The sequence below is a fragment of the Protopterus annectens genome, chromosome 9.part0 (genome assembly GCF_019279795.1).
Source record: "Protopterus annectens isolate FY-2018-M chromosome 9.part0, PAN1.0, whole genome shotgun sequence".
Lineage (NCBI taxonomy): Eukaryota > Metazoa > Chordata > Ceratodontiformes > Protopteridae > Protopterus > Protopterus annectens.
The window spans coordinates 739,763,642-739,835,730 of NC_056743.1; the positions used below are offsets into that span (position 1 = coordinate 739,763,642).

General features: G+C 38.5%; 1 protein-coding gene across 1 annotated transcript; it reads right to left on the reverse strand.

Moving 5' to 3' along the window:
• Nucleotides 1-25,471: 25,471 nt before the first annotated feature.
• LOC122811492 (G1/S-specific cyclin-D2-like) lies at nt 25,472-49,596 on the reverse strand. The gene is made up of 5 exons (XM_044083362.1): nt 49,261-49,596; nt 36,955-37,170; nt 31,740-31,899; nt 28,433-28,581; nt 25,472-26,002 (listed from the first exon to the last, which is right to left on the reverse strand). The coding sequence occupies exons 1-5, from the start codon at nt 49,462-49,464 to the stop codon at nt 25,853-25,855; spliced, it is 879 nt and encodes a 292-aa protein (XP_043939297.1). The 5' UTR covers nt 49,465-49,596; the 3' UTR covers nt 25,472-25,852.
• Nucleotides 49,597-72,089: the final 22,493 nt, after the last annotated feature.

The window sequence follows — 72,089 nt, forward strand, 5'->3', positions numbered from 1 at the left end:
TTCCTTGACATTTATATGTTTGGATTTGTCCTTCTGGGTTCACTTTTTTATAAGGCCACTCTTGACAATTATGGGCCCAATTTTGGACTATTTTGATGCCCTCCAATTGACCAACCTGCCACCCAACTCCTATCCAACTGCTGGCCTCTTGGACTTAAGTTTATTTCATATTAGTTGTCTGGAATATATACTATTATTATGCATTGAAGCTGAAACAATATATGTATTGTCTTACATTTTGTTAAAAAGCATGTTAAAACAGAAGTAGACTGCCAACTTATCTTGAAGTTAAGTATTCTGCATATATTAGAGTTTTGGGAAGGCAGTGCAGACAACACAAAGCAGACCATGCTACTCTGAAGTAAGCTATTTTGAAATATGAAATCTGGTAAAATCTTTTTATTCGTCCCAGTCCCCAGCTATCATCCCCCATGCCCAATGTCTTTGGATGCCATGAAGAGTGGGCAGATAAACCAATGGGGATGGGCAGGATGGTTATGGAGAGAGTGGGTGGATAAAAAGATCATGCAAATGTTCTAAACTCCATTATAAATTCTCATCTCTTATTATCCCTTTCTTCCTTGATGGACTTCTGTACCAACACTGTATTGTTGGTAGTTCCTTGCCCATTTAATTCTAAGACTGTTGAACTATTTCAGATTGCTCAACAGCAACAGTAGTAATCATCATCATCATCTCAGAGCTCTCCTTAAATATGACATTGCTCACACAACAGCACACTTGCAGCTTTTTTTGAAATATTATTTATCATTTCCAGCCATACCCAGGTCACAGGAGCAACACTGAAGATTACATGCTGAGATAATTTATAGTAGCCACTAAACAGCATGTTCTGGCAGAGGAGGGGAAATTAGAATCCATGTGAATGCATGGACAACATGCAAAGCCCACACAATTTATTCAGCTTTCTACAGTACATGTCCTTCAAAAATCCTCCAAGTCTAGTCAAATCATTTTCTAAGTTTGTTGTCCTCCCCTCCCCTATTTTGTATATGACTTTGACATAGTGCTGTTACTGCAGCACCTTTATGTTTCATTTTGTTTCTGTTACTGTTTTCCCTCTTTCAACAGAGTGGAGTAGTTTTTCTACCTACCTCTTCTTCCCTCCACTCAACACACACATTTATCGTATTTCACTTCTCTGTGATTGTTTTGTTCCTGTCTGCAGTTACATACTGTTGAACTGGTAACATCCTGTCAGAGTTCTTGGTGATTAGAAGTTATCTCACATCACAGTATCATATCTCTCAACCATCCAGATTTTTCACAGAATGTCCAGATTTTTGCCTCATATTTTTGATCTATTCCTCATAAAATCTGTGGTTTTCTGGCAAGTCACTGAGGATTGATGTCACTAAATAATGGCCAAATAGTGACAGATATTTTAGTTTCAGACTTCATATCCTTCACAAAAATGTATGCTAACACAAATTCTGTAATTCTATCAAATTCTGAGTTTACAAGAGTAATATTTAAAATTCTGTCCCTATTTTTTGGTCCTTGTCCCGCCACTATTTTAGGCTTTGTCCAGATTTATTAAGCTAAGAGGTTGAGAGGTATGGGGTATGCACAGTATCAGTCTTTTTTTCTTGGTTTGTTTGTTTTCATACTGGTTGAGGTCAAGTATTCCACAGTTACTTTAATAATTATGCTCATTATCAACCATTCATATACCACAGGTTAGTAACATAAGCAAATGAATACACAGTAACATTATCAGTCTTCAAATTAAAGCCCGTCTTATTACCTTCTGTGACAGTAACTGAAGAGATAAACACAATCAGATGATTACTATGATTTCAGCTCTGGGATGAGAAGCCTGTGGAGCACTCAGCAACAGCAACTGGCTACTGTGGGAGTATGAGCAACTAACATTATGTCTTATACAGGTGCTATGAAACCACAGTTTTAATAATACTTGACTAGCCAGTAAAGCAAGACAGAAAATGCGGCCACTCCTCTAATAGCTATTGCAGATGTAAGAATACATGAAAGAAAATGTCTGTTTGCTGCAGCATCTCTCAGGCAAGTTTTGTGGGTTTCTTAAGGCATGATCACCATATCACAGCCAAGTGAGGGGTCCCCTATGGGAGCAGGGCCCTATTGGGCCAAATTGGTTTAACTGACCTAAGGCTGGTCCTGCTTCTCTAGAACCTTAAAGGGCCAGTATATGCTCCCCACACATGGTCTAATGTAGCCATCATCAAAACGTAGGTGTCCTGTGGTGGGGCAAATGACATACCTTGATTCTCAAGAGCTAGATTTTCCCACCTGTGTAATTGTCTTCAAATGGCTGAGATAGTGGGGTGATGTTGCTACTACAGATTCCTTAAGTTATGCTACTTGATCTTCTATATACATCATTTTGCCAGGGAACAACAAGAATAACCCTGGCAGCGGTGCTGGATTTTTGCAGTGGTCAGGAAAATGAATTGATAAGGATGGCCTTCTCAGGGGGAAGGAATATCTTGCTCTTTATTGTGTATGTACTACTGCTGGGAATGTCATCCTGTTGGAGACAGACTTGACATCTAGTAATGGAGAGGAATTCCCAGGCTTGTGGAACAATTTGTTGAAATACCCAGGGAGAAGTGGGGAAGTGGAGAGACCAAAAGGCAAGGAGGTGACCAAGACAATTGATGACCCCAGTAGGAATCTCAGAGGCTTCCTGTGGTTCTTGAAGATGGAGATGTAGAAGTAGAAATCTTTCATGACCTGCATAACCATTGCCACTTTTTTGTATCAATGACTAGTAACAGGAGTCAGTGGATAGCTATACTGATAAATTTAGGAAAGCAAAGAAAGAAAGAAATTGGGCAGCATTTGGATTTAGTTAATGAAGAAGCTAACAATTTGGCATTGGCTTTAACATTTTAATAATTATCCCAGGACAGCAAACTTCTGGTGCAAGGACTGAGGCATCAAAAAGTGGAGAGGAACATTATGAACCTGAGCGATGCAGTGAATTTCAATAAAATATTGGAAGGGCTAAGAAAATATTATGAAAATCTTTATAAAGGTGAGGCATGGACAGAATAAAAGGCAGTACCTAGCAGATGAGTTTCTAGAAAGATTAAAAATGCCAGACATAGATGGGCTACGGAGGAAATGCATGGCTATAGAAATAGCAAAAGAAGGGATAAAAGAGTCTGTATATAACTAGGCCAATGGAAAAAGTCCAGGATTAGATGGAATACCAATAGAATGTGGAATTGAAAGAGGACCTACTAATATATTGTTGGCATTGACTCTTCAATGGGGTAATAAGAGGAGTGGAAATACACAATCCTGAAAAAAAAACATTTATAGCAGTAATATTGAAGCAAAACAAAGACCCAACTGACCTAGAATTGTACAGGCCAATACCCATTTTAAAACATGATTACAACATTATTATGATAATAATGGCTATGAGACTAGTAAGAAAACTGCCCATGATAATAGGGTTGGACCAGTGTGATTTTGTGGAGGGATGGCTAACATTTGACAATATAAATAAAACAATAATAGTACAAAATCATGCAGTCCATACTCTGTAGAAGTTTAAAAGCATATTATTTTATTTGTTAAAATGCACCTATTATGATATTTAGGTGCATAATATATACAACTATAAAGACAAAGTTAATGTTTACGAAATCCTCAAAGCAGCCAAAAGGTCCTGGGTTCTACACAATGGCTAAATTTTTAACGTGCCATTTTAAGACCAGCATTCTGTTCAGTTCATACCACAGGTACATTTGGAAACATTTTCATGCTACAAATGCATTACTGGGACACAACAGCAATGATGAAGTATCCTTAGTATTGCCAAAATATGCATGCATATTTCTGCAACGAGAACAGAGATGTCTCTGAACAAATTTTCATAGATGTTATTAACTTAGCAAATTCTTTATTTACAAGAAAAAAATGCTGAAAGGCTTGTTTACAAAAATAAAATCAAAGATATTGCAAGTATCGTTTCAATTTGAACAATTTTTCTGTCTGTTCATATTTTCAGATGACATGGTGCCGTGCTGTATTTAAGTCTCTAGTCATTGTTTTATTTAATCTTCATTAGCATGGTACCTCTATGCCTTCCACAAGGTGTGTGACACTTGCAATATAAAATGTCTTGTGCAGTTAGTTATCTGCCTACATGCTCTTTCATGTGGCAGTTTAAAAAATAAAACTGGTTATCACCTGCAGTTTCATGTACCCATGCTTTGTGTTCTAAGAAGGATCTTAAGAGTACAGTTTGCTTCTGAATGTACAAGATTCATTCAGATATATATACATATGAAGCAATTCCTCCTACATTAAAGATAATAGCAGAGAGATAGCATCCTTCCTTTATAAAATTGCAAAGCATGGATGGTGGATTTGTGCATCAAAATGACATGAGGTAACAGTCATGAAAGAAATGCACAGGAATATCTCAGTATATGTTTTGTTAATTAGCTCCATTTCATTTTACTAAACAGCTGTTAGCTTTTTTGATAGCTAAGAGTTTTAAATTCCAAGACTTATATGTGTAAAAATGGGGACTTAAGATATACTAAGTGTGAAATCCCCTTTTCTCTGAATGCTGCCTTTTCTTCTTGTTATAATGATCTCAGAGTTGGCATATATAAGTAGTGGCAGTGCAGTCCCCCCCCCAGGGCCGGTGTTAGCATTTTGGGGGCCCCCAGCAAATGTCAAGTTGGGGGCCCCCTAGGCACTTCCAGTATAAGCATCATCCTAACAATGCCATCCATCCTAAGCAACCTTTTATTTCATGCTGCAAACTTTTAGGAGCAGTATCCACAGACAGACCTGCAGCTACAAGCTTTTACATTACAACAGGCCTATGTATCACACTATCACTATGTTGAGCTGTCTAACAAAGGGGCAGTTAGAGTTACTGGCACTTAGTTGCAACAGTGATACATTGCAATAAGTCTATGTACAGGTCTGGACTTAAAGTGAAATGATGACTGGACCTACATTTCAACCCCCTCCCCCCAACACACACACACACCCCAGTCCTCTCCCCTGACTCCTTCTCCTTTTGGGCTCCCCATACCATCCACGTTACTTTTTACTTCCTTTTCTCACATTTTGCCTTACTCTCAGCTTTTTCAAGAAGCCATAACTTTCTATATGCTCTGAAGTGCATTTTACACAACCTTTTCATCCAATAATAGACTGAACAGAAATTATGATTAAGGAAAGAAAATCACTGTTGTGGTTCAGCTTTAGTTTTCCTTGCATCCTTCAACACACCTTTCCTGAACAAGACAGCCCAGTAATAACCATTTAGGAAATAACTCAAGTCAGGGCCCAAGAAGCCACAGGTTTACAGATGGTCTGGGATGCATTTTAGAGCATTTTTAACATTTTACTCCAATGGTTGCCTAAATAAAATTATGAAGAAAAAAGAATTTCAGTCTTATTTTTTCTTTCAAGGCATAATTTGTGCCCAAGGCTTAATTTTCAAAGCTGACAAAATTGTAGCTTACAGTAAACTAACAAGCCAGTAGTTGTGAGAATATTTAAGTCTTATCTGGAAATACTGCCTACCTCTCTAACTCTCTAATAAAGACAAGTCACTGCCTATGCATCCCTCTGGTGTTAGACTGGGATAAAAGCAGAGATTTAAATTGCTTTTGTCATATATTTCAAGTAACTGATGAAATACATATACATAGCATGTTCTTCACCCCAGTCAAAGGTAGCCACATGTATATGTGCCTAGTATGTGATTGTGAGAATGATTTCAGTAATATTCAAATTTGTTGCTCCTAGACAATACACCTCTCTTACACAAGCTATAGTAACCTTCTTTGTATACCTCTGAGGTCTGTGAGAAACACTGCCCTCAGCTCAAACACAAGCTATAATGACTTCATGTGCACACCTCTAAGGTTTGACTGTCATGAAAATTAAAGATGTAATATCCACACACTCTCTAGCCCCGCATAACCTGTAGCAGCTTTATGTACACACACACATTTGAGCAGGGCTGGTTTTAGAATGGGTGTGGTTGTAAACAGAGGCTATTATTAGCTTTATCCTAAAAGGGTCATATCTCAGCACCATTCAGGTTAAACAGTGTATTCAGAAAATTGATACATTTGCAACAGCTTTGGTGGGGGCCCCCACAGAGTCAAGGATGATAAAGGGAGTCCCCATTATCCATTTAGACAGTCTGGTGAGTGGGGGCAACCAGGCTCCAAGAATATCTAAGTGTCTGAATGTTCTGTGATATATGTTCTGTCTTACTTTTGAAATATAATTACTTGTTAGGTACATTTTTTACTGATACACAGAAGAATAATGTCTGTGTGCTGGCATTATTGGGTGCATGCACAGATAAAAATCATTGATGTTTTTTACACACACACACACACACACACACACACACACACACACACACACACACACACACACACACAACATGCATGCATAAGCCACAACTGTACTAGTTATGTACTTAATTTCAGCAAACAGCAATGTCTTGTGCAACATTGGTACTGCCACACCAGATTAGTCACTGCTGTTTAGCAGCCATCAAACAGCAGAAGCAGTAATATTTATCCCATTGAGGAGTAATGCATACTTGTCACTGTCCCTACTTTCACAGACCTTCCCTGATTTTGTTCATACTTTTGCTTTATCCTTCGTAAAAAGTCTGATTTGCTGGTAAATCATTCAGGATTACAAACAGTCAGTTAATCCAGACATCTGAGTTTTATACTTATTGTCCAAAAATAGATGTTGATGCAAAATATGTTATTCTAGTAACTTTTTAAGTGAATTAGAGAAATATTTAAACATATTTATGATTCTGAGCATTTATTCTATTATTTTTGGGATTGTACTGAATTCTTAAGCAAAGAAATTGAGTTATAATATCTGGTGTTCTGGTATTAGTTATAAAACTACCTGAAAGAGAAACTATCCCTGATGATCGGAAGCATCAGCTCTTCTTAAAATCCAAAGTTTGCATCGAGGTAAGTCCCTCTAGTGCTTATATTGTTCATGTTCATTATCATCTTCATCCTAACAGGGTCATAGCATAGCCCTGTGCATGTTAAAGAGCATACTTAGGAAATTAATGCATTTTTCATTCCTCATTTTTCCCCAATCAGCAGCAGCTTTGTGGGGCCCCACACAGACAAAATGATTAAGGGGGCCCCCTGCAGCCATGGTTTTGCAGGGACTAAAAGCTGGCTATGTAGTTAGTTTTAGTGGAGAAAATGTCCGAAAGCAGGGTTTAACTAAGCCAGGAGCACTATTTCAGTAGTAAAATATTTAATGGCATTCTGATGCCTGTTACTAGACAAAACACCATTACTACAACCAGAAATATCTTTGAATTTTAAGGGAGATATAAATAAGAGTTATTACCCTCATAGTTTATTAAGTATGCAAGACTGCTGCACTAGCTTTTGCTGGTTTTACAGATGTGACAAAATATCAGGATAAGATAACTTGCTGTGGTTGGGGGCCCCCAGGGAACAGGGGGCCCCCAGCGACCGCAGGGTTCGCTGGTGCCTAAAACCGGCTATGCCCCCCCCCCATAGAGAGGTGCAGAGGGACTTGCTACTACCTCACATAAAATAATATTAAAGAAAAAAGTGATTGTAGAGATTTGCTGTTCCCCTTTACTTTTTATGTTTTTTTTCCCCGTAATTCTGGGACTCACAATTATAAGTCTCAGAAATTCAAGAGGGGGCCTTTTTGATATATTTCTGCTAAAACCAATCCCCATTTGACTGGATCTTATTTATTTCCAACTCAGCACATGGTGCCTGCTTAGGCCATTCCTGTGTGCATATTCAAATTTTAATATGGTGTGGCGGTGAGGATTTGTTGGTGTGTGTGGTCAATCAGTTAATTGCTGAGTCTTGTATACACCTGTGCAAAACCTAGAATCTGCAATTCCCATGTCTGTGATATGACTGTTGCCATACATTTTCTGCTGTATATAAAAACTGGGGCAAGCAATGCAAATAGCTTGATACACTGCATTATCTGAATTACATGTTGCTCCTAAGACTAATGGAATTTTTAACATTATTAGGAACAACTGGGCTATATTAAATGTTATGCCAGAAATTAAATGTTTTATAGGAGATAAACCAAAATTTGCATATAAGAAATGTGAAAAATGAAACAACAGTTATGCTATAAAGACGAGTGGTACAAAGTCTGGTATTATTAGTAGAAAGAAAAATACACTTCCTTATTACAATTGTTCTTTTTGTAAGTATATAATAACTGATATTAATCATGTGAACAAGAAAATATATGTTTAAGCTTAAAGTTATACAGAAGGTAATACTTGAAGTGGGGGGTGACATTATAGACAAGACAGAAATTGTGGAATATAAATGGATTCTTATGTAACAAGCTGATAAGAAACCAGCCTTGAATTCGTCTGTTTGCATAAAACCTATGTTGAGAAAGAAGCAAATGAAGTTATGAGTTAATTTATCCTGGCTGCATTATTAATATTAATATTTATGTTAATAATTATGGTACTTACCATATTTTATATATAAAATCTTTTTAATTTTAAAATTTGTTTTATATATAATGTTAGAAAAATGTTTTTAACTTATAGTATAGCTTTAAAAGTGTAAGTTAAGGAAAGTGAACAAATTCTAAGCATTGTTTTTTGTAATCATACAGCTTTTTAGAGGGGAGTATATGGAACTAATTTTAAATGAGCATTGAGAAAGGGTGCTGATTGAATAAAGTGTATTTGCCTTAATTTGTTTGGTGTTTGGTGTCCAGTTTCTTGCTGTATTTGTTGGAATTGTTTACCATTGAGCTTCTATATTCAGCTTCATCTTGTCTTTGTTGCTCCTGTGGATTTTCTTTCATGCTGAAGCAGTCCACCAAGGTTTGTAAATGCCTCAAGAATTCATTCCTGGCACACAGCCAGGATTAAGTATGAGTATGTCTGCTAAATGATGTCTGAATGAAGTGTTATTGATCCTTTCAAATCCACTGTTAAGAGTCATTATTAATACTCCGATGCAATTAGGGCAGGATAATTTAAATGGCAATGATGATTTCTTAAAGTAGGTTTTTTTGCACTGAAGAAAAAAGTACAGTCATACAAGTGTCTTCAGTGGCAACTTGTGAGCTTTCAAGCATATTTGGAATTAGGAGTAGTGCCACAAGGCTTTAGGATTCTGAAAATGCCAACATATGGTAATGTGTGCCCATTGCTGTTAAAGAAATGGCAAGAATTAAATTTAAAACTGAGTGCTAGCTATATGAACTTAATGATTTTTTTTAATAGATGTTGAAAAGGAACTGCAAATGAAGTTATGCTATTGGAGAACAGTATCCTGACTATGCCCCTTTTAAAGAAAATTCCATTGTGTACAATGATATGCTTGAACATTTGTATACATTTGAACAGCGGCTCAAATAGACTAAGAGATGTAAGTTAACCAGAAGCATTAAATAATATTTTTTGTGGCCAAAAGGGACTGTGAAAGTAAATGTTAAGAAATGAACTGGAAGCTGGATGTATGAATTGGATGACATTAGTATGTTTGATACATTCCAGCAAAGTTTGACTTCCAATGAACCTATTAAGAGCAATGGGCATGTCAAGAGACATCACCATACAGAATCTGAAAGAGTGAAGCAAGTCAATGGGCAGGAGAGACTGAGCAGTGAACTTTTAATTCTGTGATTAGTTACAACCAAGAAGAGGGTTTTCAATGTCTGCACAACTTTGTAAAACTGACATTACCAGATAAAATAGATGTCAGAAGAACAGAGCAGTTGCAAGGAAGAGAAGAAAAAACAAGGTATACTGGCCCCCAAATGTGCAGTTGTTCTGTCAACAAAAGGTAGAGAACAATTCAGCTGTAGTTATTTTTCAAACATTAGCTTAACTGATGCAGATTTATTGCTTTTAAGCAAAGGCTTACAGTTCATCCCTTCTTGTACTAATTCAGTTGTAGATGCATTACAGTACTGAATTGAAGCTATTTTCAAGGAATTTATACTTTAAAATTACTATTTCAGAATAATGGTAATATAAGTCAATCTTGTAAGTGTTCAAGTTTACCAGTTGTAACAACATTATAAGATGTATGTGAGAAGCAAATATGATATGTGAATTATGTAACAGGTCAAATAGTTTTAAATATAATTTATCAAAAAATGAGCACAATTCTGTAGTTAGACTACAAGACAACCCTGATATTGTCATTAAACAGGCTGATAAAGGGGTGCTATTGTAATAATGAATACAGTTGATTATGTAGTATTGATGGAGAAGTTTTTTAGTGACAATGATATTTTTTATAATAATTGATAAAAACACTATGAATAATATATATTTAAAGCAAGTAATCTTATTCATAAATTGTAGCTACAAAATTAAATATCTTCTGAATTATATAATTTTCTGTATCTTGCACACCCTAAAGTCCCATAATTTATGGATTACCAAAAATCCATAAGGATTTGCAACAGCCCACAATGATCTATTGTCTCTGGGAAACCCTGGGTAACATCAATATATTTGGAAGATGTTTTGAAACCTTATTTAAAAATGTTCAAACTTTTATACAAAATACAAATGATTTTTTAAATGTTATATCAGTGGTATGGAAGTAATAAGAAACACAATATGTATCTGTTACACTAGATGTAAATTATTTATTGTTATTCCAAATCAATATGGGATTCAAGCGATTAGGGACCATCTTTGCAAAAATAGTACTTTCACAGGTAGAAAGATTTAAACTTTGTCTTTTATTAGAAATGGTGTTAAATAGTAATGTATTTTTATTTGGAGAGAAGTTAGATTACAAGATTTCAGTTTTGTCAATGGGTACTTCGGTAGCAAATACTTATGCGAATATAGCACTTAGTCAATGGAAAGATACATACATTTTAACCCTGCTGGGATATATGTGGGCAACATTTTTTATTATAAATAGTTTGTCGATGACATATTCCTCATTTAAAAGAATGATGAACCAACCTTTATAAATTATGTTAAATTTGTGGATAACACTACAAGATTTTTTAAGTTTAAACTAAGTTATTCTAGAGCTGAGATTATTTTTTTGGATATAACTATACAGAAAAAAGGAGAGGAATTATTATGTAGCATTTTTAAGAAATAAGTGCAAGTGAATAATATTTACACAGATGGAGTATGCATTCTAAGCATGTATATAAGGGCATAGTTGAGTCAATTTGTAAGGTCTTTTAGGTTAACTACAGACCAGAAGACATATAATAGGCAAGTTGAACAAGTGAAAAAGGAATTTAAAGAAAGATAGTATGATGGTGGTCTTTTAACTGAAGTATCAGAATATGTGAATAAAGAAAGGCATGGCTGGCCAAGCAAAACAGTATTTTTCAGACTTTTTACAAGAAAGGGTTACAAAGATGGAAAGACGGAGCAAATATGTTATCTGACCCAGTATAATTCTAAGACTAATGGAATTATTAATATTACTAGGAACAATTGGGCTATATTAAATGTTATGCCAGAAAGGAAACGTTTTATAGGAGATGCACCAGAATTTGCATATAAGGAATGTAAAAATCTGAAACAACAATTATGCTATAAAGAAATGAGTGGTATGAAATCTGATTTTATTAGTAGAAAGAAAGGTATGTTCCCTTGTTGCAATTGTTTTTTTTTTTGTTAGTATATAATAGATTATATTAATTCTATTCATCCTATGAACAAGAGAATTTATGAATTTACTTGCTTTGCAACCTGTAATACAGATAATTTAGTGCATCAAGCTATTTGCATTGTTTGCTGCAGTTTTTTTATAGGGAAATGTAATAGGAAGTTAAAGGAAAGAATATCAGAGCATTTATTGGACATAAGACATGGTGTCAATGCAAATTATCTTGCAGGACATGTAAAAGAAATGGATGTGTAAAATATGCTTTAAGTTTAGTGTTATACGGAAGATAATACCTGAAGTAAGAGGAGGTGATATTAAAATGAGACAAAAATTGTTATAAATGGAGTCTTATTTTACAAGCTGATAAGAGACCAGGCTTGAATTCTTCTGTTAGGATAAAACCTGTGTTGAGAAAGAAGCAAATGAAGTTATGACTTAATTTATTCTAGCTGCATTATTAATGTTAGTATTTATGTTAATAATCATGTTATTTACAATATTTTACATATAAAATCTTTTTAATTGAAAGAAATTATATATATTGTTGTTTGTCTTTTGGCTTTTTCCCGGTAAGGGGTCGCCACAGCGGAAGCAAATGAAGTTATGACTTAATTTATTCTAGCTGCATTATTAATGTTAGTATTTGTGTTAATAATCATGTTATTTACAATATTTTACATATAAAATCTTTTTAATTGAAAGAAATTATATATGTTGTTTGTCTTTTGGCTTTTTCCCGGTAAGGGGTTGCCACAGCAGAACTTCGGTCTGCTAATGATTGGCAGTAGATTTTTACAAAATGCCAAGGTGCCAGCTCGATGCCCAACCTTCAACGAAGGCATGCCCATTTACACACGCATGTCTTTCGAACACTACCCAACCGTGGGGAGGACATGCAGACTCCACACAGAAGGTACTCCCAAACCAAGCCGAGAATCGAACGGGGGAACCTCTTGCTGTGAGGTAACAATGCTACCACTATACCATGTTTTAAAATGTTTTAAATTTGTGGTATAGCTTTAAAAGCATAAGTTAAGGAAAGTGAATGAATTTTTATATATTGATTGCCTTTTGTAATCATGTGACTTTTTTAAAAGAAAGTGTATGTGACTGATTTTAAATGAGCATTGAGAAAGGATGACATCTGGAAAGCTTTGCTGATTGAATAAAGTGCATTTGCTTGGTGTTTGGAGTTCTGGTTTCTTTCTGCATTAGTTGGAATTGTTTACCATTAACCTATATACAGCCTTGTCTTGTGTTTGTTATTCTACAGGTTCAGAAGTCATGGGAAGTTATCTTCTATCTGAGTGAATGGCCAGACCATAACGTAACTATTGAAGAGGCTAGGCAGCTTTTAGAGGGCATCCTACATGCATCTACTAGAATTATGTATGTCAAAAGGAGGCATTACTTGTACATTCAGGCCTCAGCTGAAAGGGGTTTTTGACTAAACCTGGTCATACAAAACCAGTAAACAAAAGCAAAATTAAAAATAAATAAAATCTAATTCCCTGCGAATGTCAAAAATAGGAGAAACTATCTGCCCTTCCATTCCTTTTTTGAATCCAAATGACAGCTTCACTAACTCTCTGGTATCCAGCCAACCTAACTACTTAAAGGGATTCTGCCTAACACCACGCAATAAAAATAGATAGGTCCAGGAGGCAAACTCCCATAGAGTGATGACACATGAGGAAAGGTCACAAATATAGGAGAATCCAAGCCTGGATATAGAGTTTCAGATGGGACTTAGAGAATTGCAACCAAATGCAAGTTGATAATAAGGTTAGAGAAACAAAAAGTTGGGAATGAAAATTAGAAATGTGATGGTGTCCTCAAACTATTGTAGGGGAAGAAAGATAATTGGGCAGTTGTCACATCCATCCATGTTGCTAGTTCTGCCAACCACCAGTGACCTGAACTGCTTTCTAAATTACATTTCCAGTAAAATACAATGTAACATGCTTTCCAGCCTTTCATTTACTGCTGTGACACTGTCAGATCTGATATCTTCAGTAACATTTCATTTTATAGATCCTTTGACTTAGTTTTGTAACTGACTAAGCACTCTTCTTTCTGTAGCCTTAGTAAATATTAATACATTTTTACTTAACAGGAAAAGGGTAAGACAAACACAACCACACAGGAGGTAAGTAGAGATATAGGCCATTCATAAATATCCTGTAATTCACCATATTTGTATAGCATTATGCAATGGGTGAGATAGCATAAGCATGTTACTGGAATTCATGTGTTTATGTGTTATTATAGCAGAATAGCACAAAAGATGTAGAATTCTGCACTTTTTTTAATCTACACCTTACCTAAGCACACAAATAAAAATTACATTACAATTAAGGTAATGCATTCCAGGATGCTCATGTTAAGCAGCTAATACATTCTCAGGACTATAAATCCCTAGATTTCATTTGAAATGGCATTGTCAAATGTGTGCTGTTATCTTATTTATGGATGTGATGCCCTTATTTATGAGATGGGCATTGTAGAAGGCTTTCCTTACTACTGTGGACACACAGTGATTAAAAGTTTAGATAGCTGTCAACCTGCATTCCCAAGTCACACACCACTGTGTTTCAGCTTAGAGGAGTGCTGTCTATATCATAACTAGCAGAGGCTACTTCTCTACCAAAGGGGATAATGAGGCATTTTTTGTGTTTAGTTTCCATCTATGGCCCTGGCACCAATCATTTGTCTGCATCAGTCCCTTCTGTAATTTGTTGCTGCCATTGGGGGACTCGGTGATTGTGCCCAGTTTACAGTTGTCTGCAAACTTAGTAAGCCACAGGCCATCAACTTTTGACTGGACTTCAGAAAAATAAACTCCAAACAGTAAAGGGCCCAGTACAGATTCCTGTGGTACAGCACTGGTAACTGTTCTACTGGTGAAGGTGGATTCCCCATCTTTAACAGTGTGCATTCTATCTGTGAGCCAGTTTGCTAACAATCTAAAGAAGATGCCCTATGCTGACCATCTAAAACAACTCCAGCTATACTCTGTCGCATATCATCTACTCAGAGGCGATCTCTGCTTAACATACAAGGCCATGTCAAACCCAGAGCTGTTGGACATGCTACACTTAAAGAAATCCCAATCAATCAGAGCCACATGCTCCAGCGATCTATACCTTGTCATCACAATGAACAAAACATGCTGGAGGGATAGGTTCCTGATCCAGAGACTCCCCAGACTCTGGAATAGACTGCCCGTACATGTTAAACAGAGCACCTCTTTGGCCCTCTTCAAAAGGAACCTTGACAATTGGATGGGAGATAGGAAATTCACCCCGGGTATTACATCAGTCACCCTGCTAGACAGGGGTCTAGGGAAGTAAATATTGTGGGAAGAAATAGCCAGGGAATTGTTATAGCTAGGCTTGTATAGGCCCTAGGGCCGATAGCCTAGTACCAACCTATGAACCTATAATCTAGTGATGAATGGGTTGATACCCAGTTGGAAGAGTTTCTAAATGATTCCTGAGTAGAGAATTGTGTCAAACACCTTGGCTAAATCAAGATAGGCAATGTATACTGCTTTACCCTCATCCAGGGTTTTCTGACTTTCTCAAAGAAGTTCACCAGGCTTAATAAGCAAGAGCTACCCTTGAAGAAACTAAACTGGGTTGGGTCAACAGTTTGAAGGTTGCCTATCTCCTGGTTGATAAGGTCCATTACCAGATAAGGCTGGTCAGGCTAATGGGTCTATAGTTCCCAGGGTTGGTTGATGGACGTGACAATAGGCGGTACTGCCAGCCATGCCAGGGAGAAGTAGAGCAATGGGTGTTATGACTTGTGCCAGCACAGCTAGCTGGAATTTTGTAAATAATTGTGCGTCATTAGTATATCAAACTGATCTGTACAGATGCTTGTGCTGAAAATGCATTTGTGAGCTTTGCTTGTGTTAATTGTGTTAAAATGTATCAACAGTGCACCCTGTTGAAATGAAGAAAAATGTGCATGTATTATGGTATCTGAATTAAATGTATATGTTTAATAGAGGACACTGACACAGCAATGGTTAACCAGTTGGTTTATTTTAAGAGAAATAAGAGAAATGTAAATGAGCTGTTAAATCATTGAATGTCACCCCACAGTGCTGAGTAGGACCGGACATGGTAGGTCTGGCAGCAGCCATTATCTGTTAGCTTTTGTAAAGAAGGGGGAAGTGTTGTAAATGTTTCTGGCTCCTAGGCACTGCAATAAAAGCTCTAAATGTATATAAAGTCCTGTCTCAAACTTCAAAAGGAGATATTGTGGGAACCTAGAGTCAGATGACCAGATGACTTCATTCTTCAAGTCATCTTGGATATTATATTTTACAGGGCATAATCTCAGAATATAGGTTATTCTGTTTGGGAGCCTGACTAGAAAGACTGTTCACATATTTCATCTTGCCTTGCCCATGTATGTTATTAGGGAACATTAAATTCTATATTCAGTCAGGGATATAGTGAGGCTTAGTTTAGAGATTGTTTTCTTTATTTGTATGAGTCTGTCCATCAATGTTGTTTTCAATGTTTACTGTGATTTGAACTCTGGTTTACTGTGAATATATGGTCAATATTTTCATGTACTTTTATTATTAAATATGTTTAATAATTTTATCATGGCTGGTTCTTTTAGAAAGTATCTAACCTTTGAGAGTACTTATATTTATTTGGTGACACTCTGTGGGCCACTCCAGAAGGCCTAGCCATCCTGGTGAACTACTACCATTTGTATTAGTATTAATATTACATAGTATAATTGGGCACCTTTGCTAAGGGCCTTAGAGTAGCTGATTGTGGAGGTCTGGTGGCAGTGAATCCTCCTTATAATCTGAGCAGAAGGAGCATAGATAGTAAACCTGTGCCAGCCTTTCCCAGGTGAGTGTGTGTGTGAGAAAATTAATTCTTAAAGGGTGTGCATGTCAACTACTTGGGGCAGCACTGGGTTTACAGAGAGGGTGCTGGAGGACTTGGCTTGGACATTCGGTTGAGGACCTAACCCTACAGCTGTACAAGTAGGGAATGTTATTGGGGATCTGGAGGGAGACAGATATAGAGACATCCAGACCCTGGACTGAGTGTGTTCCCTATGTGCTCTTAAGGGAAATTGTACCTGATGCAAAGAGGTATGCATGGAAATACTGAGTGTATCCAATTGTTTTCCAAGTGCACGTTGCTCTCCAGTGTCAGTGGTAAGGATTCAGGCTCCTCGATTACTGGCCCAGCATAGGGATGACACATAGTGGTACCCATCACATATTGACAGCAGTCGTGGGCGTTGCAGACCCCCTTTGTGCAAGGGGATTACTGTTGCTGTTCTCCACTCTTCTGTCACAAAACCAGTGCTCAGGGTGTGATTAAAGAGGCAGCTAAGTGGTTCCACTAGGTCTTATTTTAGATTGTTTATGATGCAACCTGGGATGTTATTTGGTCCCACAGAGGCTGTATTTTTGGCCTTGGAGAGCACTTGAATGACCTGTTCTTTGGAGATAAATGGTATAAGAAAGGTGTCAGGAATGGTATGGGGTATGGCTGGTGGAGACGGCGGGGGGGGGGGGGGATTTTCACCAAATCTGTCATCCAGAAAGTTGGCAATTTCTGAGGTTTCAAACAGTTAAAGAATGCCTTATGATTTTCTTTAACTAAGGATGCCAGTCTAGTCTCTTAACTTGCTTTAGAGGACTTTACAAGGTTTCTGATTTGTTTGTTTAGGCTGTGTAGGTTAGTCTTCCATTGAGGAGTACATTCCTTCTTGTTCTTATATATCAGTTTCTTTCTTTGATTATATAACTTATTTATACTTGCAGTCCACCAAGGTCACTTGTTTTTGTGAGAGAAACCGGTTTTAGTCCTGTCATGTACTGCTGACTCAGTAAATTTACTTAAGTGGCTATATATGGTGTTTGTATACCTCTCTACATAGCAGTCATTTTTGCCTGTGTTAGCAGGGTCTTTGGCCATTTATGCCATCGCTTAGGAGGCAGTAGTTTGTTTTGGAGAATTTTTTTATTTATTTTTTGCTTCTGTGGGGTTGTCAGGTCTGATCTTTACTTCAAACAAGGCAGATTTATGGTCTGACTTAACTAGGGAGGGCAGCAAACTGGGAGTAGTGCAGTAGCTCCCATGTTGGTAAGTACTAGGTCTAGGACATTTGACCCCCTTTTTGGGGTACAGACTAATTGTTCCAGTGCATTTCAGTTAACAAAGTCAAGGAACCTCAGTGTGATCATGTTTGTGCTCATGAGTGCTGCCCAATCGATGGATTTGTAGTTGAAGTCTTCCATGACCAAGGTGTTTGGCTGTATATTGAGTGATTCAAGCACGTCCGGGTAGGTAGTGTGTTTCTCCTGGTTCATGCAGGGGGACCTGCAATTAGCTGTGATGTGGTAGGGTGTTTTGCCTATAGTTATTTGGACCTGCAGTAGCTCAAGAGAGTTATACTGTTTCAGCAGTCACGAGGTGTATTTGGATTTAATGAAAATGGATACACATAGGTTCATAGGTAGGTACTAGGCTATCGGCCCTGGGGCCTATATAAGCCCAGCCAAAAAGGTACCCTGGCTTTTGCCACACAAGAAAATTATTTTCCTGTGCCACTGTCGAGCAGAGCCGCAGAGGTGATCCCCTGGGTGAATTTCCTATTTCCCATCCAATCATCAAGATTTTTCTTGAAGAGTGCTAATGAGGAACTTTGTTTGATACAGATAGGTAGTTTATTTCAGAGTATGGGTAGTCTCTGGGACAGGAATCTATCCCTCCGGCATGTTCTGTTTATTGTGGTGACAAGGTTTAGGTCCCTGGAGCATGTAGCTCGGAGGGATTGGGATTTCTTGAAGTGGAGCATGTCCAACAGCTCTGCGTTTGAAATAGCTTTGTATGTTAGACAGAGATCACCTCTGAGTAGGCAATATGCGATGGAGTAAAGCTGGAGTTTTTTAAGGCGGTCTACATAGGGCATCTGTTTGAGGCTGGTAATCCTCTTTGTGAGGTATTTCTGCAGCCTTTCCAGTTGTTGTAGATGTCTTGTGAGGTACATACCAAAAGGGGCATTGTACTCTATAATGGGTCTAATGAGTGATGAGTAGAAGGGAACAATGACCTCTTTTTTTTCTGGATGAGAAACCTTTTGTGATGAGGTGTGCCACGTAGAAGGATTTCCTGACTACTGTGGCAATGTGATTATCAAAGGAGAGACTACTGTCCACCTGTGTCCCACGATCTCTTATCACACTTTCGGTGTTAAGTATACTACCGCCTATGTTGTAGTTCATGGGTACAGAGTTTTTACCAAAGGGGATGACAATGCACTTTTTGGCTTTGACACCAGGCATCTGCCTCAGTGAGGCCCTTTTGTAGGATGTCCACATAGTTAGGAGTTTTGATTATGGCTCCTAGTTTGCAGTCATCTGCGAACTTCATTAGCCAAAGACCTTCTGTGTTAGCCTGTACTTCAGAGAAGTAGATACCAAACAGGAGAGGACCCAGGACTGAACTCTGTGATACTCCACTTCTCACTGGTCTGAAGTCGGATTTGGAGTGTGCTACTTTCACAGTGTGGGTTCTGTCAGTGAGCCAGTTGGCAACCCATCTTGTGACATAGGAATTTATACCTAGTTTAGTGAGTTTATCTATAATTCCAGAGAGGGGGATGGTGTCGAAAGCCTTGGCAAGATCTAGATAGGCTGTGTGAACCACCTTACCCTTGTCTACAGCTTTGGTGACTGCTTCAAAGAAGTCTATCAGGTTTAGGAGACATAATCTGCCTTTTACAAACCCGAACTGGGTGGGATCCAGAGTTTGGAGACTACCAATGTCTTTGTTTATAAGTTCCATGATGATACGTTCCATGGCCTTGCAGACCAGGCTCGTCAGGCTAATGGCGCGGTAGTTCCCGGGGTCTGTTGTGGCTCCCCCCTTGTGGAGTGGGATAACCATTGCTGTGCACCATTCAGTGGGCACAAAGCCTGAGGTGAGGCTATGATTGAACATGGTACTTAAGTGGGGTGCCAGTTCGTTCTGTAGTTCATGTAGAATGCAGCCTGGGATGTTGTCTGGTCCCATGGATGCTGTGTTCTTGGCTTTAGAGAGTGTGGTTTTTACATGTGCAGCCGTGATTACAGGAACTTTGCATTCTTCCGGTATAGAGATGGGCTCTTTAGGGGGTGAGAGGGGGGTAAAGTTAGCGCTGAACCTATCTGCCAGGGTGTTGGCAATATCAGTTGGGTCTGTATATTTAGTGCCATTGTGCTGTAACTCAGAGCAGATCTGAGTGTTGCCATTGAGATTCTTGACATAGCTATAGAATGCTTTGTGGTTGTCTTTAGAATCAGTGGTGATTTTGTTTTCGTAACTAGCTTTGGAGGATTTTATCAGGGATCGCAGCTTCTTACTGAGGCTGACCAGGGTGCTCCTCCACTTGTGGGATTTTACTCTCTTTTTCAAGAGTTTCTTCCTTCTGTTGTACGGTTTATTTATGGCAGGGGACCACCAGATCGGCTTCCTTTTTTTGGAGGATAGCACGATCCATGCACTCATGTAAGTGCTTATAAAGTACAATTGTGTAGGATTCAGTAGTCGTAACTGTATTGTCCATCTGCATGGGTGTCATGAAGTTCACCACTTCTGTCTTAAGAGGCATGAAGTTGGCTTTGGAGAAATCTTTTACCATGGTTTCCTTAATGGGGGGTGGAGGCAGGATGTGGATATCTAGGGTAATTAGCTTATGGTCGGATCGGACCAATGAGGCATTGACTTCAGGTGTGGAACACCGGTCACTCATATTGGTAATGACTAAATCTAGGATATTGTTGCCCCTGGTGGGGGTGTGGATAAGTTGATCAAAGGCATTGGAGTTTATGAATTCCAGAAAGCGTTGAGCGAAGGAGTTGGTACGTGAGTAGTTTTCCCAGCTAATGGTGGGGTAGTTGAAATTGCCCATCAACACCTCCATCTTTGGTTATTTTCTGTTCATTTTGGGTTCAGAGCATGTGGATGGCATGGTAGCCCTGCATGGCTGGGTTACTCTCCATGGCCTTGAACCAATTCTCAGTGAATGCACAGACATCAGCATCTTTCAAGGTGTGGACTGTTTAGGGTCCTAGCATTAAGCAGCATGACTTTGAGTTTGTCTCTAAAATATTTTTCTACATCTGAAGTTTTGTTGTTCTGACATAGCCTAAAAAAGGTTCTATGGAGGAGGCAAGTGTCTTTGCCAGTATCCTAAACCCTTATGGAGACAGGAGAAGGCCATCTCTAGTGAAGCATCATGGTCTGTCAACCATGTCTTCCCAGGCTGACAGATACTGGATCCCCTTGGAGTGACACCAGAAGTTAAGCCAAATGTTGAAATCAATCATTTTTCTGTCTGTACTGTGGCATCATCCTAGGTGAAGGTAGAATCCTGCTTAGGGCTAGGGACATACCTGCCTGGCGCACATAATCTGAGAGCTCTATCATGTCTCTCTTCATAAAGTCCAGAGAGGTATGTCTCAAGTCATTCACTCCAACATGTACTATGACAGACTCATAATGGTAATTACTGCTGAGTGACTTGAGTGCATGAGCGCAACTTGGCACATCCTGGCACTCAACAGGCAGCTTCTCCCTGTCCAGCCTGGTGAGAGGGACGTCTGTGTGTGTCTCACTACTGAGTCACCTATGACTAGGAAATTTGGTTTTGAAGTGTTTTGCCTTAGGGGCTTGATTGCTGAGACACCGTTACATGTTATGTATACTGGTGGATTTTGTTTGTGTACCAGTATGTGTATCATTTAGATGCACATCTGCTTGTCACCGACTTTAAGAACATAGCACAAGTATTTTTATTTTAGTCTAAAAATGGATGGCATCTTAATTTATTTTATAAAGATAATATATGTGGGTTCAGAGTCTCACAAGAGAATGCCTAACATTTCCAGTTGGAGTACATGTACGATGTTACTGTTACATATACATATGCAGTACTGATTCTTCCACAGATTCAGTGTCATTTACCACTCAGGAAAAAAACTGACAACAGATATTCTCTCTTTTCTTTAATTTAAACAATAAAATGTATCATTTTTTTTTCGGTTCATGTGTTAGTCACAACATACACAATTAACAATTACATTTTAGAACAATATAAACAGGTATACTTTTTTATTCTGGGACTCCGTTGTTCAGTCCAGACATATTCTGTAGACTTTTATAAGAAAAACTACCAAAGAAGTTAGAAAATACAACATCTATGTGAAATGCAGTTCATATTTATGTACTCACTTTTCTAAATATGTTTACCTTGGACACCTCTGCAGATTCAGAGAAACAGCTAACATTTTTACAGAAAGGTAACACTATACAAACAATGCTGAACAGCTGCTTTAAAGTTGCTAGATAAGCATCTTGCATTATTGTAAAATTAGCTTTCACAAGGTATAATCAAAAAAATGAATGCTAAAAATAATTGGACTATCAAGTTTCAACTAAAAAAAAAAAAACACCAGCAAACTATAGTACAACTTACTGAAGTCACAGAGGCTTTCTCTAGTGAACAACTTGCGTTCTCTCTGATGTGTTTTTATAACCACGGCAGAAAAGAACATATGTCAAAAATGTTGTCTAGGCCTGTCTTAGAGGAGGAGGTATAACCATGCATTTTAATCTCCAAGACAGTATCTCAAATATAGGTTACTGTCCCCTAATAAGCTGTCTGGGAAGTGTTCATAGAAAATGTTAGTCTTCTTTCTGTAAGTAAAGTGTGTTTACTTTTTATAATAACTCAAGAGATTGCACAAAAATGAAAAAGTCATTATTAAAAAGACACACACCAACCAAATTACATGATTGTCAAAAAAATTGAATTTTACAGCAGACTAATAATTATACAATACTTATTAACAAAGGAAACAACAGACACTACACTTCCACAACAAGGACACAACCCTACATGCAAATGTAGCAACTAACTTTTTGTAATTCAGTCTGGATACATGGCAAGACACCTTGTGAAACATGAATATGTTCTGTAAAGCATACAATATAGTTATTAAGCATCGGATTTCCCCATACAGAAACATAACTGTTAGTTTAATGTTGTGAGTATTTTTGCAGAATTTTCTCTGTCTCTTTGAACTAAGGACGACTGCTCACACACTCATTGAGGATGGTTACATTTAAAGGAAAACTTTACTTCATTGTAAGAGGCAGTTTATTTATAACTGCAATAAAGATTTATTATAAAGTATTAGTTTACATTTTCATAAACAGGTGGTCCCATGGGGTACATAGCCTTCTATTTCACAAGCTCTAGACCTCACTGACCCAGAACAACTTTATGTTTAACTCCCGGGATGAAAAGCACCGATACCATCAGTATATGACATATAGCAGCCCATTGTTCTTCATCGTATAATCAGAATATTTTATTAAACTAAACCATAAATTCATATAAACATTTTTTTTTTGTTCAATCTAATATTTGTTTCTACACATGTAAGTTTATAATTTATCCTGAGCTAAGAAACTGATCTAGTTAAAGAGTTCTCTTTGTCCAGATATTAGCTTGGTCCTCTTAACTGTTTTCACAGGATCTACAGCTCTGAATACAAGTCCCATTGATAATTTAGCTGCTAGACTGAACCAATCTAATGCACTGGTTTGGTTCTGCAATCATTCCATTGTTAAGGAAGAAGAATTCAGAAGAAGGCTCTGATTTTCTTAATGTGAACTCCAAATTTTAAAATAAAAGGAAATAGTGCACAGGTAAAGCATTCTGCTTTGTAGCTCATAGAACACATTATAATATTTTATATCAGAAGAAACAAACATTTCCTACAGTAAACAACAACATACTTTGAAATTATGCATTTTCCCTAACATAAATATAGATACATTATAAATATTATTATTATTATCATCACCAATAAGAATCATCATTACAACCACTGTTATGACTATTGACATGGTTAAAAATGATTTAGATATGCCAACCCATCATTAACACCTCTAACATAACTGTTTACAGAGTTTATAAATAAATTTTGGATATGCCAGTCCTAAATGACTAAGTATCCCTTAATGGTTTTGGCCTTTGTCAACATAAAAACTCTGGAAATACTTGCATAATAATTTTTACCTTTTGCCATTTTTGTCAGTGTTTCCTCAGTTAAAACTATTCTATTAACAAGCAACCTCGGTACAGTTTCAGGGCTATCACTTTGATTTTTAGGGAGTGTGTAGCAAATGTTTTGGTTATGGTTATTTCAGACTGTATCAAAGAATGTATAAAATAGCATCTGAAAAGTTGGGTCAATGTGGCTGTCAATAAAAGTAAATGGATTTAATCTCCTAAAACTGTGAACATGTCTATACCTCAGAAAGTCTACAGGCTAATAACTTCCTTCCAAGCTCTACCCACTGTGAAAAAAGACATGTCATGGTATGAGTTTCTATAAAATGTCCATACCCTCCATCTTAGGAGTCATAAAATACACTTTTTGGGAACTGTCCACTTAAGAAGTAGTTCTTCAATTCAACATATTTTGGGGTGATGCACTGCTGATTGGTGTCATTTCTTTGGTCGAGACGCACATATTCAAAAATTTTGTACACTGAATTCTGCATTATTACATCAAAGTTTACTACAGCAATTTATGCATCTGATCGACCATGTGCAGCACTAGTGTTTGCCTCCCTGCAACTCCCATTTTAGTTTTTTTGTTTTGTTATGATGTGGAAAGTGGTGCTGCAGTAGCGTTGTCACCTCACAGCAAGACGTTGTGCCGTTCGATTCTCAGCTAGAGCGTCTTCTGTGTGGAGGCATGCGTGGAATGGGCTTACCTTCATTGAAGGTTGTGCGTCAGGGCTGGTAAACTCGGCACGTAAAAAAATCTACTGCCAATCATTAGCGGACCAGAGTTCCGCTGTGGTGACCCCTAACCGGGAAAAGCCGAAAGACACAAACAAAGAGTTATGATGTGGAAAGTGTATTTAGTGACATTCAGTAAAACATTTTTGCTATGTAGAATGGTTATTTACTGCAAACTGGCTATTCAATATAGACTCCTGTTGCTATGCCGTAGCTACTTTCAAAATGAACAGCATGTTATTTGCTTCTAAATTTGTACTTAAATAAATATTTTCTACTAAGGGGCTGCTGAAAGGGTAACACTTAAATGGTAGTGGAGTAAAAGAAAACTATAGGCAACTAAATGCCGAGGCACATTTAGGCATGTGATTTGGTCATGTTCTACTGTGTTGACTGTTGAAACATCAAAACATAAAGATCATCTGTTTCCTGTTAACAATGATTCAAAATATTCACACAGGCTAGGCAACACATTGTGTGCTATTTCGTGCGCCTAACAGAAAAGTGCGAAAGTGAATTAATATATATACAAATTCAGAGTGTTTTGATGTTTTGCACAACTTGGGAGTGTTGCTGTTTTGAGCAAGTCATCTCCCAAGGACTTGTACATTTAGCCAGTTAAACTGAGTACAACAGAAGTGTTAACTCTTAAGATAAAATATAATGATTCTTTATATAACAGACAACTTTGCTGGAGTCATGAAACTATCACTTGAAGCCTGTTTCTTTGAAAGTGGATTTTTTTTTTTAAAACTTAACTGTGCAAATGGTACTGAAGAGAAGCTTTTGGCAGCTGTTTTTTTTTTTCCTGAGAGCAGGGGCATAGACATCCCCCATACATGGGACCTCAACCTCCTGCACCACTTAAAACACTCTATAGTCTCCATGTCACCTTTACATAGCTGTGCTTCAAAAACCCACATTCAAACAAATGGTCAACATAATATAGTACAAATCCCTTTTCTATTCAGTTACATGAATGCCATACAGACACACAAAAGAAAGTATAAAAGGCCAGCCATCACGGATTCTTAGGCACATTTCTCTATGGGTGCTTGGGTTGCAATTTTTCTGTGGGTACTTGGGTTGCAATCACAACATTATACATTAAGATACTGCACACTTTTTGTGCCTTGGTCCAGTTCCATTTCCTCATGTTGCTAAATTTGTTCCTAAGGAACCCATGAGTTCACTTGACTATGTTCATAAGATAATTTAAAAATATATATCAATAAATAAATAAAATAATTACTTATATTCTTGGAATGTTAAGTTCATGTGTCTATAAAAAATAAATACAGTAGAAAAATATTTGAAGTTCTCCATCACAGATCAATATCTTGCAGGTCAGTGGGAGTACTGGAACGTTCTGGCTCATCAACAGATTTGGTTTCTGGACTTTGATCCCTCTGTGATTGCCGTACAATGGATTTGAGAAGGAACTCAATCTGTTCCTGACATGCCTTGAGAAAATCCTGTTGAAGAAATTTCAAAGGAAACAGTACTTTACTGTAAAGGTAATGTTCCAACAATGAGAAATCCAATAAACAGAGAGACAGAACATTATGAAACATGTATGCGACAAGTTAAAGAAAACAGTGGCTTGCAGTTAATGGGGGGAAGTTGCATTTTCTGAAAGCTATTTGACACAAACCACAGTTTAAAGTCTACCTTGCAGCTCCGGACAGAGACATAAACACAGTCACTGCATCTACTCTGAATGTCACTTTTCATAATACTTTCCACAAGTGTCAATTAAAGGATCAAAGCAGTAAAGCTGCAAACAGTTGTAATATTAAGTGAAAGACAACATTTGAAGGTGCAGTGCTGTGTTAGTGTCAATTGTACAACTGCTATTTTGGTATAAAAATATAAATTGCACATGTGCCTGCTAAGCATCTCATTGGCATTGTTAAACAAGGATCTGCATTTATTAAGTTGAAGTAAGCATGTAAATTGCAGAAGTGCACATTAATGCCTTCACTAGAGCTAACAGGCATTTAATACAATGTGATTAAACAGGTAGAAAGGTCACTGCCCATAATCAAGGACTACCACTGACAAGTAAGACTAGTATAATCAACATTTTTTTCTGTCTATTGCTGGCCAACACACTAAACAATGACTTGAAATCCAAGGATGATGACAGATGAGGCATACAAGTCTGAATGAAGAAAACCACTGAGCAGCTATGTTCATTTTATTTTCGCAGCTAATTCCTAAGCAAGTTCTTATCCTCTTTCCTCTCCTCTCCTTAAATTCCACCTATCATATGCTGAATTTGATCTATAGACCTGTACTTTTTTCTCCAAGACAATTTCATGGTCCCACCATCCTCAATGAAAAAAGAGATTATGTCTGACTGGATTCTTCCATCGTCTACATTATCTATGCTCCCTCCTTCTGCCTTGTCTTTCCATTTGAACTCAATCCCAGAACTCCATGTAGTACAGTTAGAACAGCCATTTCTTTCAACCAGAATGTACTTATCAATGACTTATTCCTAGCTAATTCCCCTCCCTCCCAATTCCTGCTTAAATGTATCCATGGTATCCAGTCAGGATGATAGTAAAATAAGGAGTGGAGTTTGAAATGCAGTTCCTAAACAATCCATGCTCACTTAAATTCTTGAGATAATGTTTCTAATAAGCATTTGCTTTGGCCTGTCAGGAGATTTTTTTAATATGGATTTGGGGGAATAGTAGTACATTCTAAAACAACTTTGGAGAAAGCTGAGAGGTGCACATTATCGAACCTGCAAGGATTAGTCAGTGAAGAAAATATATTCAGTGCATAAGCAGGGCACAGCCTGACTTTAGGAGATATACTGCTCAGTCAAGGTGGCAGGTTATGACTGCAGTGGGATTATCAGCCTTGTGAAGTGCAGTAATAGGGACCTATGTACCTCTACCACCAGCTACACTGACAAGCTATGCCAAGGACCATGCTGTGACCTCTATTGGTCAATTAATGTTGAAAAGAAAATACATCACAGCCTCCATTTTCTTTACAAGATGTTGCAATTTTGGACATAGCTCTCAACCTCTCTGCTCAACAATCAGGGACAAAACCAAAAATAATGGGGGTACAAAGGTCCAAAATAAGGGACAATTTTTAACATAATTCATTTAGAAAATTAATAGAACACCAGGTTTTACATCAGTGTGAATTTTCTGAAAAATAAGTATGAAACTCTGTCATTATTAACTAACTGTAATCTCAGCAATTTACCAGAAAATCAAAAGATTTGCAAGGCTCAGGGCACAATCATTAAGGCAACATCTGAGACATTCTGCAAAAATCAGAGATTTGACAGCTGTGGGTGAAGTCCTGAGGGTAGTGCTGGTACTAAAGTGGTAAATACTGAGAGATCACCATTTCTGTGATCCAGATACCCAAACGTTGAGACTGCTGCTGCTGTCACCAATGACCCAGAAGGTTTATCATTCCATAAGGAATCCCACTGTCACAGTATGGGAACACTAATATGACCTTCTTGAAATGGTGCAGACCTTTTTCTCCTTCTGGGCTTCTCCTGATGTTTGCAGTAGCATACAGGGGCACATGGTACGTTTATTTTGGAGCCTCCCCCAACATTTTCTCTGTTCACTACATGAGTACCTCGCCTTCCGCAGACAGCTTTCACTGAATTGTACTCAGCGTTCCTTCACATTAGGATGAAAAGCTGCCTTGAAAATGGACAGCTTTCCTTCCTTGCACTAATAAGTCCAAAACTGACCTAGACCTAATCTTAAACCAGAACAGTTGATACAGCATGCAGTAGGGCTACAGGTTGTTTTACCAGGGCAATTGCTTCCCACGTTTTCATAAAAGTATGCATTATTCACAACAAGGTCAGACATTTGCATTTTACTGATCTTTCATCCTCCTTTCACAGATCTTACCGAATCACATCTGACAAGGTGTGCCAGGCAGTCTGTAAATCCCAGGTTGTGGAATGGCCCCTCACATTGTTTGAGCTGTAGACCTGTGACAGCAGCAGCCAAGCTGGCAGCTGCAATTATGGATGGTGGGAATGCTATGAAACTGTAATCTAAAAAGAAAGAAAGACATGTGAGGAGAAAAGTGAAGCTGTGCCACATTTGCAAGGTAAAATAAGGCAATTTTGTGTAACTTCACTTTAATTTGCTAGCAACTAATGCTGAAACAAACAGCAGTTACACACATCGGTCATTCATACAATATCAAAAAGCTTAATACAGCTATTGTCCTAAACTTTAACAATTGGACATAGTTCTGCTTGCACTTACCAAATATTATACATTTGGCTTCTTAATCCTTCATCTTGTTAACATAAGAGATTTTATCACAGCTGAAAAAGTAATCTATCCTTACAATGCTGTACACAACCATCTGAAACTTAACTTAAAATGCAGAGTACAAAAACAATGTGCAAAAAGCAGTGTGCAAAAACATATAAGGTTATAAAATGTTGTGAAGTCTACAAAATATAAGAAATGAGCCAAGAAACAGTAGGAAGTTCTTAGAAACTACCCTACACTACAGGAGTTTGCCTGAAGAGTCTGGCTGGTAGTATCATTCACAGGTTAAAGTGCTGTGAATAACACATAACCTACATATACTGTGCTGGTACCCATAGCCCCTGTCTGTATAATGGGTGATTTTAAGCAACTCATTTAACTAGGCCAGTATTTCAACATCTACCCTTCTATCTATGTATCTACTCCTTGTTGACCGGGTTAGTCCCACTAGACTAGTATTCTCTTTACAAGGGAAAAACAAGGTGGCGTTTATACTGAGTTCAGGATATTTGGCTAGGGAACTTGGGAAATTCTTCTACTTTGTTTTTTTTTCCCAACAAGTGCTATTGGAGCTTTTACATCTACCTGAGCTACCACCAACACAGATACATCTGTGTGGGTAGAAGATCTTGTCTGATAAACAATGTCCTATACCTATATACTGTTTTCCTGCTCCCTTAATGTGGTGGTTGTTGAATGCAGGTTTCTAAGAATAGTGCACATCTGTGGAAGACTTGTTACTGTATTTAACATACAGCTATCAACACTGATAAATGATGAACTATAATGGTATGCAATCACTGATAATCGCTCATATGGATGTAGTGCTGGCCTCGCATTACAATAACAGTCTACATCCAGCAGACCAGGCTTCGATTCCCAAAACGCACTGTGTGTCTCAAAGGGATCTTTGTCAATTAATCAAAGGAACATAACATCGAACATTAAAACATTGAGACAACACGATCGACACCTGGAATATCAACATCGAAAAACAATTAAAACATCTGATATACCTATACTGCAAGCCCCCCCCCCCCAGCATCCCAACATCCCTACAAATTATATATGCCCACTTTGAGATTGCACCACAGTGGAAACAGGGCCAATTCCCAAATCTCTGCTCAGTCTTAACTAACAGATGTCCTGTGCACTTCTCTCTTTCTATACTCCTGGTGTTACCATAGTTTAATATTCAACACTGCAGATATTCTATTAATTAAGATGGACTAATTATCACAGTAATGTCACTTAATCCTGTGTCCTTGTGTCCTTGACCCCCCCCCAAGATATAGACACTGTGGTCTAATGTGGTTTTGTCCACTTAACAAAAGTAAAAAATAAGAAAATTATTAATTTGTGGATAATTCTGAATGAAAATATTGTTTTAGTCATGTTAATGTGAAATAAGTAAATAAAACTTGTAAATGCATAACATGTTTTTGAGATCAGTAAGCAATGTCTTTATTTGCTTGGAGAAACACATGCTCTCATCTGTTAACTGCTATTTATTAGCATTTGTTATATGTGTTTTTCTGTATAACATCTATATGGATTTCTACTGGGAAGTGTTTTCTCAGGATTTAAACTGTAAACAAGACTGTGTCTCAATAGGATTTACCAGTTTAGCAAAAAATAAATAAATTCAAAACAATATATTTACAAACACATTTCTTTACTGGGCGATCCTACTGTAAATTGCAAACAAGCAATACAGTTTCTATGACAGCATTCCTTTTCTAGTAATCAGAACTGCTAATTATGTTGTCAGGCAACTAAATACAGTGATGATGTTCTGGAGATTTTAGTCAGTGGCTGTCATACCCATTTATGTACAGTTTCTTAACCATGCATATCTGCTGCTGTAGGTATAGAAAGTACCCCTCCCAACCACTAAATGGTACCACTATTGTTGCCACACTTGTTCTAAAAGTTCTTTCAGTACTTTTAAGTGTGTAATTTTTGACAGGCAAAACATTACTAATCTGGCAACATAGTGAGTGATGTTTTATTCTATATGTTTTCCCACCCCCATACCTACCATTCATCAACCCTCCCAAGAGCTATGTACTCTAAATCCCTCCAATATCTTTCACACTGCACAGCACCCAGTGGAGGGGGGGATTACTGTTCAGAGACCACCATTATTGAGAAAGCTATGGAGGTGTTTGTGGCCTTGTCTGCAGCGACTATCTATATACTCTGGCGAGATGAATAGTGCCCCTCTCCTAACCACCTAAGGGCCTGAATTTACCCTTCTCCCACACTGGACCATACATGTTTCAAGACAGGACCCTAATTGCCGCCATACTATAGAACCACAAAGCATTCCTTTTTCTCCTGTGACAACTCCATTTAGCCACAGGAATGAGGATTTTTTTAAACTAGCCTTAATATTACCACTGGTAGATGACATAAGCATTGGCATTACTGTAAAGGCCTCTACTATACACATTAGCAGAGAGAACTACAACCACCAGCATGACAGCATCTAGCACACATCTGTGGTTTCTGTCTGTAACTTTGACTCTGGCAAGGCTCCACTTAGTGGCAGGCAGCCATCTGGACCACCATTCCCACCCCCTAAGATGGATGAATCCATGCCAGACACCCACTCCCACCTCACCCTATCCAGCTCCTGCAGCACCCAAGCTTCTTATCAAACTTGGATTCTTTAGTTGTAGTCAAGGCTTTACTCCTCTGTGCCACAAAGGTAGATCATGAACACAGTGATTGCTTTTAATCTCACCACTGTGTGCCATTCAAATCAAATGAAACTCAGTTAGGTGATGCATGAGGGTGGGAGGTGACTGTGTGTGTGTGTGTAAAATGAAAGCTGGAAAAATAAAAGCTGACTACTTCCAAGGCACATAGTGGTTGCCTGGAGATATCTGCCTCGATCTCACCCCCACCAAGCTACTGTACTCACCTGTAGTGCAAAGTGCAATGAAAGTGTCAGTGTGCCTATGCACAAGATGGACTTTTTCTTCTGGAAGTGGAAGCCACTCTAAGATATGAGGTAGAAACTCTGATGGGGTCACTGCAGCAATATCCCACTTCAACTTGTTCAAAACTAGCAGTTCCATTGCCTGCAAATGCACAAAAACAAAGCAAAACAATATGGTTAGTTACAGTCACTCCATGATCCTGTATCAGCTAATCTCCCAAGAACAAGATGTACAAGATTACATCATGGTACATAAGTACAACTTATAAGACCCTTTTAACACTTGCTATACTTTCAACCTCTTCCAGCTGAGCCACTAACTACATATTACTATGCAATGTCTGGTTGCAGATAAAAGCACAGTCACGTGATTCTTTTATCTTTTCCAGCAAGAATTTTTGCAAGCTGTACGGGACACAGCAGTAGCTGTTTGGGGAGGGGGGGGGTTTGCTGGGTAACTCATCCTATTCCACCATTATGCCTTGCAGCAGACATCAGTATGGTGGTGCTAAATGCAGGACAGTTTATGGTTATTTGGGGGTTGGACTCTCAAACTGCAAGGCCAGCTGTTAACAGAATCTACAAGTATCGTTTTTTTTTTCATTAGCTCCAGTCTTTGTCATTAGTCAGTTCAATGAACTCCCATACTTAGCATTTAAGGAGAATCCTATCCCAGGCATAAGATGTGGCTCTAGAAACTTTCACAGCAAAAACAGTATTACAAAGCATCTCATGACCTTCACTTGGCCCACTGACATTAAAGTTCTGAGCAATGAATTTAAAATGCTGCTGAACAGTATAATATGGAAGGAGTATAAGAATGGGAAGCACTCAGGGGTTCACATGATTTCATGTTGGTCTCATTCTTCCATGGGTCTGACTCTGAAAATCATTGTAGTAATTCAGGTCTAGCACTGTGGAGCAGAGGAATAATGCCCTGGATGCACCCCCAAATGACTAGTATTTGAGCAGACATACAGGTGCTGGAGGGACTGGATGGTAACAGATGGGAGAGAGTGGCTGAGGCCAACTTGTCCATCTTTGGGGGGAGGAAGAGAGGAAGGCAGCCTGGCATGCTGCAATAACACTATGCAAGCAGTGAGCCAGTTGGTTGGGAGGTTATGCGTACACCTCCCAAAGGCATCCATAGCAGAGTTTGCAAGGCTACCATGGGACAGTGGTTTAGGGCGTGCTTCCAGGCAGCAGTATGACACTGTACATACATTCTCAATCTACTCACAGGCCTTGGATATGGGCCAGGTAGAGCATGGAGGAGGCCAAGGCAGGTTCGGTAAACCAAATGAATGAGGAGAGGAGCTGATGGCAGGTGATAGTCAGCTGAGGGGAGCTAAAAAATATTCATTACAGTACTTCAGAAGTCAAACTGCATGACAGAAGTTACATTTGGGATGCAGTACTTATTAATTAATTCATGTATTTATTTATTTCAGTTTGTTAACCAGGTACGTGGGTTGGTCAGACTGATCCTTTACAGCTAAAATCCAGGTTCTAAAAAGATTCTCACAAATACACAGACTTGCACACATGAGCAGGTATGTTTGCATACAAGCAAATTCTTACATAGACATCCATTTTTACATACATTATTCCATGATATATGCATGACAGTGGTTACTATACAGAGTATACTAGGCATAATATATTACTGGAAGACAGCCTGAACATTACATAGCAATTAAAAATATGATAAAATATATAAAGACATGTACAGATTTCAGAACCTTCCTGCCATAATAATTAGAGCAGCCAAACTGTTGAATACATTATCTGTTTGTTTACTGACAAATGTTACTGCCCTTTAACATAAGTTCCTGATATTGTTAGATCTATGTGCCTTGATAAAGTGTTGCTTGACTTGGTCTTTAGATGTTTTTATAACATTTTGCCTGGATCCATGGCACAGAGGGATGGAGCCCACAGTCTGACCCAGGCGACTAAGGTTTGATTATCAGGAGTAGGAGCCAAGTGGAGAGGGGGAGTGGGAGGAGTTAAAGGGCAAGGCTCCCCTGCCTCTCCTGGGGGTGGCTGTAGTTGCATGCACAGTGTATGGTGCGATCTCCGTGGGGGGGGGGGGGCAAGGCTGCTTAAATGGTACATCTCTTGTGGAAGAGAAGTTCTCAGCAAACAGCGTACTGTAAACCATTCCCCAGCACCTTGCTAGGTGCAAAGTTAAAGATAGGGTAAAATCAGAAAAACCTTCAATCAACTCGATGATTGCCTTGATGAGAACTCCCTTTACTTGTCTCTCGACCAGTAGGGAGTGGATGAGCATGGTGGCTAACAGGGGGTCTGATAGTTGGCAGGTAGCAGGGACAAAATGTTGTAGAAAAAATGTGTTTGTAGTCTTTTGCTTTAAAATGTCAGCTGGTTAGTGGTTACATGTTGCAGGGGCAAGTTTACCGAATGCCTTTTCACCACTAGCTTTGTGAAAAGGTGGTCTTGTTAAGAGATACTATACCTCTTTATGTAGTGTATATATGTCTCTTCCCTGGTACTCAGTAATAACTTGACAGGTGGCCAATATTGTTGGTGGATAATTTTGAAAAGTAGAGCACTGAATTAGAAGGTTGCTCTAACATTTACTGGAAGCCTTTTTTTTTATTCACATTGGTGAGTTTGGTTACCAGGCTAACAGTCAAACTAACATATTTTGTTTTCTGCTTTCTGTAAGAGATGAGGGTTGGTATTACAGTGAAAAGCTATGAGGGCAACCCATTTTCCACTTTAGGTAGAATCACATTTTTAGCTATAGTTGTCTGCCTGAAGGAGGAAGCAGGTTGTCAATTTTGTAGAACAACTTTAGCTGTGCAAATAGATTGTTAGTGGTTGTTTAAAAGACAAATCTGGGTCAAATATTAGCCCAGGATACTTCAGCTGATCTGCAATGAGTAGGGGTTTATCAAGCGTACCTCTTATTGAACAAGACGTACAACTTTAGTAAGCCTGTGCTGACTGGTAAACATCATAATTCCAGATTTGGCATACTTAAGATGTTTATTGGCTCCAGCCCAGCTAGCTAAGTTTTTGAAATCTTGTTGGATTGTAGGAATAGGTTAGTAAACATTTTATCTGCAATTAGCATTACTATGTCATTTGCACAGACGACTAATGTGAGTGGGAAGATCAATAATCAGATTATTAAGAAATGGTAAAAAAAAAAAAAGTTGTAGGCCTAAAACTGAAACTTGTAGAGCTCCACAAGCTAATGCCCCAATAAAGTTCTTTCTGACAAACATCTTTCTAGCATAGTATGGTGTCACCAAAATTAAGTCCTGCCAGCTTGTTTAGAAGTAGTTTGTGAGTGAGCAGAAAATCAAAACTTTACAAAGGATATGTCAAAAATGTAATGCAAAATCAGTTTCATTTGAAAGGTATGGTCTCTAAGCTGTCCAAATGTTTACAAATCTGGCTATAATGTGGAGCCCACTTTATACTTTCATAATACTGACTCAACTCAGAGTAAAATTTCCAACATGCTATAAGTTTATTACAATACCCTATCTTTCCTCAAATATGAAGCTAGGTAAACAGGTCCTAACAACTGTCCTAGAATAGATTATTGCCAAGTTTCAGATTGCCTGCAGTAAAGTATCTCACTTTATGAGTTACTCCCCTCATCCAGAATTACTCTGTCTCCCTTCCCAAAACCAACCATCTCCCTTTCCATTGTCAAACTGACTCATTTATCCTCTTTCATTTTCAAAGTTCTGCTCTTGGGATACTGGCTTTAGTTGAGACAAATTCTCATATTCTGAACTTCTTACACCCTATGTGGTAACCAGGCTGATTCATGTTCCCTGTATACTACAACCCCCTCTCACATTTATTTATTTATTTATTTTATTTAGTTCCAGTTTGATCACCGGGGAAGTCCACTGGGCCCAGAGAGCCCATTTTCAGTGGCGGCCTGGGAAGAAACAGATTACAGTAAAGATAGCAGTCCGATAAAAATAAAAGTATGAGTACAAATGCATATCAAATAGCACAAAGCGTGAGCAGTATTGCCAAGAGCTGCAAACTTTTTTTTTTTCATTACTTCAGTAACACGAGATTGCCATTCCCTCCCACATGGTATTTCAGGCATCACTGACACTGTACCTTTCAACCTTGTGGTATAACATAAGGCAGTGGTGTACAACGTCCAGCCCCGGGGTCAAATCCGGACCTTGATGCAACACCATCCGGCCCCAGACAGTAACCAAATTTTTTTTAAAAAAGTGAAAAAATGCTATGCCTTACTCCAGTCACACAAACTTTCTAGCACGTGCTTACTTACCTAATTGACTGCAGTTGCGCACACCTCTAATTTTAGCTGCGGAAGTAACTATTCTTTGTTGTTTATAACTTGTAGTCTGCAAACAGTAGTAACTTTCTGCAAGAGTTTGTAATAAGTCATAGCTGCAAGCTAGAATAAGGTTAAACACAAAGTTGATGTAGAAAACAGGCAATTTCATGACTGCTGTCTTAAGTAAAAATGCCAGTCACCTGTACCTATTAACTCATAATGACTTACTATGTTTTGAGGTGGCCCGCAGATGCATTAAGAATTTGTGTAGTGGCCCTCCCCTCAAAAAGGTTGCGCACCACTGACATAAGGTCGTAAAACTCTCCCGAGTAACCTGTTAATTTTTTAATGTAGCATATTAAACCATTTTACACTCAGTTTAATTTCATCCCCCTTAGTTTTTCATAGCCATCACCCTTAACTGCTCTTATCTCTGCCTTATTGTTTCACTGTGTCTGTTCTCATACCTTCTTACATTCATACTTCCTCTTTGTTCTCATACCTTCTTACTTTCAGACTTCCTAACTCTACCCTCTCTCTTCTGCATGCCTTTTTTCTTACACGATGAAGTTATCTCCCTGCCACACTCACTTCTTGTATTATAAGATGCTCTGGTGTTTTCCCCTTAAGATATATGATTATTATTCTTTGATCTTGGCATACATAAGTCATGGCTAAAAATGAACTCCATGGTCAAGCTCCACTTATCTGCTTAAGTATGAGTTTCCATTCTCATTGAAGTACTTGGCAACTGCTGTGTTATTCCAAGTAGAACTATGTCTATGTTACATTATGTATCTGCCCTCTGGCTGTATTATAGGGACCTCTCCTTACATTTAAACCCCAACATTTTTGGTTTATTCTTTCATGTTCCACTTTAGGCTGACTTACCTTCAACTCCTGTTCACAAATTGAATAATCAGAGTATGTGCAAAGCTCTTCTATGCTCATAGGTTTTGTTTCTTTAAATTTAGAGGCCAGGAGAAGGCAGGCTGCTCCAAGTAGCTGCAGTTGGGTCTTGTCAGTGGAGATAACTGACAAGTACCGGTCCAGATAGTTTACTGCCAGTGGGAAAACCTCTGCTTCACTGCTGTGCTCTTCACAAACCTGCAGGAAAATAAGGATAAGGGAGTGACAGTGGACATCAACACAGTGAGACATGATTTTGTATATACATTCATCCAAGACAAATGCATTGAGTGTCACTTTACTGCAGTGTATTAACCAAAACAGCAGCCAGAAATGTAGAACAATACTATATAATTGGGGGAAAAGCTTTCTCACATCTACTATTTGGATGAGAGCCACAGCATCTTATTATTCTGACTCTGAATCACCACATCCTGGAGAGAAAAAAGAAATTTCACCAATGCAACAAATTTTGTTCGGAGGCATAGGAGCATAATAACTTGAGTTGTGATCAGCAGTATGAATACTATATAAAGGCACCATATTTCATATGTTCTTGTCTGCTCCACAGCACCATTGCATCCGTAATTTAAATAAAACTGTCAGTTTGCAATTATTTCCTTTTTTTGTTTATTCCATTAGTTTGCCATTTATTCCAAAATCACATTTATTTATCTATAACAGGGCTGTGGATGAAAACAGATCATTTTGACTCCAACCCATACCACCTATCTGCAAAATAAAATAATTATATATATATATATATATATATATATATATATTTACACACACACACACCTCTACAGCTTTTTGTATCAGCTTCTGTGCTGGAAACCAGATAACTGGGAAGGTGAAAGTAAAAGGTTCCAATTTCAGCCACATGTTAATCAGTTTATTTCACCAGGGATTTTCTGTAGAACTTTAGGCTTGTATTCCTTTACTACAAATATGGACCTCTTCAGATTGCAGAGTGAATATTTTACTTTTAATCATATTATGTTTTTCCTTTTTAATCATTGCTGCACTCATCTCAAAACTCTAGTACTTTCCTACCCTGCTCCTATCTGCAGAACCTCCTTCATATTTCATAGACAATATCTGATCTACAAGTCTTTATTTGAGTTAATTACATTGTTTAACAAAATGACATTCTATGCTTATTCAAGATATTTCTAGCTTATTTTTCTGTGTGTGTGTGTGTGTGTGTGTGTGTGTGTGTGTGTGTGTGTTACTGTCACTGTCGGTGTGTTATTGAATATATGCATGAAAGCATAACAGAGTGTGTGTGTGTGTGTGTGTGTGTGTGTGTGTGTGTGTATGACAGTGAAGATTGAGAGCAATCCCTGGCAGCAACAGCATCTGTTAAAACATTTGTGTACTGCTTGACCATACCTCTCAACCTCTCGGAACAAGAAATCTGGACAGAGCCACAAATAATGAGGGACAAATGACCAAAAGTAATAACAGATTTTAAATATTGCTCTTATAAACTTAGAAAGTTGCTAGAACAACAGAGTTTCCATTAGCATGTATTATCTGAAGGATACGTCGTTTGAAACTCAAATCCATCCATCCATCTTTAACCCCTTTTCACATTTTTTTTTTTTTGCACATGGGATTGGGGTGTCACTATAACAGTGACAATCATCTCAAGCCAAGGTTCACAGCGCCAGGTGGCTAGCCCTGCTGCGGAATCAGAAACTCAAATATCTATCATTATTTAATTACTTTAATCCCCAGTGATTTGCCAGAAAAGTACACATTTTATAAGGATGGGACCAAACATACCAGCCAAAAATCTGGACATTTTGCAAAAATCTGGACAATTAAAATGTGTGCTCTTGTTGACTGTTAGCTCAAAATAGCTGGATAAACCTGAAATAAATGGCAGACAAAGGCTCAAAATAGGAACATATTTTACTTGATTATTAGGATTTGTGTTAGCATACATTTTCTGAAACACAGGTGTGTGAGACACTGAGTGAGAGTGATAGTAAAGACATTTGCATACCTCTGGACCTTTCAACTGAAACGAATGTGTATAATTTATTACACTGAATATGCAATACTTTTATGTTAATTTCTGCCTGCAGCTCATATAGTATACTAGCTTAAGAATTTTTTTTTTATTTCACTACTTTGAAAATGTCTGCTGCTAATTAATTTTCCTGCTCTGTGAATTTAATTGTTGACTGCTCCACTCCTGTGTTCTGTTGCATAAATAGTCTAGTATCCTAAGCCTTCCTAGCATTCCTTATGTTAGCACTCTCACTCACCCTCATCTCATCTTCCACATCCTAGTATCTCCCACTTACCCTCAACTCATACTGTTCTCTAGGTCAGTCCACTACCTATTTTAGTGTGCTTTACTGAATCATTTAACTTGCCACCCCCTTACTATTATCCTGCTAATACTTTATTTTATCCCCTTTTCTTACAGTTAGTCTACAGTGCATAACCTAACCTGAAGCCTCCCACCATTCCTGATATTCCTAGCTTCCAGACAGAACAAAAGAACCTCTATGCAGGGATCCTCCACTGTTCTCGCAACTTCCTTTGCTTGTCCTATGACATTGGCCTAAAGTGTATGTATCCTAAGGGCAAGTCATTGTAACCAGTCTATGTTGTAATTAGCCCTGTGCTCCATTGCTAGCAGCCTTCTGCGGACTTATTTTTACCCCACAATAAGGCCCTTACATTACTTTTTACCTTTCCCTACTCTGCTCTATATGCTCTTGTCATCCACTGCTTCCCCACTAGGTGGCAGTACATACCTATTGCTTAAGTATTCACTTTATCCCCTAAGTTACTATATATTGAATCCTCTCCAAAGGATCCATTAATTCCCTGCTTCTAGCTTCCTATCTCTGTGACCCTCTCTGTTCTTACCTTACTAACACTTACACTAAACAAGTGCTAAATCCTCCATACTTTCCTTATCTCCGATCTCACTTACCAAACCACTGATTGTTTATTCACAGTCTTGCCTTCCTCCTTTCTCCTTGTTTCTACCCGCTCCCTACCCCCAATTCCCACCCACCCCAGGGGTCCTACTCTTATACTTTCTAACCACACCCCTTCCTCTTCCCATTAACTCTACACATTTCCAATTGACCAATTTTTCTCTTATCTCCCATCTCACTACCACTCCACTCCATACTCACCACACCCTCCTATCTTTACACTCTCAGCTTAAACGCTTCCATCTCTACATATATATCTAACAAATAGCTAATCCTTCCCAATGGCTAATCCAACCATCCCTTCTCAGATTCTACTCTGCTTTACTCTTCTGCCACTACCACTTTTAACCTTTGCCTATTTACTATCCTCATATGAACACCCAATATATCCACACACTGATTACCCCAATCAACAAACTAACTCTCAACCCTTACTACACCTACATAACCATGCAAACATAATATGCTCACCCAGCTACCTACTTGCTATGTATCATAGAACACTACATATTAAATATAATTCACTACATCTCAGGAGAGTGTTATTTCCATACAGCAAGTTCCCTAACCTAAGCTATCTAGGACAACTCCTCTCATTAAAGGATGGTGATATTCATCCTAACCCTGGCCCAACAGCAACCTCTATCTCTCTCCATAACCATAATCAGTCAACCAATTACCCCCTTGCTAAACCATCTAACTCCCTCCTACTAGCTCATCTTAATATATGTAGTATTAACAACAAAGTAACTCAGCTCATTGCTCTCTTAGAAGTGTACTCCTTTGACATTATCTGCCTAACAGAAACATGGCTAAAACCTGCCATCAAGGATAATGAAATTACCCCACCTGGATATAATATCCTAAGAACTGGAGTAGCTAAGAAAGGTGGTGGGGTTGCTATTTTAGTTAAATCTGGCTTACAATTAACCACATACAACTGTAATCTACCTCTAGATTCCCATGCTGAGATTCTCATCTCTAAACTTGTACTTAACAATGCTAAATCAATCTGCATTATCTGTATGTATCTGCCCCCCGGAAATAACATAGCCACCATGGAAAATATCCTTTGCTGGCTATCCCAACACCTGCCTCAAGAAGCCATAATCCTAGGTGATATAAATTTGGATTGGAATTCCTATTGTGCCAGCCTTCCTACCACCCACATTAACCTACATGTTTTTTCTGAAACCATTACCTCACCCACCAGAATAAATAAAGCTAACAAGAAAGCAAGCATACTAGACTGGATTCTTATAAACAATCATACTCACTACTATAATTCTGGAAACCTCACTGATGATATAAGTGACCACTCACTTACCTACTTCATCAGACATAAAGCCAACACTCCCATTCTAACCTCTGTCATAAGTATTAGAGCCAAAAAGAAATTTAACCCTGATTTATTCCAAATGGAACTAATTAGGTTCCCTTAAACACCTCCCTTTAGATGAAGCCGTTAATTTCTTTAATTCTACCTTCCTCTCCATTCTCGATCACCATGCTCCAACCAGATCTATTAGAATTAAGGCCAATTCTGCCCCATGGCTATCCAATGAAATCAAACATAAAATTCATCTCAGAAATAAATATTGGGCCAAATGGAGAATGACTAAAAACCCTGTTGACCAACAAACATTTAGACAACTTAGAAATGACACTAAGAAGGCCATACTTTCTGATAAAAAAACTACTACTTACAATTTCAACAACCTAATCACAACAACCCACAAAAATTCTGGGCTAGCATTAAGCAGTTACTCCACCCAGGTCAATCCACTACACCAAACCCTCAAAATACAGACCAGAAAAAACCCATCCATACAGCTAATACCTTCAATACCTTCTTTACAGATGCTATCCAAACACTAGCTAGTCAACTATCACCTAATACCTTCACACTACCTTCTTACACCTCAACCCCACCCCCTCCTTTTCAGTTCAAACCTGTCCCAACTACACTTATTCAAAACCTTTTGAATAAACTGAAACCATGCTCTTCTTCTGCAGACCAACTGCCTTCTGAATTTCTACAGTTATCATCCAAGGCTATTGCCTACCCTGTTTCCATACTGATCAATAGAACTATAAGCAAAGGTCACATCCCCACCTTATGGAAAGTCTCCCATGTTATCCCCCTGCATAAAGGTGGACACTCCACTGAGCTATCAAACTATCGTCCTATTGCCCTACTCTCTCCTTTAGCTAAGATTATGGAGAAATGTATCCACAGGCAATTACTCCACCACTTAATTGAAAACAATTTACTTTCCAACTGTCAACATGGTTTCAGACCCTCACACAGCACTACCACTGCCCTCCTTTCCTTTACTGATTACATTAACAAACAACAAAACCTAAATAATCTTTCTTCTGCTCTATTTACCGACCTCTCTAAAGCATTTGACATGGTAAACCACCAGATTCTCATAAACATACTAAAATCTCTGTCATTAGACCCACTTTCCATAAAATGGTTCCAATCCTACCTTGACAAATGACAGCAAGCAGTACTAGGCATAACACTCTATCCACCCATCTACCCATTACCTTAGGTGTCCCTCAGGGGTCCATACTAGGACCTCTCCTCTTCTCCATATTTATAAATGACCTTCATCTAGCTATCCTCCAAGCCACTTGCATACAATATGCTGATGACTCCACACTACTATGCTCAGCTACATCCTCCCAAGACCTTCACTCTCTCACCCAGAAGGTATTCAACATAGCTGAACAATGGTTCACTCAGCGTTGCCTTCTTTTGAACCCAAAGAAAACCAAACTCCTCCTCTTCACTCCTACTCAAAAGTCCTCTCCTCTTCATTTCTCTGTGACATCCACCAATGGTACTATAATATCTCCAGACTCTACCACCAAACTTCTAGGTGTCACCATCGACAATAATCTGTACTTCGATATCCATATCAATAATACTATAAAGACTGTCAACAAAAAAATCGGCACTCTCTATAGGATTAAACCCTTCCTTTCTTCTACTGCAAAACTACTATAGCTCACACTCATTTGATCTCTACACTCCTTTATGCTTCTCCAATTTTTATTAATATATCCAAGACTATCTTCACCAAATTGGAATTGTCCTATAATAACATTGCAAGATTTGCAACAGGAAACCCATTTAGAACCCACCATTGTATAAATCTAAATCAGCTATGATGGTTAGAACTACAACACCTGATTAAATTTCAACAACTAACTATTGCCCACAACATTCTTTACAAACCTTCTAATACTCCTAGTTTATCTAGCCTTATCACCCCCTATAAAAATCTGAAGTCTTTACGCTCATCACACAAACTTCTTGTATACACCTCTAAATCTAATAACAGGGCTGGGGATTCTCTCTTCTCTAATACTGTAGGTAAATCCTGGAATCTTCTCCCTAATGACCTCTCCTCACTTACTTCCTTATCACTCTTCAAAAACAGACTTAAAGTTTACCTCAAATCATACTGGCTATGCCCCTGTGCCAAACCAGACTAGTCATCTATCTCTTTAAACTTGACCTTGCCTATCCTGTGCTTACTATCCACTGTTACATCTTCCTTCTTATATTTTTCTCATGTCTCCCTATTTTATACCATTTTGCTCCTCTTTACATACCTTTTTTCAAGTAAATTCTTAGTAACATCACTACACAACTAACTTCCTTTCTCTACTATTGACTTTACCTGTACGATATCCCTGTACCTTTCAATTTGCACTGTTTATGACTCTTGTCCTCTTTACACACCCTGTGCTAACCTCTATACTTTACAACACATGCTACCATTGCTTGATTATTTTTATTATTTTTATTATATTTTTATTATATTTGCTATTTTTATTACAAATGTTGCTATTTGGTGTTTGTAATTGTATTTATTTTATCATGTCTTGGAGCTTATCTCCCCGGGTCTCTACTGAAAATGGACATATATCCAGTTAGACTAGCCCGGTCAACAAATGTAAAATAAATAAAATAAAATAAAGCCTAAAATAGAGGGAACAAAGTCTCAAAAACAGGAACAGATTTTAATCACTACTCTTATAAAATTACAAACTTGCTTAAATAAAAGGATTTGTGTTAGTATGAATTTTCTGAGGAAAATAATAGTCTGAAACTCAAATGTATGTCATTATTTAGTAACTTCAATCTCCAATGACTAGTAACAAACAAAATGTTTTAGGAGTAAGGGACCAAATAAATAAAGGCCTGGATATTTTTAAGTGTTATATTTTGGATGTAAAATGCTTCCTCCAATGTTTCAACATACACTACAGCAAGTTTGAAACATTAGGCGAAGGAACTATTTTACATCAAAAATACATAAAAAACATAATGGAGTACTTAAAAAAAATAAATCAGTAAAACACAATAACTTTACAGACAGTTTGTTCTCTAAGTGCAATAAAGACCTTCAGGGTGTGTGTTAATGTGCAATTAACACCCTTCAGGGGGTGTAGAGGCCCCCCGTCTGCAGCATCAGGCCTCATAACACCCCTGGGTGGGCATTAATTGCACATTAACACACACCCTATTGGGCATTATTGCTTGCTTGGGCATTAATTGCACATTAACACACACCCTATTGGGCATTATTGCTTGCTTGGATACTTATGCAGCATGTCTCCCCACCCAGGGGGAAGGATTAGGCCACATGTAAATATTCTCACAACCAGGATGTCATCAAGGACACAAAACACCCTAATGGTTACCTGGCATGGCCCCGTCTAGACAGCTGACACCCAATACTGAATAAGCATTCAAAGTGGACTGGAGAACAAATGGGCATGTCCAGTTGGATGGAAGCCTGATGGTCAGCATGAATGGGGGCAAGAAAATAGAAAAAATACATATAATATGTCTGATACAAGTATTACCACAGGTTTAATTGTTTTACTACACAGCCAGCCTAAGCTATCCTTGGTATTTTGGGTTTCAGTGTTCATGCCCGAGGAAAGCTTGCTTAATGTGATGACTCTTGTCACTTACTGTTTCTTAAATGCCTTAGTTCCTTGTTTACTGATAAAAAATAAAGCAAAGCACTGCATGTGATTAAAACAGAAGAAAGAGTAGAAAGTAGTGTTTTGAATGCCTGAGAATAGGCCTCAAACTTGTGCACATGCAAACGTGTGTGCATGCACACGTGCACACACACACACACACACACACACAGCAAAGCACACTTTGCTGTGAAACAACAAATGTATACTATGCAATTGTAATCACTCAGTAAGATGTTCTAGGGAACAATGAAAAAAAAGTATGAATTATAATGTGAAGCAAGAGTCTCCTGCAAAGAAACTGAGATTGAACTATATAGCAGGACAGTATTACTTCATCCTGTAAGTGGTATTACTCTTATGTTGAAACCTTTAGCATGCTTGGAAGGCAATCCTAAACAAACAGGATGTAGCTAAACATGGAAAAAAGTGTAAAAGTGTTTTTTTTTTCTTTTTTCTTTTTTTCAGGCAGACATATGCACCAGGGTATAGTCACAGTAGTCAAGAAAGAAAAACAGGACCACTAAAGAATAAATGGTGTCTGGCAAGAAGGTCTTAACTGCTCCCCCACAAGGCTTGCGCTTCTCTAGTAAAGTTCAGAAAGAGGAAATAGATACACGTGGCACATTTGAGCCTAATAAATAGAAGATGACCATTATGTTGGCTTCATTTTTGCATGTGGGATATACCATCATTAAAAAAGTCTAAGAGGTTGAGAGGTATGCCCCCTTCCTGTTATGTTAATACCCATGTGAAACATACATTGACTGACAGTGAAATTGCAGCCTTGAAATTAACCTGGACTGGTAAAGGGGGTGCCAGCCTCCTGTCTGTACTGCCACACCTGCGACTGTGAAAGACATAGTTCAATTTTCATTACACCAAATGACACATGTGGATTACAATGCAAGTTTTTCTTTACAGCTGTAAACATTTCATATTACTACTTTTCAAATTATGCTCCTTTAGCATCAACAATTTTACTGGGTCTGTTAAAAGCACTTCTGACACACCAGTTTCCTACACCACTTAGGCTTGAGCAGTTAGGTGATGCAAGTGAGGTTGGCACCTTGTTTTCCCCTGGAAGCACACCCCCATTTCTGTGCTGGACACCAACATACCTCTCAAGTGTACCTCATTATGAGTCTTAAAACCTCTCAACCTCTCAGAGCAAGAAATCTGGACAAAGCCATGAATACAAGTGGGACGAAGACCCAAAAATAACTACTCATTTGCAGAAGACCACAATTTTATGAAAAATGAACCAAAATATGAGACAAAAATCTGGAGATTCTGCGAAATCTATACAGTTGAAAAAGTAGGGCATTGATCTTGCTTATTAAACTGGTGCTAGTGGGAGAAAGTGGGCTGAGGTTTATAAGGGAACTAACAGGATGCACTGCATCGCAAAAACAGCACATAAACATTTTTTCACAGACTGAAACACCTTTATTTTCCGTTTTATACTTCTGCATAGCCCACCACACAGCAGTCATTAAGTTTTGTGAGTCACAACAAATTCCAACAAAATTTGATTTGGTACAGATTCCATTTCACAGTACGATCGCAGCCATGACAATTACATAGTCCATAGCTCTCAACCTTTCATCTCCAAAATGAGGAACACTAGCCCCCATAATGTGGAACAAATGGGCAAAATGTGGAACACATACTAATGGCTTACTAACAACTTCAGCTAGGAAGTTCATAGGGTGGTTAAAATATGCTGGTTTTTACTTATAAAAAGATCTTTTAATGAGTAAACATGATTTATTTCTATTTACCATGAATTTCACTCAAAAATTCCTAATACCGAATGTGCTGCAGATCCAACTTCGAGGAACATGAACTTTTAAGACCCCAAATGAAGTACGGAGAGGTATGCGTGCGTCTGTGATGCACGCAAATCAGAAAGATGACCTTGTAATTATTTTCGCTTCCTGAAGTTAAGGCAAACTTCTTCATCTGCAATACGGAGTTTGAATAACACCGTAGACTTTCTCATGCCCTCGTTTCACTTGAAGTTTCCGAATTTCGCGCCGCGCGATAATAGGTAAGTTACCTTTATTTCACTGTTAGCTTATGCACAACAGGGTGACACGCACAAATCAAAACAAAGACTGCCTTGTACTGGGGTGCAGAATAAATACTTTCAGTATCAGTAATGGTATAGTGCCGTGGGGGGTTATAGCTTCTAATCTTTGACCCGTATTGTACTCCGATTGAGGGGGTTCCAAAACCATTATTTAAGTTTGTCATGCATAAACAATTATTCTAAGTCGTTTATTCACATTGTTCAATACCTACGTTATCCCATTCAAGTCACACGAAAGGCAGAGAACTTGGTCCTCATCGGAACGCCAGTCTATGCAGAGCACTCACTCAAGCATGCGCACACTTGCAATTTGAAGGGTCGTTACATACTTCAACTGTACAGCGCTTCACAGAATGTCCAGATTCTTGCCTCACATTTTTGGTCCGTTTTTCATAAAATTGTGCTTTTCTGATAAATTAGTGGCAAATCATTAAAGAATAAACTTAGAAAATAATGACAGACATTTGAGTTTCAGAATTCATACCCTTCAGAAAATGCATGCTAATGCAAAACCTGTTATTCTATGAACCTTTTAATTCTGTAAGAGCAGTATTTAAAATGTCCATATTCTTGGGTGTTGTCCCACTTTTATTTATGATTTTGTCCAGATTTATTGCTCTAAGTGGGGTACGGTCGACATTTCGCCTTTAGAAAGTAGAAGGAAATTAGAAGCTGGGGATAGCTCTAAGGGACGTTAAAGGACAGCGACACGCTTCCATACAGGAGGCACCCCAAGAGGAACCCAAACAGAAGAATTAAGGGCTGTTGTGGGTACAGCACTAACTGCTGCATCGCCAGCGCCTAGGGTTAAGATGGACACACCAGAGAAACGATCCAAGGACGCTGCATTGCTTCCATCCTGCATCGCCTCATACAAATTTCCATTGAAAACTGTTTTCTGTTTGGAAAGGGGAGGTCTCCATACCTCTCAATCTCTCCGTGCAAGAATTCCATTACAAAGACAAAAATAATGGGGAGGTGGGATACATGGGTTCCAAATTAGGGATACGTTTTAATGTACCTCTCAACCTCTTAAAGCAAGAAATACGGTCAAAGTCTAAAATAATGGAGAGACAAAGGCTGAAAAATAGGGACAGACTTTAAATATTGTTCCTATAAACTTAGAAAGCTGCTAGAATAACAGGATTTGTGTTAGCATGCATTTTCTGAAAGATATGAACTCTGAAAGTCTAAATATATGTAATTGTTTGGTCATTACTTAATGACTGCAATCCTCCGTGATTTCCTAGAAGACCACACATTTTATGAGGAACAGACCAGATATATGAGGCAAAAAATGTAGACATTCTGCGAAATCTGTACAATTAAGAGGTGTGGAACACTGCCCTTGTAAATTTTGAAAGTTTCTAAAATAACAGGTTTTGCATTATTACTACTATATGGAGACTGAAACTCAAATGGCTGGAATTATCTAGTGAGTAACTGATAATCTGCAAGACATTTTATGGGGAAAGACCAACATATAATGCAAAATCAGCGTGTATGTGTGTTGGGTGTGCCTTTACGGACCTTTGCATGACCCTCTTGTTTACACACACGAGTTGAACTTGCATACAGAGCCTCTGGAAATCAAACAGCACTATTGTAGCTAGCTCCTAATTCAACCCGTGGTTATCACGCAATCAAAAATTTCATTTATTAACGTGAGCAGGACGACGGGTCCAACCAAAGATCATTTTCAGCCACGACCCTAACTGGCAAAAACGAATACACAACAGAAGATTAGGATTCTACCCCTCGCAGTAGATTAAAAATAAAAGAGGCAGTAGTTCACGATGAACATTTCAACTTACTGACAATAAGAAGGGTTTTTATTCAGTGTATACTTAGAAACTAAAACCTTTAGTATACTAAGTATCTAATTATGTGAGATATTTACTTTCTTTTTTGGCTCTGGTTTTCGTGCATTACTTTTTGGAACGCCACATATTAATCTTCATTAGCAAGGCATGACACTTATGCAACATAACAACGTGGTGTCTCTCACGCTGCCTTACTACTTACTGCTGGAATCCCACTGATACGGAGAACTTCGTGAAACAGGACCCGCTAATGCCAAATGAAATAACTCAGCAACCAACCGCATACGGTGCTGCATTAGTCTTAAGTATTTGTTTTCACTGGCATTTTTAACGTAAAAGATTAACCACCACAATAAATAAAGAACAGTACACTGCAAAAATGTTACTGACTGACCTCTAACATCCAGTTAACTAGAGTCTTCCTCATGTGTGGCTGAAGATGTTTTTGCACACGCTGAAAGTAGGAAGCTGAAGGCAGGTAACGTTCTTCGACCTCCAAGAGATTGAGCAGAACTCGACCACCCAGCAAAGCTGGGTCCTTCATGGCTTTCCTCTCATCACTAACTTCACAGCAAAGCAGCGCTCTTTCCATGTCCATGATGTCGTTGTGTGCGTCTTTCTGTTCCAGTCCTTGTTTGTGGCTGTCCTTTTAAACTTCCCTGATGTCCTTAGAGAAGAGTAAAGCTGTTACAATAGCATTAACAATGTCCCTTTAAACAAATCAGCAGACTCTGCCCCTTGCCCTTTATTCCATTGGTTCTTTGTTTGGGTATGGATACTGCTTAAAAAGAGTAAAGGGGGGAGGGGTACATATGAAACTTTTCTTTGTTACAGACTGAAAGTTCATTCTAGTGTTTAGACTTTTTGTAATAGAATTTGCAGTGTTAGTTGGTGGAACATATTTAGCAATTTTATTTTGATCCATAGTATTTAGGAAGACTATATCAAAAGAAAAATGTGTATGATTACAGTAAACTTGTATAAAATGTAATGTGCTCCACTGTTTCACAGAAAAGTTATAGTATATCCCTTATCTTTTAGAGTGCAATAATCTTTGTGCCCAAGTTTCTCTAATCTAATATCTCCTTGGCAGAATGCAGACATTTGAAAAGGAGCAACTGGGAAGTGTTCTCTGGCGTGGCATACACTTCATTTTCAGTTATGTCAAAAAAAAAAAACACTAGAAAAAGAACTGCATGAGGTGTTGCCTAGTGTACTACGATGCTGGAGCAAACAGCATGCATTATATGTGAGTCAGTTCCCAATTCACAGGACAATAATGTACCTGTTTTCCACTGTGCTGGTACAAGCAATCTAAAAATCATCATCAGCAAAAGATGAACAACATTTAGAAAAAACAGGGATTTTATTTATTGACTTTGTTTTTATAATGCTATGGTGTATACGTTGAGAACTTGTCAAGTGCTGAGAACTCCTTAACAAAGCTTTATGGCAAAACATGTTGTCTTTCATCTTTATCTCCTATAGGTTTCTATTCCACTGGAATGTGCATTATTTGCTTCCTTCATATTTACTTATTCATTCATATTTTCATTGGAAAATCAGTGCTTTGGAGTGATACAATCTTGGGTCACTGTCACGTTTGAGTTAAGAGAAGTGGAATATGGTGGCATAAAGCACAAAAAGTGGAATGTTTTGAAAAATATCTGGCAAAAAGAAAAATATATAGTTCAGACATAATCCCTTTTTGCCTGAAAAGGTATATGTATATATAATTGACAGCCTAAATAATGTGAGAAGTACAGTCAGATACCCCTTAAAAAAGCCATGTGATTATAAGAAAAGTCTGGCTTCAGTTATCTGTTATTCCTCCTTGCAGAAGAAGGGAATACCCCAAACACAGACACAAATTGTTCATGTCACAGGAAGCTTGGAACTGCTCAAACATTACATTTTCTAGAAAAGCTGTTTGGAGCAGATAGTGGTTTCTGACATTAGAAGCTTGTTTGGGGGTTACCTACTAATTCCCTGCTTACTTACTAAGTATCACTGTAGTCTATGTCATAGCTCACAAGATAGTAGGGGAAAGTCTGTCAATTGTAGGACCTGGACAATGCGTGCATTACCAAGACTTATAGCTCTGAACAAACTATTGCTATGCTATATGCAGGCATTTAGGAGTTAAACCTAATTATGTTCTATTTTCCCTGTTGCTGTTGTGCTGCTATCTTAGTTGCGTTTTAGTTAGATTTAGCAGTAAGAAGTTTGAAGAATTTGTTTTGTTTTATACTTATTTTCTGTAACTTACCCTCTCCAAAAAAATGTCTTAATATTTATCGTTTTTCCCAGTACTTCTCAGGATCAGTAATAATATCGGCGTAAGGTCTATATTTACTTTCTGCATATGAATGCTGTGTCTTTCTTTTTTCGCCATGTCACAGATTGTTTTGTGCAAATGTCTCAGACAAGTGACTTGAAATAAGCCCTGTAGGATCAGCACATTACCCTGTTAGAGAAATTCAAATAAACACTTATGACATTGGTGTCCTGTCGCATGTGCAGAGTGTTAGCTTATAGTGTGTATTCACATATACCATTCAAAAATGCCAATGTGAAATATATAAAATATACTTTACACATATAGCATCAGTCAGAAAATATTCTTATACTAGCATAATGAGAATTAATGAGACCTAGGGTCAAATCCCACCCCAACTAGTACTGCTTCAATCATGTTCCTTGATGTTTGATTAATGTGGCAGGCACACAGTTAAACTCGAAGTATGACCTCTTTTTTAACCCTAAAATAACGTGTTTTTGAAACTTGAGCTCTGTAGAGTAAACTGAAAAAAATATATATCAGTATGGATGTTTTCTCAGGCAAGGATTTTGCCAGTGTGACAATAAATGTATTCCTGACACAGTTTGTTTGCTAGATAGCATAAGTAATTTCATGTTGTTATCAATGGTTTGAACTTCTTTTTTAAGTCTTAGGTAATCATGATGGCAAGAAGAGAACAACTGCTTCAATACTGTCTAGCTGAATGGATTTGTTTAATTTTCATTTGAATAAATTTGCATTACTAGAAGGAGTTCAAGTTGCCCACAATGAAATATCAGGGACGAAGTTGAAAATGTTATCACTTTTTTCACACTCATATTTCTGACAGACTGTGTAGTTTAAACCAGGAAACTGCTGGGCAGCAGCGGCCAAGTAGGGAGCGGTGTTTACTTTGCAAAGCTGATTTCTCACTGTGTTTCTACTACCATCACCACGTGCGTGTCCGCGCGCACACACACACACTTTTGACAGTGTGTTTTTCAGGCAAATCTACTCCAGACCTTTTCAGTTCACACTTCCTCATATCTTTCACCTTCTGGTCCCCCACCCCCATGCAAGCTTTCTATCTAGTTTTAACATCTCATGTCTCACATACTGGTTTATCTCTATCTGCATGAATTCATTTTTCCTTGGCATTTTTTTCTGTTTGTCCACAAGCCAACATCAGTTCCACAGTTTCTTCTTTTCCTGTTTCTGTTACTTCTAAATTTTACTTAGTTGCTTGCTTTGGGTTTAATGTACACAAATAACCATTTTAAGATTTAGAAGCAGAATGCTGAGCAATGAAGTTTGCAATGACAGCCACATACTGCAGTATAAGGAAAAGCAATTACAACACCCCCCTACAGACGCACAGATGCACAGGCATGCAAATGCATGCATGTGCACACGCACGTGTGTGTGTGTGTGTGTGTGTGTGTGTGTGTGTGTGTGTGTGTATATATATATATATATATATATATATATATATATATATATATATATATATATATACATGCATACATATACATCCCTTCGATAGCTCAGCTGGTAGAGCGGAGAATTGCAGTGATTTCCCAAGTCATCCTTAGGTCGCTGGTTCATTCCGTCTCGAAGAAGGTTATCTTTTGAATGGCTCAGTGGTGTAGAGGTAGCATTGTCACCTCACAGCAAGAGGTTCTCCAGTTCGATTCTCTGCTAGGGTGCCTTGTGTGCGGAGTCGGCATGTCCTCCCTGCATTTGTGTGGATTTCCTTCGGGTGCTCAGGTTTCCTCCCATGTTACAAAGACAGGTGTCTGTAGCATTTCTCCCCAGGCCTTCGTTCCAAGTTGGACTTTACCGGTAGACAAATGTTAAATAAATAAATAAAATAAAAAATATATAAATGCATGTACATACATACATAAGTATGTGTGTGTGTGCGTGTGTGTGTGTGTGTGTGTATAAAATACATACATGCACACATGTATATGAGAGTGTGCATGTGTTCTTGTGTGTGTGTGTGTGTGTGTGTGTGTGTGTGTGTGTGTGTGTATAGATATAAAAATTAAACCACAGGGAGGACAGGTACTTCTTAACCAATGTGCTAAACAAATCGTAAGTGGAGCCAACTGTACCGAGCCACAGAGGATATAGCAAACCTGCTGGCTGATAAATTCAGCTCCAGTTTTTCTCCACTTTCCCCACCAGACACCTCTCAAGAAATATACCAAACCACAGCTCCCCTAGCTATCACTAGGGAACAAGTCTTCAATGTTCTCTTCAAAGCCTAAAATACTGCATCAATGGGACCTAATAATATTTTAGGGTGTTTCCTTAATAGCATGAAACATGATCAATTGGTGAACTAGAAGCAATATTCAATCATAGTCTCCAAACAGTCTTCATGCCAAGTGAATGGAGGACCTCAGATGTCATCCCGCTGCCCAAGGAGGTCCATCTACAGACCCAAGAAACTTCCAACCCATAAGCCTGACTAGTCACATATGTAAGGCCATGGAAAGAATACTCATGGAGGTGATAAACAATGACTTAGGAAACCTTCAGACACTGGATCCAACCAAGTTTGTTTATGTCAAGGGCAGGTCATGCTTGCTTAACCTGGTGGATTTCTTTGAGAAGGTCACCAAAGTAATGGACAAGGGAAAAATGTTGCCTACTACCTACCTTGACTTGGCCAAAGTATTGGACATAATACCCCACTTGGGCATTGTAGACAAATTCACAAAATTAGGTATAAGCCCCTATGTCACCTACCGTCTCACAGATAGGACACAGGAAGTCAGGACAGGTGAGTCTACCTCCACAAAAATGTCAAGGGCTTGGTGCTGGGGCCACTCCTTTTTGGCATCTACTTCTCTAAAGTCAAGGCCAATGCCAAAGGCCTTGCACTGACCTAGTTTGCAGATTATTGCAAACTAGGTGTAGTCATAGAATCCCACAAAGGCGCAGATTATTGCAAACTAGGTGTAGTCATAGAATCCCACAAAGACACAAACACTCTCCAAGATGGGCTGGGACAAACTAATAATTGGTGCTAGAGTCACAGTCTAAAACTCAATGCTAAAAAATGCATAATAATATATTTCTGAAAAATGACCACTCCTGGGAAATCTGCATTGATAATAGATGCCAGAGCCACAGTCTAAAAGTTAATGCTAAAAAATGCATAATAGTATATTTCTGAAAAATGACCACTCCTGGAAAATCTGCATTGATAATAAATCCCTAAGAGCAGACCCTGTGGTCAGGGATTTGGGGAATGTATTCAGGCAGTGGCTTAGCCTTTGACAATCATGATTCTAATGTAGTAAGGAAATCATTCTACAATTTATAAGCAAGGGTAATGGCATCTAGGTCCAAAGATGCCATTGTTTCATTGTACTCAGCTCTCATCAGACCAATCATTGAATACAATTCTCACTTCACTATGTACCTGACCAGGCATGTTCAACAAATGAAGCATCCTCTGTGGCTCCTCACAAAAAGAATACATGGTGTAGAAAATATGCCCTATGCAGACTACCTCAAAGCCTTATCCTTGCACTCTGTCTCCTACAGACTGCTGAGGGGCAACCATGCCTGTCCTTCAAGACAGCCTGTGATCTAGACCTTATGGATGCGTTGCACATCTGTAAAACAAATTGCATCAGAAACACCCAATCTAGGGACCTAAATCTCATTTGCAACATAAGCAAGACATGTTGGAGGAACAGATATGTGTCTCAGAGACTACTCCTTTTCTGGAGCAGGCTTCCCAGCCACATGAAGCAAAGTTTCTTCCAGCACTTATTCAATCACATATTGGATCAGTGAGTGGGTAATCATAAATTTACCCCTGGTCTGTCACTTATGTCTCTGTTAAAAAGAGGAAGCTTGTCAATGCTTAACCACTTATTCTATACAATGATTGGTTTCATAACCTGTCAAATATACTTGGGAAGCATATCTAGGCTTAAAAAGGCCATTTTAAGGTCATTAGTGTAGTAATCAACAATTAACCTATGAAAATATGCACTGTTATAGTGTTCCCATTACAGATAACTGAGTCCAGTAGTTTCTTGGATGAGTCATTCAGCTGCCTTATAATGTATTTGCTTATTATAGGAGGGCAGTACATTATTGCAGTAATAATAATGTCCTTCCAAATTAGTGAGATTATTTTAAAGTGAAGGGTGCCAGGATTCAGAATGTTCTATTTGCATCAATAACTTTGATTCTAACTAAACTATAGGATCTTTATGAATTCTGTTTATTGTAGCTGTCTCCCTGTTGGAGAGAATGTATTTATGCAGCATACTTATATTTACCATAGCCAGTGGACAGCAGATGTTTGTCCCTGACTTGTTTACCTTCTTACATTAAAATACCAAGCAAGGTCACTATAGTCAACAGGACCAGAATGACTTTTAGTTAAAATAAATCCAACTTTAAAAAACAGATTGAGCGTTTTCATCCCCGTCCACTGGGACTTCATCAGAATCTGTGGTTACCTTCTTACATTAACCGGTAAAACCTGTATAGCAAGTAACAGTAGTGTGCCCTGTGTGTATTTTAAGGGAGGTGGAGGTATTGTATGTGTGCAGTATTTGAAGTAGAATACTTTCATATTTGTTGCTGCCCTTATTTCATGTGTGAGGTAGTTACTGATTCTCCTGCAGTTGTGACTTTATCCCTGACTATTATATGAAGAGTTGAACCCTTCCTACAACCCTGCTGTATAGATTGTATGTGCCAAGCTTAAGCCTGGAGAACTGGCTCTACTGGAGTTTAAGTAACACACTCTCAGCTTTTGTTCTTCTTTCTGTGTTTTCTTTGAACCAGGTAGGGATCATAGCTGTATCCTGCACAACTTTTCAAGCCATGATACCATGGTTCTCTCTTGCCTAAATAACCATGTTATCATATATGCAGGACATAATCACCTCCATAACTGTTGGTTTACAAAGTATATAGAAAAAGTGAGAGAAACAGACAAATGCAAGCTCTGTAAAACAGAACTGAAAACAGTTCCATATCTTGTTGCTGGGTGCAGTACATTCATGGTTGAGGGTCTGTATACTGCCAGGTGCAATATTATGGGACGACTGTTGCCACTGACAATTGCACAAATACAGCAATACACCAGTAGCTGAGAAACACTGGAAACATGAACCTCAAGCCATCACTGACAGTGGTGAAATCTGGATTACACAAGATCAGCTAGTACCAACAATTACAAAAACAGATGCAAGCAAATCAGATACAGTTGGTAAAAAAAAAGATAAAAAGATTAATTATTGAAACGACCAGACCCAGCAATTAAAGTATTCTATGTATGAGAGCACAAATGTCATAAAATACCAGGATTTGCAAGTGAGAGTCCTGTGAAAGAAAGAGAGCTGGACAGTTCCAGTAATAACAGGAGCAACATGATTAACAAAAAAGAATCTACAAGCATTTAAATATGGTAATAATATATGTAACCCCACATGAACTGCAGAAGGAGACAATTCCGAGTACATTGTAGATGCTGAGAAGAGCATTCATGGTAAACGTGAAAGACTGAAGCCATGCTACTCTCATAAACTTTAATCGTAGCCTAATTAGGAGTGGTATCCATTCTCATCATGGGGTTAAACCCAAAACATTTGCAGAAACTAAAAGAAGGTAGAAAATATCATGTGTAAAATGGGAATGGATAACAGCAGACCATAGACAACAAAATAAAAAAAAAACAGTAGGATCTAGGTCTGACTTTTGTGGGAACCATTTGGAAACCTGACAGAATATAGTAAACAAATGAACTATATGGAAGGGATAACTCCCTAGAATACAGCACAGATAAATGCAACATACAGTGTTAGAGGCTTATTCAACTGCAGGGAGTCAGTCTTTCATCAACTCAGTTGTTAAATGGAAGGAGGCTAAAATGTGAACTGGCAAATCCAACTTTTTTGTTGTGTGAGAATTAAGGTAAAATCAAAAAATGCTAAAAAGGAATTGTCAGACACAGATACATCATGATGGATTTTAGTCAAGGAAACCATCTAATCTGCTGAAAGAAATCAGTCAGATTTCAGGAGTCATGGGAAGGTCAAAAGCCAGAAGCAGTAGTGCCTGGTAAAACAGCAGAATCCAGATTATTTGTTCTCTGTGATTAAGATAGATTGCTTAGAAGGAAAAGAAAGTTATCTATCTATCTATCTATCTATCTATCTATCTATCTATCTATCTATCTATTTTGTAAACTACCTATCCTAGCATGGGTTGGTGTGATAGCAGGCTGACCAGGGTAGACCAGACGTCTTTCCCAGAAAAAGTCTTCAGCTTATGTTGTGGGATCCCTAGGGATTCCTAGCCTAGCAGAGAGACAGAAGAGTCAAACTGTCTGTGGGGAAAAATCGTATCTTATTGGATACAAGTATTTGCACAATGGAAACTGATAAAAGATATATGATGAGCTCTATAAAATAAAAGTCCTAGCTGGAAGAGTAGCCTCATAACCAAAGCTAGGTGAAGACACTGAAAATACAAGTATATCTTGTGTGTCTTGTTAAATGGAAAAGAAGACACCCAGACAAGCATTGCTATACCTACAGGAATTGTATCTTGTGTGTCTTGTTAAATGGAAAAGAAGACACCCAGACAAGCATTGCTATACCTACAGGAATTGCCAGTGACTGTTATAAAATATTATACACATTCACAGAATACTTTGTTAATGATGTGTTTATGACAGTGCTTGATACATTTTTGATGTGAGGAAGCTTTTTATGATAGAAACTACATCTTGGACTGCATTAGCCTTCTGAAAATCCTTTTTGTTTTCATTCCTTATAGTTTACCTGAACAAACTGACAAATACAATAGAACCTATTTTATATCATCTTATGGAGTAAAACAGAATGAATCATGCCACTAATGTACCAACATAAGTAACAACAAATGAATTAGTTGGAAGGTTCTTATAAGTTTTCAGGATAAGTATGAAGACATTCTCAGCTACTGTGCTGGAAACTGAAAGTAACACGCTGATCTTTATGCTAGAATGCAAAACAACCCTAAACTGTCCTACGGGGTAATGGATGCAAAAACTCTTCTTGAGTAGATGTATCACAACCAGATTGCACTTGATGCAATTAAGTCTCAGTGGAATGGTTACATGAAACATATGCAAAATGTTCAGCATGAAAAGCAGGCAAGCCAGCTCATCCAGTGAGGAAGATTCAATGCATCTCCAAAATACTATCAAGAAGGTAGAAAGTGGATTCCAGGAATTGTTGAGGATAAAACAAGTCCCATTTCTTAGTTACTTCAAGGAACTGATTTAGGGGTTTCTGACAGGAGCCATTCTGACCAGACAATACTTAGACCATCAATGGCTAAGGGAACAGATACTCCTGATGAAGTAAATTCTGATACTAAGGTTTTGGATAGTGACCAAGCTAATTTTCACACAGGGAACATGAGCAGTGTCCAGACTTATCTTATTCTTTGAGTATGGACAACAGACTCATGCAGATTAGAATGTAAGCTAAAAAGGAAAGTAATGTGGTGCATTGAGCAGTGAATCTAGCTCTATAAATGCAAGCCCATACACCTGCATATAAAGTGACTGTGGATATGCATAGATATCAGTCTACACTTAATTTATGCTGAGTCATAGCTTGTTAATAAAGTGACTTCAAGCTGTGATATTCATCTCTGTATGAGATTCCTCAAAATATAATATGCTCAGCAACTGATTTGGAACTGTCAGTTTATTATTTTATTTAACAGTAAGCTTTGTATGCAACTAATAATTTAAACAAAATATTCAGTTCAGATTTCTGCCTTGCTCTGAACTCTAGTAGTATTTCATGCATTGTCCCAGTAATTTTCTAAATGGCACACTTACTTCTGACATACTGAGAATAAACTTTGAAAAATACTTTATAATGTACAGAAATCCCATGGGTTCTCATATATTCTGATCAACATCTCTTTGTATTATTTTACTGTGTCATGGCCTGTTTGTACAGGAAACAGGCAAAATAGACAAAAAGTAAATGATATGTCATTTAAAAGAAAAGTAAGGTTACATTTTGTCTCCACAGCATCTTCTCTTCTAGAAATCCATTCATAGCAACTTGGTTAATCATTGGAATCCCTGGCTCATTCTCTGCACATTTCTGGAGTTTTTTAACTTTATTTCAGTCATGGGTTACTGTAGAATTATAAACAAACCTTATTGCTACTTTGTAAAATAATTGTGGCTCAAATACAAGCTTATACGCATCTCTTTTTTCTGACTTGTAATTCACTCTCAGGTTATATAACTGTATGCAACAATCTGTTTTGCATTTTAGGCAGGGGTTTCATACAGTCATTGCTTAACTATAGTCTGCACTGACTTGTCAGTTTTCATTAGCATTTTCATACTATAAATACATTTTTGGAGCTCTTCACAACTGACATAATAACCAGCATTTTTTTTTCTATCTAAACATATTTTTCTGATAGTGAGTAAAAGCTGGAAAGTGTTTTAATTTTTTGTAAAATCATGGCACCAGTTTCATTCTGGCTTGCATGTACCTGTAATGTGACTTATTTATTTGTATCAACATATGCCAGTTTAAATATTTCTGTCAGCATCCATTTAAGCAATTCAGAACTCTGCCTTGCTCTGAATTCTAGCAGTATTTCATGCATTGTTCCAGTAATATCCTTAATGGTGCACTTATTTCTGACATACTGAGAATAAACTTTGAAAAATACTTTTATCACGTAAAGAAATCTCATGTGTTCTCACATATTCAGCTGCAGACATTTTGCCATTACTCTGACTTTCTCATCATCTGATTTTAGGCTCTCTGAAGTCATTGCATGATCCCAGTATCTCAGCTTTGCAGGTATGATTTTACATTTACTTTTTTAGAGTTTGAGAATGTATTGCCTCAGTCTTAGCAGTAACTTAGTCAATCACTTGTCATGCTCTCGTTCTTCACAGTTGTACATCATTGTATGATCATTGATTGATAGGTAAATACTAGGCTATCAGTCTTCAGATTATTACAAGCCTAGCCAATGGCCAGAGGTTAGAGTCAAGCCCTGTGTCTTGTAGCTGTAAGGTGATACATTATACCTTATACATTATGCCTACCCCTTCCCCACTAGATTAGAACCCGGGCTAACCTGTATTGTGGCCACGAGCTTACACCAATTGCCACAGGAAAGGCTCATTAATGTAACAATAACTTCAAGCAAATCAGTAATCTGCACATCAACTCTCTGAAACATTTTAGATGCTAATAAATCTAGAAGGCTTATAAATCTTTATCTTTCTATAAGTCAGTTAAACCCAGAGAGCTTGGACATTTACTCATCAAGCTTTATTTTCCAAAAATCCCAGATTAGCATAAAACTCAAAAAACTCCCTTCTGGTGTAGCTGAAACAAATTTTTTCGGCTATACAAAATAGATAATGTTCTCTCTTGATAGTCTGGCTGGATCTTTTGGCTTAAGTGACTTTTCCATGAGACCTTTTTACTTGTTATTTTGGTCTTTATTTAGAGCTTTTTTATCTTTGCATTTAGACATTTAGTCATGTTGCACAGCCATGACCATACTATTTATCCACTTGACGGATGTATTCTGTTTCATACTCATACCCGCCCACTCCAGTTCTGATCAACTCCTTTTCAGTTCTGCTACTTAAAGCTATTAGGCCATTCCTTGCCTGCATTACTGGCAAAGCTGTTGGATCTATCATAATATGATGAATTCCTTGAAAATAAGCTTAACCAGCAAATAAATCTTCATGCTCACAAAGGAAATCATCACTCTGTACATTCTGCATACAGCTATGATGTGCTTGTTTTATGATCAACATTAAAATGAAAATATTCACCTTCAAATCGCTTAGTATTTATATGATTTCATGATGAGGGTCACAAGTATATCAGATCCACTGTAACTTCAACATCCAGGGTATCCATTACTTTGCTACAGAACTCTATATTATATGTAATACAAAAATGGTCATAAAAAGCCTTGATGAAAGGAATCTAAAATTCTGGTGTATCTAATGACATTCGCTGAAGTAATGTTTTTCCAAATGATTTACCCAGCATGTAAGAGAGACTGATTTCTCTATCATTGATAGCTACTTGAGAATCACTCCCTTGTAAATTGTAAGGGCAGATATTGTTTTCCATTTTGATGGTGAAAATCTCATTGCCAGGCAATGGTGGAAGAAGAATATTAGTACAGGAACTAGGTGTTTACTAATTTTAGTTGCAGAGTACCCTAGAATGCTGAATCAGATTGGTGAAGAGTTTAACTTAATTTTAAGGAGAATATCTTTTCCTCATTCCTCCTTGATATTTGGCACATTGTCTGCTGAATGACCAGTAAACCAAGAACAGGAATTTTATTGAGCCGATGAGTGGCTAGAAAATGTTTCCCTCCGTGTTGAAGCAGGGTCTACTACCAGTGCTTGTGTGTACTTGCTTGCTGCCAATTACTTGAATAGGCAAGTGTTCTATCTCCCACTTACTCAATCTTACGTAACTATTTAGCCCTCCCAAAATTTGACCATATTAAACTGTATAGTCCTACAGAGCCCTAACGCTAATCCTTAAAATTGCCAACCAATTCCTAACTTGAGTCCTTGTTACCTAGTTTAAAACTCCACTCCCCCTCCCTAAACCTAAAACTCCAACCCACCTCCCCAAGCCTAAATTCTCCAGTCGTTTCCTAAGAATAAACTCCTTTTACCTTCCCTAAACCAAAAACTCCCCTCCTGCTCCTCACTCTAAAACTTCCGTCTTGCTCTGTAACCCTAAAAATCCCTTCTCAGTCCCTAACTCAAAAACCCACCTCCCAATCCCTCCCTTCAACTTTGCACTCACCTCCCTCTCACTCGAAGAATGTGTTTGGGTAAGGTACAGAAGCTGCTTCCCTGAACTCATATGTGAGTTTTAGCATGAGCAGCAGCCTGTACAGGCCATGGCTTTGGGTCAGTAGTCTTCAAGGACTTGTAGTACAGCTGCTGAAGCAGTAGTCACATGGTCATTTGTAATTATTTACTTTCAGTTGAATTATATCTGTTATTTCTTTAATCATTCTGTTCATATATGAGTTGTGACAGTTGAAGCAGGGGTGTAGGGGGTGACGTCCACCTCATGGGGGTGCAGGGGGGCTTGCCCCCTGCAAAAATGTTGTAGGGTACGTTGTACTGTTGGTATTTTGTGTACTGTGTTGTTTCGGTGGTGTGTGTTTCGGCATACTGATCTTTCATTCAAGTGGTGTTTCGGACTTCTGGTGTCGGTAATTTGGGATTCAGACATCTGTAATTTCAGCGATGTCACTATGATCCATGTATATACACACACACACACACACATATATATATATATATATATATATATATATATATATATATAAGCTATCTAGAAGTATACATATTTTCTGTTATTTTCTCACTCACGAGACCTTCCAATGTACAACTTTTTTTTAAAAGAGCAAAAATAACATTTTAAGCAGTATGTGCTGGTCTGTGAAATAATGCATTACAGTAGTGTACAAACATACCTTAATTAACGATTATGAACATATCTAAAAATGATTTAGGTTGTGGAGATACTGAGAAACTGTAACAAATAACTTGGAAATTCCAAGGAAAACAAGGCCTTATATACAGTAGCCTCATTTTTTTGGCAGGCTGAGTCTGATCTGTTATGCAGTATTAGTAATGTGCATGTACTGAGAAGAACTGTGACAAGACTCGACCTTTAATTCTTACTGAACTCAAAAGTGTACTAATGACAACTCCATTTAAGCTTTTTAATAAATCATGGCAGGAGAGTGATTATATATGAGATATCTGACGTCCACTTAGTCCACAATCTCTTAATTGACATGGAAAAAGTCAATAAGTGCATCTTTTCCATGGGATGCTTCTTCACATGAATTCACTTTCTAGAAATGAAATCGGGCATTCATTTCAAAATTGTGTTGAGTGGCTGTTCCCTTCCCATCACAGTAGTGAGGTAAAACCCTAAAATTTCAATGAGTGTGGTTAAAGGTGTTTTAAATATAGTCTCATAGGTGTATACTAGACTAATGGCCACTAGGACCCTTATAAGCCTAGCTGTGCAACCCAAATGTATTCCACAAGTTTGATTTATATAGGGGATGGTTTACTGACTACCTCTGTCCATCAGAGACACAGGGGCCAGACCAGGGCTGAATCTTTCATTATCCATTAATTTGTCCAAGTGGCGCTTTAATAGAGGTAGGGAGGAGCTCTGCTTCACATGGATGGAGAGCCTGTTTCAGAGAACGGGAATTCTCTGAGAAACATATCTGTCTCTCCAACATTTCCTGTTTATATCACAAGAAGATGTAGGTCCTTTGATCTAGTAGTTCTGATGTGGTTTGCTTTGTGGATGTGTAAAATGTTCATCAAAACAGGGTCTAGGGATGCTTTATACACCAAGCAATGATCACCTCTCTGAAATCTCTGTGATACTGACTAAGGAGACAGGGATTTGAGATGATCAGCATAGGACATTGTGTTTACTCCCTGTATTCTTTTTGTAAGGAACCTTTGTGGATGTTTCAGTCACTGCATGTGTCTGGTCAAATACATACCGGAGGAGACAGACGATATTATACTCTGTGATGAGTCATGATGAGGGCCGAGAATACAGTGGTATGATAACCTCTCTTGTTCTAGATGCCAAGCCCTTACATATATGTTGAGCAACATACAAGGATTTTCTTACTAACTTTGACAGATGTTGGTCAAAGGCTAGGTTACTATCTACATGAGATCCCAGATCCCTGACCAGTATATCAACCTTTGGGGTGCTATATTGATGTAGTTACCCAGGGTGGCTGACGTCCCAAAAGGTAATGCATTTCTTAGTACTGAGCTTTACACCATGGCTTTGGGACCAAGTGTGTATCTGTGCTAGTCCTTCCTGAAGGGTGTTCTTGTCTTGGGGGAATTCATTGACTGCTCCCAGTTTGCAGTTATCTGCAAACTTGGTCTGTCAGAGGCCTTTGATATTGGCTTTGACATCTAAGAAATAGATTCCAAACAGGAGAGAGCCCAGCACAGAGCCCTGAGGGATTCTACTGGTGACCAATCTCTCTGTGGTGGTGGCCTCACTAATGTTAACATCTTGGGTAGGTCCTTTCTATGAGCAAACTAGCTATTCAGAGTGTTATAAAAGGGTGTATGCCTAGTTCAGTAAGTTTGTTGACAATGTCCAGGTGAAGTATTGTATCAAATGCTTTAGCCAGATCTAGGTAAGTATTATGCACCACGTTCCCCTCATTCATTGCCTTATTGACCTTTTCCTGTAAGTACACCAGGTTCAGTAAAGCATGACCTTTATTTGACAAAGCCAAACTGGGATGGGTCCAGTGTCTGGAAGACTCCTATGTCCTTGTTGATAATTTCCATGATAATTCTTCCCATGGCTTTGGAAATAAGACTAATCAGACTAATGGTCCATACAACTAGCAACAATGAGAAAATCAAGACCACTGTTTCAGACCCAAAATTATTTTATTCTGTAGCTCCTCGGTGGGTCTTGATAATCAGACTAATGGGTCTGTAGTTCCCAAGATCAGCTGAAGGCCCTCTCTTACGAAGGGGATGACCATCACAGTCCTCCATTCTCTAAGAACAAAACCTGTTTTAAGACTACAGTTAAATAGGGATGCTAGGGGTCCTGATAAGTCATATTTTAGACTGTTCAGGAGGCACCCCACACTGTTATCGGGACCCATTGAGGCTGTGTTCTTGGTTTTTGCAAGGACAGCCAGTGCATGTTCTCTAGTTATAGTTGGAAGGGTTATGTTTGAGGGTATTTCATGGGGGTCAGTTGGAGTGAGAGGGGGATAAAGTTGGAACTGAATTTGTCTGCTAACAGGTTTGCTGTATTGTCAAAGCATGGTAAATGTGGCACCATTAACAATCAGTTTAACACATTGATTTGTGCTGCCCTTGAGTTTTCTGACAGTTGAAGAAGGACTTATGGATATGTTTCTCCTGGGAGGCTGTCTTAACCTCATAGTTGGCTTTGTTGGACCTATTTAGTCCTCTTAGCTGTTTATTTCCTTTGATGTGGGTGGAGAAGAGTGTCAGGAGTGACTTGTGACAGACGAGTACCAGTAAGAGTGAAAGGGAAGGTCTACAAGAGGGTAGTGAGACCAGCTATGTTATATGGGTTGGAGAGAGTGGCATTGACACAAAGGCAGGAGTCAGAGCTGGACATGGCAGAGATAAATATGTTAAGATTTGTACTGGGTGTGACGAGGGTAGACAGGATTAGGCATAAGTATATTAGAGGGTCAGCCGAGGTTGGAAGGTTTTGAGACAAAGGCAAAGAGGCAAGATTACGTTGGTTTGGACATGTGCTGAGGAGGGATGCAGAGTATATTGGGAAAAAGATGCTAAGGATGAAGCTGCCAGGTAACAGGAAAAGAGGAAGGCCTAAGATAAGGTTTATGGATGTGGTGAGAGTGGACATGCAGGTGGTTGGTGTGACAGAGCAAGATGCAGAGGACAGGAAGAAATGGAAACAGATGATCTGCTGTGGTGACCCCTAACAGGAGCAACAGAAAGACGAAGAAGATTTTTATCTTTATGGGAATTACCCTTCCTGATATTTGCCATATTTTTTTTCCTTTTGTTGTATGCCCGGTTTAATTTGGAATGCCACCAGGACATTTGTTTCTGTGGGTAGTTCTGGGCTTACTCCTGGTAGATACAGTAGACTCTGTACAGCCAATGACACGGTTGTGCAGAGTTTCTAAGAGCTGTTCAGTGTGGGCTGCTGTGTTCTTGGGTTTGGAGGGGTACTGAAATTTGACAAACCATTTTTGCCTTCATATAGTTACTGTTACTGGTTTTACTGGAGTTATGGAGTTATTTTTAATTTCAAAGGAGATAGCTTTTATGGTTGGACCTTACCAGTGAGAATGAGACATGGGGTGGGGTACAACAGTCTTTCATATATATATATATATATATATATATATATATATATATATATATATATGAGATTGAAGTCCTGAATATTCACTATTTGGTCAAGAGTGTTTGTATTTACAAAGTCCAGAAACCTCTGTACATGTAGATTTGAGGCAGTGTAGGATTCCCAGTCTGTAGAGGGGCAATCAAAATCTCCCATGAGCAGGGTATCAGGTTGGATGGTGAGTGATTTCAGCAGGTCCAAGTATGCATTGTGATCTTCTTGGGACATGGAGGGTGAGCTAGAGCTGTTTGAGATGTGGTACAGGATTTTGTCTGTGGTGATCTGCACATGGAGGAACTCCACAGCATCATCCTGTTTGACCAGTCTAGAGGTGTGCTTCTTATTGATGTACATCAAGATACCTCCACCTTTTGCTCTTGTCTGTGCAGCTGCTGGTCTGGTCTAAAGGTGTGGACGGCACAGTAACCTTGCACTGCTGGAGTACCCTCTTCTGTTTTAAACCACATCTCGGTAACTGCACAAATTTCTATATTCTTCAGCATGAGGAGAACATGGAGGGAGTGTACTTTTTATTTAGGCTCCTGACATTGAGCAGTAATATCCTGTGGTTCATCTGAGTTGATTTTGCTATGTTAGTAGGTTTGTCAATTTGGCATTGGCTAAAAAAGACACTGTGGAGTGGATTAAGTTTTAGCCAGTATTTGAAAGCCTAGAGGGGATAAGTGCAGACCATCCTTGACAAAGCAACATGATCTGTTAACCATCTCCTCCCAGGCTGACAAATATTGAATCCCCTTAGAATAACACCAGAAACACAGCCAATTAAAATCATATCATATTTTGCTCATATTGTGGCATCCTGCTCAATTATGGTTATATGCCGTTCACTGTAGGCTCATTACCAGTGTGAGACAGTCTGACAGCTCTATAATGTCTCTCTTCTTATAGACCAGGGAGGTACATCTTGGGCCATTTACACCTGCATGGAGTATGATGGAATCATACTGGTACCTGTGGTGCACTGACTTGAATGCGTGTGTTATTTGGCAGATCCTAGCTACAGATAAGCAAATAATCATTATCTTCTCCTTGTTCAGCTTGGTTAGAGGGGCATCAGTATGTCTTACAATGGAGTCCTCAATGAAGAGAATTCTGGGAAATGTGTGTGCTTGCCTTAGGGGTTTAGTGTTTGGGATTCCTTTGAGAGTGATTTTATGTGTAGTGTTAGGTGTTGTTTTTTTCAGAGTGCCTTTGGGCTTGCTGAGGTATATCTTTGCGAATGGCTGGCCTAGGTGATCTTTGTTGATTAGTAAGATTACTTTTAAGTGCCTCAGCATACATTAGTGTTTGCGTGGGTGCTTTGAACGTGGTTTCAACATCCTGATATGCATTTGTATGCTAGAGCTTATCCTCCGGTGTCATTATATAAGTGCACCTCTTGCACACTGTGTCTACTTTGTTAATTTATTTAATCCAGAACAGCAGGAGATTAATTAACACCTTTGCTTAATGAGATCTTCAAAGCCAGGAAACCACTTGCTTCCCAAGTGTTCGTCTCTAAAATCCTCTGCTGAAAACACACTTCATAACATTTAAAATATCTGAAAAATGGTATGAGTTATAAAAAATGTAAAATACGAAGTGCTTGTGTCAATGTTTTGCCTGCATGTGTTGATTTTATATTACAGATATTAGCCAGAAAAATATATGCTGTGTGCCAAAAATCATCAGTATTGTGGTCAAACAAATTATTATGTATCTGTAAGTATGCAAAATAGATATGTCAGTGGTTGAATTGTTCATCTGTTTGAGAGCTTTCCAATGATGTATGACAAGAGAGGGTAACATACTGTTTTTTAGTGATACTGTAAAATATATGCAGATTACGCATAAAATAGCTTCACAATATTTACAACCAATATTGATCTAAAAAACTGTGTCAGATGACAAGCATCAGTGGCAACATTGTAAGCCTTAATACTTTATATAAAATGTCAGTGCTTATTGTCCTGGAGGTCACACATCTTTTATTTAATTAATGTAGTAATGAAAAATACAGCTGATAGTCATAACCGCTTTACAGAAAAACATTTATGTCTCATAATGTCTTCAGATAACCCACCATATTTTAATGTTATTTTTTTACTAGCAACCAGTGTTTGTACACACCATCAATAATAACATGTCAGTATCAAACTCCATTTTTGCATTAATATAAACATGGAAAATATCTCACATGGTTTATAACTTTTTGCAAAAAAAGCAATGTCTTTCAGCTTTTCCTGGTTAGGGGTCACCACAGCAGATTACCAGTCTGCAGATTGATTGGCAGTAGAATTTTTATGGTGTCAAGTTGCCAGCCTGATGCCCAACCTTTACAGAAGGCACACACTCTCGCACCTACCTGCATGTCATTTTAAAACTCCCTTGACCGCAGGGAGGACATGCAGACTCTACAAAAAAGGCACTCTAGGGAGGTCACTCCAGTGCAGGGAGGGTTTATAACTTGTGCAAATACTCCTTAATAACTCTATTTCTGTGCTTCCCAATCTGATGATTTTATTATAGATTCATAGTAAATCATGCCAACTTGTACATGACACCTTACTGCCTTCGTTTTATGTATGCATCTGTACCAAGACTTCAGAAATTAGACTTTGAAAACACTGACGAGCACACTTGTTTCAGGAGTATAATGAAGTCTCCTATAAAGTACACTCTTAAAGGATATACTGGAACTCTGCTTTCCTGATGAGTATACTGTTGTAGGAAGCAATGATTTAAGGATTAAGGTGTCGGTAACATGAGGCAATTGCTATATTGTCTCAAGGTGCCCATTGACCATTTGGGCACATGAGAATAATATGCTGATAAGTACATCAAAAACTAACCATATGAGATTTGGGAGACATAAACTGAAAGGTGAATATTTAATACAGCACATAGTGATTAAAACTGTAGATTCATTTAAGGACCTGGGTATATGGGTACATTCAGCTATGAGTTTTTCTAATCATATCAACCAATTGGTTAATGATAGTTATAGAACTTTAGGTTGTAAAAAGATTACCCCTGCATTACCAAGCTATAATTCATACCACACCTTTTGGCCACCTAATCTGGACCGAAGCACTAAAGGCGGAGGCGTGTCCATATTCATTAAGGATATCCACACATCCAGGCTAGTTGCTCAGCATAATGCATCCGAGATTATCCAAGTGCAACTAACTCTGGGCAAGACCACAATCCAAATTGTAGCTTGCTACAGATCCCCCACCATGCGCCAGGATTCCCACTCCTCATGTCTTAATACACTGGAAAATATTAGGGTGCAACCTAACACCCTAATAATGGGTGATTTCAACTACCCTACCATTAACTGGGAAAACTACTCATGTACCAACTCTTGTGCTTAACGTTTTCTGGAATTCATAAATTCCAATGCCATGGATCAATTTATCCACACCCCCACCAGGGGCAGCAATATCCTAGAACCTGGTTATTACCAACATGGGCAACCAGTGCTCCACACCAGAGGTCAATTCCTCGTTGGTCAGATCCGACCACAAGCTAATCACCCTAGACATCCACATCCCTCCCCCACCCCCCATTACCACAGTAAAAAATTTCTCCAAAGCCAACTTCACGCTTCTTAAGACAGAAGTGGCAAACTTCACGACACCCATGCTGATGGACAATAGAGGTATGACTGCTGAATCCTACACAAATGCACTTTATAAGCACTTACACGAGTGCATGGATCGTGCAATCCCTAACAGAACCAAGATGCTATCCTCCAAAAAAATGAAGCCAATCTGGTGGTCCCCTGCCATAAACAAACTCTACAACAGAAGAAAGAAACTGTTGCAAAAAAGAGTAAAATCCCATGATTGGAGAAACTCCCTGGTCAGCCTCAGTAAGAAGCTGAGATCATTCATAAAATCCTCCAAAGCTAGTTATGAAAACAAAATCGCCACTGACTCTAAAGACAACCACAAAGCATTCTATAGCTATGTCAAGAATCTCAATGGCAACACTCAGATCTGCTCTGAGTTACAGCACAATGGCACTAAGTATACAGAACCACCTGATATTGCCAACATTCTGGCAGATAGGTTCAGTGCTAACTTTACCCCCCCCAGTCATCCCCTAAAGGACCCATCTGTATACCAGAAGAATGCAAAGTTCCTGTAATCACAGCTGCACAAGTAAAAAACACACTATCCAAAGCCAAGAACACAGCATCCATGGGACCTGACGACATCCCAGGCTGTGTTCTACATCAACTACAGAATGAACTGGCACCCCACCTAAGTACCATGTTCAATCATAGCCTCACCAAAGGCTATGTACCCACTGAATGGCGCACAGTGACAGTTATTCCACTCCACAAAGGGGGAGCCACCACAGACCCCGGAAACTACCGCCACATTAACCTAATGAGCCTGGTCTGCAAGGCTATGGAGCGTATCATCATGGAACTTATAAACAATGACATTGGTAATCTCCAAACTCAGAACCCCACCCAGTTCGGGTTTGTAAAAGGCAGATCATGTCTCCTAAACCTGATAGACTTCTTTGAAGCAGTCACCAAAGCCGTAGATGAGGGTAAGGTGGTTCACACAGCCTATCTAGATCTCGCTAAGGCTTTTGACACCATCCCCCACTCTGGAATTATAGATAAACTCACTAAACTAGGTATAAATCCCTATGTCACAAGATGGGTTGCCAACTGGCTCACTGACAGAATCCACACTGTGAAAGGAGCAGACTCCAAATCCAACTTCAGACCAGTGACAAGTGGAGTACCACAGGGTTCAGTCCTAGGTCCCCTCCTGTTTGGTATCTACTTCTCTGAAGTACAGGCCAACACAGAAGGTCTTTGGCTAACGAAGTTCGCAGATGACTGCAAACTAGGAGCCATAATCGAAACTCCAAAAGATGTGGATATCCTACAAAAGGGCCTCGCTGAGACAGATGCCTGGTGTCAAAGCCATGGCCTCAAGCTCAATGCCAAAAAGTGCATTGTCATCCCTTTTGGTAAAAACTCAGTACCCATGAACTACAACATAGGTGGTAGTCTACTTAACACCAAAAGTGTGATAAGAGACCTTGGGACACAGGTGGACAGTAGTCTCTCCTTTGATAATCACATCACCACAGTAGTCAGGAAATCCTTCTATGTGGCACACCTCATCACAAAAGGTTTCTCATTCAGGAAAAAAGAGGTCATTGTTCCCCTCTACTCATCACTCATTAGACCCATTATAGAGTACAATGCCCCTTTTGGTATGTACCTCACAAGACATCTACAACAACTGGAAAGGCCACAGAAATACCTCACAAAGAGGATTACTGGCCTCAAAGAGATGCCCTATGCAGACCGTATCAAAAAACTGCAGCTTTACTCCATTGCATATCGCCTACTCAGAGGCGATCTCTGCCTAACACACAAAGCTATGTCAAACCCAGAGCTTTTAGACATGCTCCACTTAAAGAAATCCCAATCCCTACGAGCTACACGCTCTAGGGACCTAAACCTCGTCACCACAATAAATAGAACATGCTGGAGGGATAGATTCCTGTCCCAGAGACTTCCCATACTCTGGAACAAACTACCTATCTATATCAAGCAAAGCTCCTCATTAGCATTCTTCAAGAAAAATCTTGATGACTGGATGGGAGATAGGAAATTCACCCCGGGGATCACTTCTGTGGCTCTGCTCGACAGTGGCACAGGAAAATAATTTTCTTGAGTGGCGAAAGCCAGGGTACCTTTGGCTAGGCTTATATAGGCCCTAGGGCCAATAGCCTAGTACCTACATATGAACCTATGAACCTATAAAGCCTAGGAAATCAAAAATGATGAAGTCATTGTTTATTAGTTACATTAGATCCAAACTTGAGTATGGAATAACAACATGGAAACCCTATAAGAAAACAAGCATGAGTAAACTGGAAAGA

Excerpts from the sequence above, each read along its gene's own strand:
- LOC122811492 (XM_044083362.1), bottom strand. The coding sequence starts at position 49,464 with ATGGACATGGAAAGAGCGCTGCTTTGCTGTGAAGTTAGTGATGAGAGG. Across the intron at positions 28,582-31,739 it reads CATTGCACTTTGCACTACAG|ATTACAGTTTCATAGCATTC; the intron begins GTGAGTACAGTA and ends CTTTCTTTTTAG. Across the intron at positions 26,003-28,432 it reads ACCTTGTCAGATGTGATTCG|GATTTTCTCAAGGCATGTCA; the intron begins GTAAGATCTGTG and ends TTTCTTCAACAG.